This window comes from Ipomoea triloba, chromosome 4 (assembly GCF_003576645.1).
Source record: "Ipomoea triloba cultivar NCNSP0323 chromosome 4, ASM357664v1".
Classification (NCBI taxonomy): Eukaryota; Viridiplantae; Streptophyta; class Magnoliopsida; order Solanales; family Convolvulaceae; genus Ipomoea; species Ipomoea triloba.
Genome location: NC_044919.1, coordinates 26,560,924 through 26,633,012, shown reverse-complemented (window position 1 = coordinate 26,633,012; position 72,089 = coordinate 26,560,924). Strand labels below are relative to the sequence as shown.

The window sequence follows — 72,089 nt, the reverse complement described above, 5'->3', positions numbered from 1 at the left end:
AAATTATAACAACGAATATTATATAGTGCAATTGATGAAATGGGTTGAATTGATTATGTTTTCTGATATTATCTTTGCTTGAATTCGAGCAAAATAATTGCCCAATTACCCGTGCAATGCACGCATAAAATTTTTTATTACTCCCTCTGTCCCATTTTATCAATAACTTCAGTCAAGCCAACCAGACACATAAAATGGGACGGAGGGAGTATATGTTTTAGATAATAAAATTAAAGATGAAATTATAAACCATTAGAATATTGATTATAAGATTAATGCAAAAGTATCACTCCATTAATTTAATAATATATGACTCGTTTGTCTGTAATTATCTTTAAAAAATCGATATGTAATATGATTTATATAATTATATTATTACTAAAATAAATATGGGAAAAAATGAGAAATAATTTAATTGTAATTATTATAAAAAATAAATCCAATGACCCGTATTTAGCTTAATTACCATAATAATTATTAGACAATTATTATTATACTAATATATTTGTGCAATTATACTTTTATATCTTAAGTATATTCCTTTTCGACATATCGCCTTTACTTTTTTCTTCTCCTTCATATCTGAATGAATTAATTGTAATTATTATAAAAAAAAAATTCAATGATTCATGTTTAATTGTAATTATACTTATATCCATATAATTATTAGCTTAATTAACATAATAATTATTAGACAATTAAACTAAAGTTAATACCCAAAATGACCCCTCGACTATAGCGAAATTTACAAATTAGTCCTCAACTATCAAATTTAGTAAATTAAGTCCTCAACTATTCAATACTTAATAAGATCCTCAACTATTTTATTCTTACTCAATAAAGTCCTCAACTATTTAATTCTTACTCAATAAGGTCTTCAACGAATGATTGATTTGTGAATTATTGAGTAAGAATTGATTAGTTGCGGACTTAATTGGTAAAATTAATATTTGAGAACTAATTTGTGAATTATGGCATAGTCGATGGACCATTTTAGGTATTTACTCATTATACTAATATCTGTGCAATTAATTCCTTAATTGTCATAATAATTATTAGGTAATTATACTAATATTGTGCAATTATACTTTTATACGTTCAGTGTGTGTATATATATATATAGAGAGAGAGAAAAAGAGAGAGAGATTACTATAAAATTACCATAGTAATTACACGTTAAAATATGAATAATTTATTTTGTTCTTATAGTATTACATATTATAATGGTTCCTAATCAGGTGAGAACTAATGGACAAATCCAAACCACTGATCTAGTAAATCTAACGGTTCAAAATAAACCAAAGTTTGTAATATTTATGAAAAAGACCCCGCTCATTTTAAAAATTTGTAATATTTATGAAAATGACACGGCTCATTTTTTACTTGATTTCCCATCCATCAGATTCTGCAGATCAATGGTTTGGATTTGTCCACACGTTGTCACTTGGGATTGGTTCTCATTATGATTAGGATTCTATATATATAAATATATAAAAGTTATCATATCTATTGAGCTATTATTACTATAATAATTATTAGATTTTATATAGCAATAGCTTGGAAGGTAGTTTGGGCAGGGAATTTAAAAGTAGAATTTTGTTTTTATTAGTAGTATAGATATAGATAGATTAGACTCGACCCCAAAATCTAAATGGAAGAATGGAATCTGATACTACCACAAAATCAGAGGTATGCAATCAGTAAATTTTAAATACTAATTTTGAGATTGACATTATGGTTGAGGGATGAGAAGTGGATTTTTCTTGTAAAAATCAGTTGAACACTTAACACAGAAAAACACATTGCATAGAATTATTTAATTGACATTCTTAGATTATTACTTCCTAAAAGGTTGAATGACTTGAATCCCCAACCCCAAAGGCCCCTCAAGCCCCGGCCCTACAAAGCATCATCACACTATATGTGAGCATGTTACTTCTCAGTAAATACTCCATAAAGTTACAAACTGGCCCATCTGTCAATAATCAAGTCTATCACAAGCCAATGCTCAACTAAGACTTAATCCTCATCTAGTTGGATTTGGCTATACAAATTCTATTTCTCCATTAATACTCAGGCCACTTTCCTTGAAAATGCTAAACAAGTGCATCTTAGCAACAACCAGTTCAAAGAATATACACACACTATATATATATTTCATTAATTGTTGAGGATAATCATTCCCTAATGTCAAAAATAGAGCTTGTTTATCACAACTTATTGCATTCTGAAAAAAGAGGCTTTTTAAAAGAAGCTTCAAGTTGGAGCTTCTCGAAAATAAATAGGGCCAAACATGCAATAAGTCAAAAAGGCCAAGAGATGATGTTCACCGTACCAATTATCATCGCACACTGACACATTGACAAGGAGATAAACATAACATTGAGTATGATATATAATTTTAGCTATGTGAATGGAGCAGGGATACCTTATTAGATCTAATAAAAAGTGACACGTAAAACTCTCTTTTATTGAAGGCAGGCTTAGTTTTGTGAAGTGACAATTCATAAACATTCAACTAAATATCATAAGAAAGGAGATAATACCTGCTCCTGAATATAAAGAGAAGCTCTGAACTCTCTCCAGTCCAAAGGTTTATGATGGGATGTCTGACCACCATTATTTTCAATGTTTCCTTCAGAAATAGGATTACTTTCTTTAAAACTACCATCTTCTGCAAACGAGTTATCACCTTTCCCTTCATTTTAAGAGCATTGTACTTTGTGAGAGGCTAGTTTAAACGATATGATGGAAATCTGTAACACATTCCTTTTTTGAGAGCACAAACACTTAGGAATTTGAGAATAGAATTTGACAGGTATATAAGCACAACATAGTGTGGACTCTTAAAACTCTAAAATACATTTTTTTATAAGTGTAGTAAGTATTAGGAACAATATTGATGCTCTGACCTCTAAACTTGAGTAGCTTCAAATAGAGCCCCATATAGTCTGTATCAACAATGCACCTAAAGAGTGAGTCTCCCGTGAGACTGTCTCACAATTATGGGGCTCTAAAAACTACGAGATAGTGCTAAAGCTTTGACAATAGTGTTAGTAGCAGTTCATGACTAGAAGACACTGAGAAATTTTTGCTCATCCAAGACAAAATACAAGCTCATTATCACATTCAATAACAGTATTTTATAACTTTGCAAGGTTATATGATCCTGGAGTTACACAATGGACTGTTTTGCAAATGCAAAATGAGATAATTTTCCCCAAGAATACATGATAACTTATCCATAAAAAAAGTTAAATCATTAAATTGATGTTCCTAAAACATACGCTAAGTTTCAAACTAAATTATACTAATTTCCCAGGCAAAAAAGAAGTTTACAATTTCACAAGAACTCACCAAAGAATTTATAAAAAAAAATCCAAAAGATAGGCAAGAAGAATCAAGCATTACCGTGTGAAGAGGAGTTTGAATTAGAATTCCCTGAATTTTTCTTCCCCGCAGCTCTGACCACAAACGATCTCGAGAACCCAGATGAAGAAAAGGCACCACCTTTCGGCAAATTGATATCAAAAGCTCCCAAATGGTCGACCCGGAATGATGGCCCAGACAGTGAACAAGGAGCCAAGGTCATGTTCTTGATGTTACCAGAAAGAATGGGCTTCTCAAGAATCGAGCTTCTCAACAGCATAAATCTTATGTTTCCGGTACAATTGGAGTGCAGAACTCCAAGAAGATCCATTGTTGATGCAAATCAAAACTTCGTGGAAAAATCCGGAGGCAAATGTGATAACAGATCGGGGCAAACAGATTTGGGAGTGGAGAAAAGGAATATGCCAAACACCCAAAGTATTTTAACGGATTTGGATGGGAGACTGAAGCTCACTTTGGACTTTGGAGCGATGATCGATAGATGAAAGTGGGCCCCTTGAACTGATATTTTGTTACTCCCCTCCTAGGTGCTTTAGTGCTTATATAGTGGGGCAGAATCCATCTACCATTATACCTAAGGCAAAAACTTGTATGAAATCATCTCACGTGTTTTAATCTGTGAGACAGATTGGATATTTTATTAATGAGTTTAAGATTCGATCCCTTAATCAAATGTTTGACCCATTAATTAAAGATTCGTCCCGTCTCACAAATTGATACTCGTGATAGTACGGTCAAAGCGAGTCGGCCCGTCCCACCGCGGACTAGGATTCATACAACCCTAGTCCGCCCCACTCGGGTTGGAGCTTTTTATTTTGCTCTTTTTTTTTTTTTTTATAATTATACTTTGTACACAAAATGTACACATGAATATACTGTACACTTGAATATATATTCATGTGTACAGTATGTGTACACATGAATATAAATATATATTCATGTACAATGTATATATATATATTTTTTATAAAAAAAAATATGGTTGGTCACGGGCCTTAGAGCGCTAGGCCCGCTCCTTCGCGAGCCATCTTTTTGTAGCCCTAACCCGCCCCACCGCGGGGCGGGTGCGGGCCAACCCACGGGCTTCGGCCCACTTTGACAGTACTACTCGTGAGACGGTCCGGTTATTATGTCAAAGGTGGATCCGAGTCCATATTCACAATTTTAGAACTCTAGGTTTATAACTTTAGAACTCTATGTTCACAATTTTATAACTCTGGTTCACAGTTTTAGAACTCTATGTTCACAATTTTATAATTCTATATTCACAATTTCATAACACTATATTCACAATTACAGAATTCTATATTCACAATTTCATAACTCTATATTCACAATTTCATAACTCTATATTCAATAGTATAACACAAAATTTGAATCTATATAACAAAATTGTGAATATAGAGTTCAAAAATTGTGAATATTGAGTAATCTAATTTTGTATATTGAGATCTAAAACTGTGAATATAGAGTTCTAAAATTGTGAACATATAGTTCTAAAATTGTGAACATAGAGTTCTAAAATTGTGAACATGGACTAGGGTCTACCTTGCAAGGTAAACCCAGGTCCATAGCATAATTTGTTGAGACCGTCTCACATAAGTGTTACCTGATTCAAAATTAGCATGTTTTATATTAACTAATCGTGTTTCGATTTTCTCTCCCTACGTTGTCTAGGGTTTTTTCTCTCCCTCTCGTTATGGTTTTATCAATTCCAATCTTCCTCTGGTGTCTTTCACTGGTGTTCCGTGTGTTGAGTCTAGTTTCACTATAAGAAAAATGCACATAAACAACAATTAAAAATCGTTATCTATTGAGTGTTGTTAAAACTAGTATTGTTGAAAGTCACGCACATAGACTACGATTTTTAACCGTTATCTTTTCAAAAAAAAAAAACAACAGTTAAAAACCATTGTCTATTGAATTTTGTTAAAACCAGTGTTGTTGAAACTTGAAAGTCACGCACATAGACAACGATTTTTAACTGTTGTCTTTTCTATAAACGACAACTGTTAAAAATCATTATTGAGTGTTGTTGAAACTGGTATTGTTGAAAGTCACAGAAATTGATAAAGATTTTTAACCATTGTCTATTGTATGTTGTTAAAACAAGCGTTGTTGAAAGTCACGCCGATAGACAACGGTTAAAAACCGTTGTCTATTAAGTGTTGTCGAAACCTGTGTTGCCGAAAATTTCAAGCATAGACAACAGTTTTTAACCATTATCTTATATATCAAAGACAGCGGTTAACCTGGCAGAATTTATGATAATATGGTGGTTGGGAGGTGTGGGTTTTCGTTGATATTGCGTGGGAAATTTTGGAAAACTATTGTGGGATAGTTTTTCAAGAAACTCAAGAACAATTATCAAGATTCAAGAACACAATAAAGAATGCAAGACTTTTTATTTTTTTTTTGGATTTTGTGATGTATATAAGACAAGAAAAGTAAGATAGGAATGATGTTTTTTTTTTTTATATAAAACCTAGGAAACCTAGGGAACCAAATTTGTAATGATTATGAGATAAACCTAGGCTCTGATACCAAATTGATATGAACCTAGTCCAAGGTTCAAATAAAGATGGAGTATTGACCTAAGATAGCTCCCAAAGTAAGGATAGAGATGGATCGAAATACCTTAGACCTCACAAGAAACCCTTAGTCTCGAATCCTCAAAGACTTAGAAGAATCCCATTGTAGCTTCAAGTACCTCGATGATGCAATCTTCAATCAACTAGAGTCGGATCTAGTTTCCTTCGATTCAAGAACGAGTCCACGAACCTAAATCTAAGGTTGAAGAAAGGAAGATTGATTCGAGTCCACGAATCAATTTGCTAGTTGAGTCCACGACTAGCCACTAATTGAGTCCACAATTAGCTATAAGGTTTCTTACACAAGTGTAAAGAAAAACTTAAGAATTTTATTGAATGAAAGCCTTTAGTTCTTCTTCATCTTTTGCAATTGGGCTTGACATGGATTTCCCCCATCTTTGAACATAACCAATGAAGAGTTGCCTTAATTGTTTGGACTTAGGCCTTGTGATTGGCCCAATTGATATACTTAATGGATCTTCGTTATGTTGGGCCGCATCACCTAGGCATAAGTTGCCCGTCCATGTTGCCTCCACGCGTGGATGCGTGTGTGGAAGGCTGGAATGCATCCATGCAAGCTCCACGTGTGGAGTTAACGTGGACAGGGCAATTTTTCCTTTGCTTTGCTCCTTTGCTTGCTCGGGCTGGTTTTTGAGTGTGGCAAGGTTGTCATCGTTTCCCTTTTATCATATGTATTGCTTCTCGACTTTCCCGTGCTCTTAAACCTATTAAATCATCTCAAAAACATGCTACCGACAATAACCTTGCAATTGTTAACACATCAAAGCACAACTACCACACATTGGTTCACTTAAAGGCATTTATTTGTATCAATCACCCTTAATTGGTCCAATAAAAATAGGTACTCCTGGCATCTATCAAGGGAGATGATGGGTGCAAAGGCTAAGGACCGAGTTAGGCATATTGTGCAACTGGGCTTGGTATTTAAAGGTTGCGGCAGCTACTAGGAGGGGGATTGATGGGCGTTGGCCGAGTTCAGCCTCTGCTCGATTCGAGACGTGGCGTTGTGGCTTACCATGGAGGATGTGGTTAAATGGTTAAGGTAGGTTAATGTCCACCTACTTATCATCAATTGGTTTTAAGTAGGATATGACGACCAAATAGACAAGGAACTCTATTGTTAAGCGTGCTTGACTACCAGCAATCACGAGATGGGTGACCCCCTAGGAAGTCTAGTGACCAGATAGACAAGGAACTCTGTGGGGGTTGTTAAGCGTGATGGGTGAAGTCTAGGAAGTAGAACTCTGTGGTTAAGTGTGCTTAGCTTCCAATAGTTTAGAAGACCTTCTAAAATTTAGTAAAAGAATATAGTAGTTGAGATTTGAACCTTAAACACTGCAATAGTAATATCAAGCTTCTAACCACTTCACTTATATGGATTATTAGTCAATAAAATATTCATCTTGGTGTATTCCTTTTCTTTCATCAATACTTGATCTTCAAGTAAACTTCATGCAACTAAAATTTCCTCTTCAATATACGCCAAATTAAAAGTAAACCCACATATATTTGTACCACAAAATAACCACTTGCAATATTCTTTTTGCTATTTTTTTCAACACTATTAACCATCCTTAGTGCAATTTCCGCGAACCTAGCATGTAACGGATCCATGAACGTTGGCTGGAAATCCTGAGGCGCCCAACACTGCCACCAGCATGCTCTAGCAAAGGCATAAGTTTGGAATTATGTCTCCGGCACAAGCTTTAGTAGTTTTTACTTATGTTTTTTTTTTCAACGAATAATGCATTTATTGAATAAACGAGAGCTCGAAGCCTTATAGACAGACGCCTTAAGCCCAAAAGTGACCTAAGGCTCACAATCCTACAATCATAGGGCCCAAAGGCCAACAAACCAAAAAGGCCTAAAGTTCCTAAATGGGCTAATCATCTAGCCTACTAAAGAAAGGCCCATTTGGACCACAAATATAAAGGGCCAAAGGCCTATAAACCTCAAAACGAACCAAAGTCTCTCCAAAATAAATGGATCATGCAGCCCATATATTCCACTAATGGACCATTCGACCCTATGCATCCAGCAGGCCAAACTCAAACCTTTTCATCATTAATGGGAATTAATCTCGGCCTACTACTAATACGACGAGAAATTATACCGTGCACCGCGGTGCACACAGCAAGGTGCACCACGTACGTAAACGACGTCGTTTTGAGCATTGTAAACTAACCGTCCCTTTTTTTAGAAATCACGTTTCCCGTTTTGACCGGTCTGTGTATTTATGTTAATATTCTGTGTATTCTAGGTAATCGTTCTGTGTATTCCAGGCAATCATTCTGTGTATTCTAGGTAATCGTTCTGTGTATTCCAGGCAATCATTCTGTGTATTCTAGGCAACCGTTCTGTGTATTCATGTTAGTAACACATGTTGTGATGTGTTTGTGCATTCGAAGGTTTAGGATGATGAGTTTTGTGTATTTTGTGTCAATATTCTGTGTATTCATTGTTATTAACATAGGTTGTGATGTGTTTGTGCATTCGAATGTTAGGAGGATGAGTTCTGTGTATTTTGTGTCAATATTCTTCTGTGTATTCTAGTTAATCGTTCTGTGTATTCCAGGCAATCATTCTGTGTATTCTAGGCAACCGTTCTGTGTATTCATGTTAGTAACACATATTGTGATGTGTTTGTGCATTCGAATGTTTAGGAGGATGAGTTCTGTGTATTTTGTGTCAATATTCTGTGTATTCATGTTATTAACACAGGTTGTGATGTGTTTGTGCATTCGAATGTTTGGAGGATGAGTTCTGTGTATTTTGTGTCAATATTCTGGCAAACATTCTGTGTATTCTAGATAATGATTATATGTATTATAGATAATGAATTTCTTGGAGCCATTCGCGTCTGCGTTCACTAACATCAAAACGACGTCGTTTTGGGTGCACATTGTTATGTGCACCGTGGTGCACAGTATAACGATTGTAATACGGCTCAACCATTAAACCATACTACAATTCTTTAATTCATGACCCAAATCTCCACTTCAATTCCACCGGCGCCCACAAATTCAATTATCAATTCTTTAATTAATGAGCATCCAGAAGTCTATAAATCTGCATAATTCCTTCAACCATAACTCCAATCCATTAATTCCCATTCGACAATTTTCCATTTTATTTCCCTTCACTCAATTTAAAAATTAGGAATATTATACCAACACTCCAGAAGCATCATTCAACATTCCAGTATCAATTAATTTTCCTCACCAGAGTCACCACCCTGCCCGTTACCCTGCTCCTCTCCTTCAATTTCTTCAAAATATTCATCCACCCATCTACAAATTAAGCTCCCTACACCCAAGTCCAACCTCAAACCCTGGCCAATTATAGACTTAGGCCTATACCTTTCCCTTACTGGGCTTGCATCTATTAATTCTATCATTTTTGTGGCTGCCACCTTTGCGGTAAGGAGTTTTTACTTATGTTTAAATTTTATTTTCTATACTTTAAATATAATTTCGAAATATATAAATTTTATATACTAATATTAAATATAACATTATGAAAAATAGAATTAAAAATAACTTTAATCAAGTCTCATTAATCGAATAAGACATATAAAATGAGACAAATGGAATAATTTAATTTAATTTTTAATGATTTAATTAAAATTATAATTTATAGTAATTAAAATAATAAAAATATAATTTATAACTTTATATAGATTGGTGGGTCCTCAAAAAAGTTAGAAAAAACTTAAACGGTTGGGTAGTAGATGGTTTTTGAGATTGTAAATGTTGAGGTCCACAAAAAATATTTAAAAAAAAACTTTGACTATTGTGATTGCTATTACGGTTGTTATACAGTGGACCATGATCCATATAACTGTATAGACCATGGTCTGAAAACGGCGTCGTTTCTTTATGTAAAGAAACGATAATCGTTAAATTTTAACAAATCTCATATTTTTGGTGTGTTTAGAACAAAATGAAACTATAGTGTATCTAAAATGAAATTAAATAATTTGTCTCGCATATTGTGTTTATATTATCAAATAAAACTGTAATTGAAATGAAATGATACTTTAGTTGCGTTGTAATGAACCTACAGTGTATATAAAATGAAAATGAATAACATGTTCACATATTTGAGTGTATAATTGAATTAGAATTAGAATTTAGTGCTGCTGTAATAAAACTACGGTGTGTATAAAATGAAATTCAATAAAGGTCTCACTTTAATAAGACTATTGTACTCCGTATATATAATGTCAAATGAAACTGTAGTTGAAACAAAATGAAACTTTAATTGTGTTGAAATAAAATTACAATGTATATAAAATGAAACTGAATATGTTATACAAACAGAATTAATTACATAGAACGAGTGCCGTTTCTTTACATTAAAAGAAACGACACTGTTTGGACCATATATACTGAGGACCCTGGTCTACGCTAAAATTTGCCTTGCTATTAACCTTGCTTGTTCTTTCAAAATCCGTGAAGCAACCCCTCAATATAAATGTTCTAATTCAAATTTGCCATAGCCACTGCTTGTCTGTCGCTTATTCGCTAGACTGCCAAATTATTTTTTGGACTGCACTCATATTCATATACATGATTCAATTAATATATATATATATATATATATATATATATATATATATATATATATATACTAGTTTTTCTTATACGCGATGCGCAAAATATAAGTGCCCAATATTAGTATTTTGTATTAAAATTTTAAATTTATTTAAATTTTAATATTGTAAATAATAATAATAATAATAATGTAAAATATTTTATAAATTAGATATTTATATTTTAAAAAATAACTAACATATAACTCTAATATTTAATGTGTATATATTATTATTATTATTGAAGAAGATAAGAAAATATATGGTGGATGCATGTGCATAGTAATAATAGTAGAAAAGATAACGGAAGTTATAACGGTAAGGGTATATTTGTCCAAAATATTATGTAATACAAACTTTATAGCATAATGTACAAAAAACTTAACGGAAAAACGGACATCACATTTATTATGTTTTTAGATAACTTGTCAGTGCTAAATGTCCATACATGGAGGAATAGTGTGATACACGTGTTTCTTACTAATCATATGAAAGTTAAAAAGACAAACAAATTGAATAAACAAATTGGAGTTAATTCTAATTTTGGTCATAGATTTATAGGTACCATTTTATTTTTAATCATTTTTTATTAAAACATTTACATTTGGTTCTACTATTATTGTGACATGATCATTTTTGGTATTCCGTTAACAAAATTGTTGAAATGTCGTTAAATACAATGATTTTTCGATCATTTTTATACAAAGTAAGTTGACCTCACTATATTTTTATGTTTATTTTTTTTATTTTTAAATATGTAACTGAAGACCGAAATGTCTTTGTATTTAAGGACATTACAATCGTTTTGTTGATAGAGGACCAAAAATGGTTATGTCACAATAATACTATGACTAAATATGGATGTTCTAATAAAAAAGAACTAAAACTGGACTACCACATATAAATCTAGGACCAAAAATGGAATTAACTCAAACAAATTGTGTCACGTATGATCGGTTAAGTTAGTAAATAGCATAGGGTGCTGGTATGGACTTAATTCACTGGTTCAATAGACATTATTTGAGGGAAGAGATTAATGTCGAAACTCGATAGTAACAGTATGAGGATTATGTCTAAAGTGGGAATATCCCTTGTGCGCACTAACATTTGGCTCTATCTGCTGAGCTACTGATTTACTGTGATTTACATCTTTTCAAATGTTCTGTCAGATCGATGTATGTGAGATTTTTGGGATTGGAGATTCAACCTTTTGAAGCAAGTAAATAGCATAGCAAATTGAGTTACATTGTGTGATTTATCTTTTTTACTAGTACATCTGTCCCATTTTATTTGTCATACTTACTATTCATTAGTCAAACAAACTCTTTTTTCTTTGTTTATTTTATTTAGTATTTTTCACTTATTTTTAAATCTAATTTTTTGTGTTTAATAGTACTTTTAGTGTAGTTTCTAAATATATAATGAAAAATTTGATTAAAAAACGTTTAATACTAAAAGGCTTAATATTATGAAAATTTTGATTAAAAATAACTTCAGTCAAGTCTCATACCGAATCAGACACATAAAATGGGACGGAGGGCGTAATACTTTAGGACAAAAGTAATAGGTGGTCTCAGGGTTATAGGTGTATTCTTTTGTTATATGTTACTCCGTAGTAAATACGGGTAAAATACGCAAATTATATCGTGGACCGCGCATCAAAACGACGTCGTTTTGATTAATGAAAACAAATAGATGAAACCACCTCCGTTCTGCGCCATTCACTTTCAATTCATATACACTGCAGTTACATTTCAATACAAATGCAGTTACATTTCGATATAACTACAGTTTCATTCGATAATATAAAAACACAAATGTGAAACTGTTATTCGGTATCAGTTCATATACACTGCAGTTACATTTCAACACAACTACAGTTACATTTCGATATAACTACAGTTTTATTCGATAATATAAAACACAAATGTGAAACTGTTATTCAGTATCAGTTCATATACACTGCATTTACATTTCAACACAACTATAGTTACATTTTGATATAACTACGATTTCATTTGATAATTAAAAATAAATGTAAGACACTATCTTTTGAAATGACCTGCAGTATCAATGACCACGGTCTACGGTATGGGGTAAAATAAGGGTATGTACACTGGAAATCCAAAAAACGTTTACTGCGGTAAATGTTCCGGATAAGGAATGGACAATTCAAACCAATAGGCTTTTCTATACAAAATTTCAAGATAAGAAATCATTGCGCCTAACACAATGATTGTGCCTAATTATCTAAGCCATTTCAAATACATAGTTAGTGAAATCTAGCTAGGTCATTGATCTCAAGCATTTAATGGTCCAGATCTATCATCATTAGAGCCGTCAAAACGGGCTTAACCCGTCGGGTTTTCTCGCCCCGTCCCGTGTAAAGGACGGGGCGGGCTTTGATATTTTTAGCCCGTATTTTGGCGGGCTTTTTAGCCCGCCCCCGCCTTACCCACGGGCTTGGCGGGGCGGACTTGGCGGGCCGGCGGGGGACCCGCCAAATATATAATTTAAAAGATCATAAAAATAAATAGATGTTACATTAATAAATTTATAACATTAAATATGTCCTATCAACTTTATTATATTACTAACACTAATGTGTGTCTATACTCATCATATATATATATATATATATATATATATATATATAATTAAAATTGGTTTATAGTTATATTAATTAACATTAGCTTACAGTTTACTGAACTGTAAACTAATGTTAATTATATATATATAACATTAGTTTACAGTTTAGTAAACTGTAATCTAATGTTTCTTATATATATAACTTTTGTTTAAGCTGTAAACGGTAAACAAATTATATATATATATATATATTAATTTTTATTTAAATTTTAAAATTTTAAAATTTGATAGGCTCGCGTCAAGGCCCGCGGGTTTAAGGCGGGGCGGGGCGGGCCGACCTTTCTTAGGTCCGTATTTTGGCGGGCTTTTTTGCCCACCCCCGCCATATGGCGGGCTTAAGCGGGTCCCGTCCCGCCGGCCCGTTTCAACAGCTCTAGTCATCATGAACTCATGGAAAGGAGTGGACTCACCTGAACAATGACACACACACGCACAATCCCTAATTTCCTAACTCAAAATTTCACAATTGGTCTTTGTTCTCAAAATTTCTCTGCAAATCTGCAACAGTATTGTCGGACGGCTGACGCATGTGAAAATATCAATTCGGTTTGGACTAATTTTAGACTAAGAAATTTGAAATATGCATTGTGAATTTACTTTTTAGATTTTTGAATTTAAATTATTAGTGAAAATAAATAAATACTCATGTGCATAAGAGAACTTGGGAATGTTTGGGTTTTAAAAATAACTGAAATCCAAATCAAACCAAATCCGAGTCATAACCAAATTATTTCAAACCGAACTGAAACCAAATCGAAGTAAAATTTGAAAAAGAATGACTTCATTGTTTTTTCAAAACTGAAAAAAAAAAAAACTAAAATGAAACCCAAACGTCGACCCCTAATAACTAAATCTGTAGTGACTTGCTAATAGATATTATTAAAATCTAATTACTCTATTTTATATGACGTACTTCATTTGATACTTTTCTTTTCAGTTAAAAGATTTAGAGTGTGTTTGGTAACCCGAAAAATGATTTTCTAAAATTATTTTTTGTGCTTTTGGTGTTTGGCAACATCTAAAAAATGTGGTCAACGGAAAAATGAGCCTATTTTTTCAGAAAATGGCTTTGTGCGGAGGGAGAGACGACTCATGTTGTCCCTCTCCAGTCCGGTAGACAGGTTTCCATCGGAAACCAGTTCGTCGGCTCTAGTTTCCGGCGGAAAACAGAGCAGCGGCTGCTAATTATTGTGTAGGTCGTGGTCCACATAGCTGTATGGACCACGGTCCAAAACGACGTTGCTGAATTTTATGAGTTAAAACAATGTATATTACAAGTTAGAATAATGTACATTATGTGAAAATAATAAAACTTCTGCGGTAAGATAATGTACGTTATGTTATGTGTTAGAATAATGTATTTTTTTTGTTAGAATAATGCCATTATGAGTTAGAATAATAAAACTAACTTATGGAGTATGATAATGTACATTATGTGTTAGAATAATATATTTTATATGTTAGAATAATGTACATTATGAGTTATAAAAATGTATATTGTAGTGGGTAACGTAAAAAAAAAATAAATTATGCGAAACGAATGTAATTTTTGGATAGTGGTCCACATAATAACCATTGGAGATGTGGCCACGTTTACAGCAATGTCGTACTTGATGAACGTAGCAAACTCGAGCATTCCTTCACAGTTGATGAGTGTTGCAAAGTTGTCCTAGGTTGACATACTTCTTTAATTTTTTTGTCCTATTTGGACATAATACATTAATTTTGGGTGTATAAATACTCGAGCATTCCTTCACAGTAGGCACGGGCTCACAGCCACCACAAATTTGATTCATTATGGAGAATATTTCTTATTGGGTTTTTCAGGCCCTGCCATGGCTTCTCGCCTTAGTATTCCTCTTCAAAATAAACACTTTTTATCAACGGCGAAAATCTAAAACTCCACCAGGTCCACGGCCATGGCCTATTATTGGCAATTTGAATCTCCTTGGCTCACTCCCACATCATTCCTTACACTTACTGTCCCAAAAATATGGAGATTTAATGCTCCTCAAATTTGGGTCCAAGCCGGTTTTAGTTGCCTCGTCCCCTGAAACGGCTAAACTTTTCTTGAAAACCCACGACGCCGTGTTCGCCTCCCGGCCGCCCACGGCCGCCGGAGACCACACTTTTAACCGGGCCGACCTCACGTGGTCGCCTTATGGATCGCCCTGGCGCCACGGCCGCAAGATTCTCCTTTCCGAGGTTTTCACCCCGAAGAAGCTTGAATCATTCGAGTACGTTCGCGTTGAGGAAAGGACTAGGTTGATTTCCCGCCTTTACGATGCTGTCGGGACTAAGAAGCCGGTGTTGCTAAGAGACCATTTGTTGAAGTTCACCTTGTCTACCATGACTAGGCTAGTTTCAGGTCACAAGTACTACAGCAACGACCGTGAATTGAGAAAACAGAATGCGGGTTACACAATTACGTTAGAGAAATTACAAGGGATTCTTGATGAATGGTTTCTGCTTAGTGGTGTGATCAATCTTGGAGATTGGGTTCCTTGGTTGAGCGGCTTTGACTTGCAAGGATATGTGAAGAAGATGAAAGCTTTAAGGGACGAGTACGAAGAGTTCCTAAACCATGTGATTGAAGACCATAGAGCTGTGATGAAAGCAGAGGAGAATTTTGTCCCCAAGGACATGGTGGATATCTTTTTGCAGATAGCTGATGATCCAAATCTTGAGCCGGATGTTGAACTCAATCGGGACCGCATAATGGGGTTAATCCATGTAAGCTTTTTGTTTAAATTTCTTCCTTACCATACCTATACTATTCTTAATTAAAGAGTTAATTCCATTTTTGATCTTTTCTTTTCTTCTCGACTCTGCTAGAATATGCTGGCGGGTGGCACAGATACATCAGCAGCATTAGTGGAATGGGCATTTCAAGAATTGCTTAGAAAGCCATTGATCATCGAAAAGGCGACTGAGGAGCTGGATAGAGTGATTGGGAGGGAGAGATGGGTAGAAGAGAGAGACTTTTCGCAACTTCCATATATGGAAGCAATCATCAAGGAAACATTCAGGTTGCATCCACTTTGCACATTGCTCCCACCCCATTATTCCATGGAAGATTGCAATGTGGCAGGTTACGAGGTACCAAGTGGAACAACTGTTCTAGTTAACGTGTGGTCTATAGGTAGGAATTCTAAGTATTGGGACAAGGCTGATGAGTTTTTCCCCGAAAGATTTTTAGGGAAAGACATTAATATAAATGGACAAGATTTTACACTTTTACCATTTGGGTCGGGTAGAAGAAGATGTCCTGGCTATAGTTTTGGAATGAAGGTTGTTCGAACAACATTAGCTAATCTATTACATGGATTTAATTGGAAATTAGCAGAAGACATGAGGCCAGAGGATATATCCATGGAAGAGGTTTATGGCTTGACCACTCATCCAAAATTTCCTTTGTCTTTCAACATTGAGCCTAGGCTTCCCACCCATCTTTACTAGAATGTATTGATTTCTTACTCTTCTACGAAGACTATCAAATTACGTTTTAATGGAAATTCTATCCTATTTTAATAAAAGTAAAAGCATTTCAATAAGTGCATATATTAACATATACAAAGTATTATGTTTAAAAACATAATTAGTGCCAAGGACCTTGTGGTCCAGTGGCATCAAACCCTTCCCTTTATACGGAAGGTGATGGGTTTGAGCCTCAGTGGAGGCAATACTTACTCGTAGTTTTCGCGGTGGATGGAAAGAAATAAATGTTAAAACGGAAAGAAGTTCCCGAGTATCGTTCTCAAAGGACGGCAAGGAGGGAATTCAAGCGGTAAGGGGATTAAGCACAAGAGTGTTTATAACGAAAATAGGAAGGGGATTAAGCACAAGAGTGTTTATAACGAAAATAGGAACAAATATTGGAAACAATCAATTGGAAAGGAGGATTTGGATCTTGCAACTCATATAGGTATCCTTGATTTCCTAAGATACTAGGCTAGCAACACTTAGATAATGAAAATGAGACAAGGTCACCAACACCACCGCCACTCTCGTGGTCAATGGACTCACTCCTTAGACCGTAATGTCATCCTTGTGATCACTAGGCTAGGAGAGGCATTTTGTCAAACACGTTATGTGCCTCTTATCTTCCACTTCTCCATTTTCTCAAAGGTGAGAGGGAAATGTGCTAGGCTAGGCTAAGGAGTAACTCTACTCTCGTTGATGAGACTCCTTCTCCAAACACCTCTCATATAGGTTGATCACCCCTACACAAGAGTTAAAGTGGATCACCACTCACACAATCAAACTCATAATCAAGCAATTGCAAAACCTAATTGATCAATTCAAAGCTCAAGAACATCTATACAACATTGCTCAATCCAAATCCACAAAGATCTATCTAATCATACTTGGAATTGAAATAGCAAAAGCAAAAGTAATGACAAGAAATTAAAAGGAAGATTTAGCTTGAAATTAAACCTTGAACTTGAAATTGAATGTTGATCACAATCTTGCAATGGAATTCTTCTCTAATTCTAATCTAAACCTAAGAATTGCAATGTGGAGTGAATTGGGAATGTGGAGTGAATTGCGGGAGATCTCTCTAGGCTAATCCTAGAGAGAGAAATATTCTAAAGTGATCTAAAACTGAAGTGTCAAGGATCCCCTACAAAAATGGTTCAATTCCCCTTTTAAACATTGCAAAAACTGCCCACTTTCGCGATGGACGCCCTGGTGGACGCGCGTCCACGGGCGCGTTCACGGCGTTATTTGCGTCCAGACTTCAACTTCTGTAAGTGTTCTGATGGACGCGCGCGTCCACTGCACGTCCACAGCAGACCTCTGTTCTGCTGTCAAACTTCTGCAAGCATAATTTCGGACGTAGTCCTGGACGCATGGGTGGACGCATGGGGGGACGCGCGTCCACCGCGCGTCCACTTCGCGTCCACTGCAGTCCTAGCCTATTTTTTGCTCCAACTTTGGTTTGTTCTTCACTTATCTGAAATGTTGTCATTTCCTGCCCTTTTTGCACATCTTTTACTTACAAAACAATTAGCCAAGCGTGGAACGGAGTCTAATGACAATAACAAGCATTCTAAAGCAAATTAGGACTAAAACATTCATAAGGGCCGTGAATTATGCACTTAATGATCCACAAATAACCTTATAAAAGTGGTATCTTTTGCACTTATCAAACTTTCCACACTTTAAACCTTGCTTGTCCTCAAGCAAGCTATCCTTAAACAAGCAAAACATAAGTGTAAAGGATGCCACAAACTTTGATATGCAAGAAAGCTTAAGACAAAAGAACGATGCACATATTTGAAATCAATACACTCTTTATGCTATCATGAAAATGTGCCTTCAAACGAACACTTAGACTCTCAACAACGAATATCCCACGAAACAAAGCCCTTAGGCTAAAACCATTCATTTCAATTAACTCTTTTTCTCACACTTTTCAAGCATGCAATCCAAACGAGGGTTCACCAACCATTTAGAACGGGCCACTAGCCGAGCCAACTAGTGGGAACGATGTGCACAAGCCAACCCTATTAGACCACCCGTATAACCTCAAGCCCCCTAAATTCTAGCGTGATAAACAAAAAGGCGTCAAGGTTATCTACTACCCCTCAAGACCAACCATCGGGCTACCCGATCTCACATGGAGCTCCATGCTTTTTCGAGAACAGTGCAATGGGCGCCCGGTCCTAACGGGATAGATCTCTCCTTTTCCCATTCCCCAAGATAACCTCATCGGGCTACCCGACTTCACATGGATCTCCATGCTTTTTCGAAGACGGTGCAATGGGTGCCCGAATCTTGGCGGAAAGGCTCTCTTAAATTTTCTCGTCTCCCAAGACCTTGCATCGGGACAACCGACTTCACGTGGATATCCACGCTTTTTCGAAGACGGTGCAATGGTTGCCCCAAATGTCCTAGCAAGACGGTTCTCCTTTTTTCCATATTCCTAAGGTGGCCACATTGGGCTCTTTTGGGGTTTTGGCTTCATTGGGCTCTTTTTTGAACAAAAAATAACAAGCAACACCTTCACAACCCCTCACGCCACCTTCAGGAGAGCAAAAGCAAAAAAAAAAAAAAATTAGTTTCATTTTCCGGGCTTAGTAAACATTATATTACTAGGGTTGATAGGTGCACACTCCCACTTCGTTACCTCCTTGACTATGGTCCGAACTAGATGAAGGGTGAACATCACACAAGCATACAAAAATCAACAATTTTAAAAGTGTACAAGGGTTTTATTTCAAGGGATATTCTAAATTGGGAATCAAACACTCCTTCAAAGCACGCATTTTCTAAGATAGATTTAAACAATGTATTCATTTCAAACATATCCAACATTCTACGCTAAGCATCACTTTGTAAATCAAAGTTTTTAAGCACAAAGGTGCTTCCCTTTCCACACTTTAAAACGAACATCGTCCTCGATGTTCACATTATGCACAAGGTGGGAAAGTCATAAGGTCATATGCAAAGCCACGCCTTTTTCCACACTTTAAAAGTGTGCTATGGGCTCCAAGGATCATACAAAAATGCTTTTATGAATGATTCAAAACATGCAATGCAATGTCATCATCTCCCGATTTCCACACTTTAAAAGGAAAGCATATAGGTAATGAAAATAGGTAAGGGAGATAAAGAGACTCTCCTTAGCTCACTTTGAGTGCATTGCCTTTAATCATGGTGGGAAAGGCATAACCTCTTAGCTTTGAGCCATTTATCACTTTCCCTACACCATCAACAAACACATTGCAATACTACAAACCATATTAGAGAATTTATCTTCCATTAATGCAAAACTTTATTGAAAGCAAAAGTAAACAACAAAAACAAAATGCATAAAAATGTAAGATAACCTCGGGTTGCCTCCCGAGAAGCGCTCCATTTAACGTCCGTAGCCCGACGCCACTTTCGAGCCCTCATTCCAACATACTTGGACGGGGACAAGTCCTTTTGCCCCATCCACTCTTTCTTCAAGATATGTCCTTAAATGACGGGCATTGGCAAACTCCTTTAATTCTAGCATACTCTCTTCCAAAGGTTTGCAACTATCCACGTCCACGAGTATGCTATTCTCTTCCGACTTAACTCTTTTTTCATTTTTCTTCTTTTCACTAAGCTTCTTTTCATCATTTCTCACTTTCTCCTCAACTTCCTCCCGAACACTCTCATTTCTTGTCTTTTCCTTTCCCTCTTCTATGATTTTGCCATGAACTTCCTCAAACAACACCTTCTCATTTTCAAAATTTTCTTCTTCATTTTCCTTTTCTATAGTCACACTCTCTTCACTCCGATCTTTACCAATCACATCATGAATATATAAAGCATTATCAAGGCAATTATCGTGGAAGTTCACCAATTCAATATCAATTAGATCACACAAGCTAGCATCGATATTCAATTCATCATCAACATTACAAAGCATATCATGCAATTCACCAACATGTTCATTTAACAAAGAATTATCATCAAAAGTAAACAACTCAAGACCATCATTATCATTAGAATTGAAAGAATTAACACCATTAACATCACAAGAATCATTTTCAAAAGCATTATCATGAATGCCACAAGACACATTCTCACAAGAATTTGAAGGATTAACGTCATGAGTTTCAAAAGAATCACTTTCACAATTATTGGAAGAATTAGCATGAAGATCATCATCACATTTAGCACTAAGATCCCATATATTCCCTAAAGATTGGGTATTCACATCAACATCCACAATAATTTCCCCACTAACAATATTGTCAATATCATCATCCCCACAAGTATAAGCACAAGGATCAACACAATCTACATACTTATCATCACAAAGATTAGAACTATCAACATCATCACAAGCCACACATAAATCATTACAAACATCACAAGCATGATCTTCGCAAGATTTGACACATATATCCTCAAAAGTAGTGACACAAGTAAGGTTAAGAACGTTACCACTTTTGAAACTGAAGGTGTCACCATTAGAATTCTCATCCTCCCACACTATCTCCACATCATCATCACTTTCCTCTTATACTTGTGTTTCCAATGCCTTGGAGTTTTGAGCCACTTGTGTTTCCAAGGTTCTTAGTGAGGCACGACTATCTTGTCTCAAATTAGAGACATCTTGCCTTATGGTGGACATCTCTTGCCTCAAGTCTTGCTTCCACTCTTGCCTCAAATTGGCCATGTCTTACCTTAGTTCATCAAACATTCTCACCATCTTGTCCTCCAAACTTTCTTTAGGAGCCTCTTCTCTTGGTTGATTGTTCCCTTGGTACATTGGCGGAACGTAGTCATCATCCTCGTCATAGTGGCTAGAGAGGTAAGATTGAGAATTGTATCTTTGATGAGATGCGCTCCTTCCATCCCCCCGGCACTCATAGTAGTAGTTCTCTTGATCACGATAAGACTCTTGGTAACTCTCTGGTGGCTCATCATATATGGTTCTTCTTTGAGGTGGAGGTGTGGCTCTTCTTGAGTGGGTGTAGTCACCATCTTCTCTTTCATCAAATTAAGCTCTTAGTGATTGCCTTCTTGGTGGGTATTCTTCTTGTGAAGACTCATATGTCCTTGAGTAAGGTTGTTCATAGTCCTCATAATCTCTATAACCATAGGGGTTAGAAACTTGAGCATTATAGCCTCCCCTTGGTTGCCTATATCCTCCTTGATCTTCATAGTAATCCTCTTGTTGATATCTTGCTTGAGAATACATCATAGAGGATCAACCTATCAACACAAAGACAAGAGAGTGTTTTGCAACTAGAAGTAGTTGCAAGTGAGAGTATTACCAATTGAAATGACAAAAAGATTAAAATGTAAACAAAGTAAATTGCAAAAATAGAAAGTAAAAGGGGGGGGGGGGTTAGACTCTCTAACTTGAACACTTGCTCATGTTAATCCAAAGGCACTTACTACTCAAAAACCGATGCCATCCCCGGCAACGGCGCCATTTGATGGGTATAGTTTTCGCGGTGGATGGAAAGAAATAGATGTTAAAACGGAAAGAAGTTCCCGAGTATCGTTCTCAAAGGACGGAAAGGAGGGAATTCAAGCAGTAAGGGGATTAAGCACAAGAGTGTTTAGTGTTTAAAAGCTAACCCAAGCATAGTAAGGGATGCACATGAAACATAACGAAAATAGGAACAAATATTGGAAACAATCAATTGGAAAGGAGGATTTGGATCTTGCAACTCATATAGGTATCCTTGATTTCCTAAGATACTAGGCTAGCAACACTTAGATAACGAAAATGAGACAAGGTCACCAACACCACCGCCACTCTCGTGGTCAATGGACTCACTCCTTAGACCGTAATGTCATCCTTGTGATCACTAGGCTAGGAGAGGCATTTTGTCAAACACGTTATGTGCCTCTTATCTTCCACTTCTCCATTTTCTCAAAGGTGAGAGGGAAATGTGCTAGGCTAGGCTAAGGAGTAACTCTACTCTCGTTGATGAGACTCCTTCTCCAAACACCTCTCATATAGGTTGATCACCCCTACACAAGAGTTAAAGTGGATCACCACTCACACAATCAAACTCATAATCAAGCAATTGCAAAACCTAATTGATCAATTCAAAGCTCAAGAACATCTATACAACATTGCTCAATCCAAATCCACAAAGATCTATCTAATCATACTTGGAATTGAAATAGCAAAAGCAAAAGTAATGACAAGAAATTAAAAGGAAGACTTAGCTTGAAATTAAACCTTGAACTTGAAATTGAATGTTGATCACAATCTTGCAATGAAATTCTTCTCTAATTCTAATCTAAACCTAAGAATTGCAATGTGGAGTGAATTGGGAATGTGGAGTGAATTGGGGAGATCTCTCTAGGCTAATCCTAGAGAGAGAAATATTCTAAATTGATCTAAAACTGAAGTGTCAAGGATTCCCTGCAAAAATGGTTCAATTCCCCTTTTAAACATTGCAAAAACTGCCCACTTTCGCAATTTCGCGATGGACGCCCTTGTGGACGCGCGTCCACGGGCGCGTCCACGGCGTTATTTGCGTCCAGACTTCAATTTCTGCAAGTGTTCTGATGGACGCCCGGGTGGACGCGCGCGTCCACTGCGCGTCCACAGCAGACCTCTATTCTGTCAAACTTCTGCAAGCATAATTTCAGACGCAGTCCTGGACGCATGGGTGGACGCGTGTCCACTTCAGTCCTGGCCTATTTTTTGCTCCAACTTTGGTTTGTTCTTCACTTATCTGAATTGTTGTCGTTTCCTGCCCTTTTTGCACATCTTTTACCTACAAAACAATTAGCCAAGCGTGGAACGGGGTCTAATGACAATAACAAGCATTCTAAAGCAAATTAGGACTAAAACATTAATAAGGGCCGTGAATTATGCACTTAATGATCCACAAATAACCTTATAAAAGTGGTATCTTTTGCACTTATCATATAATTTGCAAGATATTACACATGAATGATATTTACCCAGGGGACCTTGTCACCAAAAATCTAAGGGGAAAAAAATGGAAAAAAAAATNGGGGGGGGGGGGGTTAGACTCTCTAACTTGAACACTTGCTCATGTTAATCCAAAGGCACTTACTACTCAAAAACCGATGCCATCCCCGGCAACGGCGCCATTTGATGGGTATAGTTTTCGCGGTGGATGGAAAGAAATAGATGTTAAAACGGAAAGAAGTTCCCGAGTATCGTTCTCAAAGGACGGAAAGGAGGGAATTCAAGCAGTAAGGGGATTAAGCACAAGAGTGTTTAGTGTTTAAAAGCTAACCCAAGCATAGTAAGGGATGCACATGAAACATAACGAAAATAGGAACAAATATTGGAAACAATCAATTGGAAAGGAGGATTTGGATCTTGCAACTCATATAGGTATCCTTGATTTCCTAAGATACTAGGCTAGCAACACTTAGATAACGAAAATGAGACAAGGTCACCAACACCACCGCCACTCTCGTGGTCAATGGACTCACTCCTTAGACCGTAATGTCATCCTTGTGATCACTAGGCTAGGAGAGGCATTTTGTCAAACACGTTATGTGCCTCTTATCTTCCACTTCTCCATTTTCTCAAAGGTGAGAGGGAAATGTGCTAGGCTAGGCTAAGGAGTAACTCTACTCTCGTTGATGAGACTCCTTCTCCAAACACCTCTCATATAGGTTGATCACCCCTACACAAGAGTTAAAGTGGATCACCACTCACACAATCAAACTCATAATCAAGCAATTGCAAAACCTAATTGATCAATTCAAAGCTCAAGAACATCTATACAACATTGCTCAATCCAAATCCACAAAGATCTATCTAATCATACTTGGAATTGAAATAGCAAAAGCAAAAGTAATGACAAGAAATTAAAAGGAAGACTTAGCTTGAAATTAAACCTTGAACTTGAAATTGAATGTTGATCACAATCTTGCAATGAAATTCTTCTCTAATTCTAATCTAAACCTAAGAATTGCAATGTGGAGTGAATTGGGAATGTGGAGTGAATTGGGGAGATCTCTCTAGGCTAATCCTAGAGAGAGAAATATTCTAAATTGATCTAAAACTGAAGTGTCAAGGATTCCCTGCAAAAATGGTTCAATTCCCCTTTTAAACATTGCAAAAACTGCCCACTTTCGCAATTTCGCGATGGACGCCCTTGTGGACGCGCGTCCACGGGCGCGTCCACGGCGTTATTTGCGTCCAGACTTCAATTTCTGCAAGTGTTCTGATGGACGCCCGGGTGGACGCGCGCGTCCACTGCGCGTCCACAGCAGACCTCTATTCTGTCAAACTTCTGCAAGCATAATTTCAGACGCAGTCCTGGACGCATGGGTGGACGCGTGTCCACTTCAGTCCTGGCCTATTTTTTGCTCCAACTTTGGTTTGTTCTTCACTTATCTGAATTGTTGTCGTTTCCTGCCCTTTTTGCACATCTTTTACCTACAAAACAATTAGCCAAGCGTGGAACGGGGTCTAATGACAATAACAAGCATTCTAAAGCAAATTAGGACTAAAACATTAATAAGGGCCGTGAATTATGCACTTAATGATCCACAAATAACCTTATAAAAGTGGTATCTTTTGCACTTATCATATAATTTGCAAGATATTACACATGAATGATATTTACCCAGGGGACCTTGTCACCAAAAATCTAAGGGGAAAAAAATGGAAAAAAAAATTATCATTAGTAATGTATGGTAGGATTTAAAATGTAACTTGGTAAAAGACAAGAATAGTCATTTTCAAATTGTAAATCTAGCATTGAATCCATCCCCCGTAGTACCCACCAAATAAGAAAAAAAAAAACCGTGTTGCCGTGTATAATTTGTAATCAAAAGACGGATCCAATTTTTGTTTTTTTTCCTCACATATTTTCAGTTCCTTCTTGACGATTTCAAAAAACATGACCTGAATTTTAGTTAGTCAAGTATAACAACATTTTTGTTTTTAGCTTTTAAGTATCATTTTGATCATTTTACATTCATGAACTTTTTAAAATTAACCAAATTCAATTCAAAATAACTCATTTTTACAAAACTTCATCACTTTTTTATACGTGGCAATTTAATTTCTTATTACATTTTGTCAATTTGAAAAGTAAAAAATATGTGACAAGTGATTAAGTTAATCATCAATGATGAAAAATGAAATTATCAACACAAAATTAAAATTAATTAGAGAAAAAAAGGTCAAATAAGCCATAGAATTAGTAATAATAGTGCAATTTGGTCATTGAACAAAAAAAAAAATCAATTACACCATTAAATTTGTAAAACCAAGTGCAATTAGAATCTTGAACTTTAAAAACAAAGTATAATTAGCATTTTTAGTAGTTTACCATCAGGTAACATTCTGACTATACTTGCCACATGACTTTTTTTTAGATGATTTGACATTGAGCTGTTGTGTATTTTAAAAACTGATGTAGTGTAACAACAACAACAACAACAATTATAAAATATGATTTTTGATATTTGAAAACTTTAGCTTGCCTTGATTGAGTTTGTAGCATATTTGAATTTGTGGCAGAAGTGATTGTGTGTGTATTTAAGCTCAACTAATAAATAATAGAGTAAGGGATAATATAGGCAAAGATAGACTCAAGTGTTTTTATAGTGGTTCGGAAATTCCCTACTCTACGTTTCTCAATGACACAAGGAGGTTTCACTAATATTATCTGAATACAAGTGAGGATAGCCTTTCACACTAGTTGCAAATGACGCTAACTAGGTTACTTGCTAAAACTCCTTTGACAATCCTTCAAACAATTTTCTTCACTAAGTTGTGTGTTCTTCACTGTCTATCTTTGTTATTAAGGATCAACCATCCAGTCGTCTTGAGAGAACTGAGAAGATCAATCACTCCTCGTAAATACTAAACTGGATAGGATCTTGAAGATTCTTGAAACGTTTGAGTGCTAAAGAATGACTTTTTGTATTCAATGTATAGCTCGACTTAATTCCTTGTTGTTGTACTCATTAACATTCTCAACGCCACAAAATGGACTCTATTTATTATAAAGTTGAGGGGCTAAGAATTTGAACATGTGAAATATTTTCATTGGTGCTTTTTGAAATGGTAAGTGTCTAAAAAGTAGCCATCTCTCCCTTTTTTCGCAACACATTATTGACTTTTGGGTAAATACCATTTTCATTTAGGTGAAAAGAATGTCTCTGATTGATGCAGGTCCAAAACAAATGTCTACTACTTTTTTTTCTCTTTCGGCTTTATTGGGAAGCGTGGTAGATTGGTAGGAAATATGAAAGTTGACAGGAGACAAGTGTGTTGTTAGTGTTTAAGTATTGTAAACCCCAACATGTAATTGGCAAATTATTATGGCAAACTAGATAGGTCAAGTTTAATGTCAGTTATAGTACTGATGAGTGAAGATCTGGCAAAACAAACACTACACTAGAGGGTTTTTTTGGAAACTACTAGTTGGTCTTCACTACCTTTCCTTTCAGATTTGCAGAGCAGTTACCATATTGTGGTTTTAAGAAGTTATCCTTTTCAGTTAGTGATGCCAAAAAGAAGGCGTGACAAGTAATTCATTCTACAAGGAAATCCTAGGACATTACTTGTCTTTCAATAATCAGAGTATTATATATACTGGTTAGAGAGTTGTTTAAACTTGAGAAAGAAAAAATAGAGGAGTTTACCAATTTTCTCCCTCGACTATAAGGATTTCACCAATTTGGTCATCGACTTCCAAAATTCCTGAATTTAGTCTCCAACTATTTTTTTTACACGAAATAGTCCTTAGTCTATTTGTCCGGTCAAATTAGAAGGGTAAATTTAGGATTTCAAAAAATCTTCTTCTTCTTAGTCTATTCGCAATGTCATCGTGTCCATAGGAAAACACTAGTGCCTCCGTAAAATCTTCTTTTCGCGTCCGCTTTACTAAGGGGGCTTTTTGGTCCTACAGTCTCTTATGGCTTCAAGTCCATATGTGGATGACTTCTATTGCTCTGTACGATGAAGACAAAATCTTTTTCATTACAGATGAGAAATACGTAGAGGAACTGCAAATGCAAGATGCTCTAATGTCCTCTGCAGCAAAAACACAAACACCTGGTAGGCAAGCGAAAGCTGGAGGCGAGATATTCAGAAGCGATTCATGCAGGCATTCATACTGCTCGGAGTGCATCGACAGGCATGTCGCTGCTAAGATTCAGGAAAACATTAGTGTCTTCAAGTTCCCCGATGTCTCTTGCAAGGGTATCATCGAACCACAGCACTGTCGTTCAATCATTCCCACGTATGTGTTTGAGCGCTGGGAGAGTGCGTTGTGCGAATCGTTGATACTTGCTTCGCAGAAATTTTATCGTACTTACAAGGACTACTCGGCGATGATTGTGGATGATGGGAGCGAGACCCTGACCGCTTTCGAGTGGCCCAGCTGCCGGAGATTGTTCTGTGCGTAGTGTAAGGTGGCGTGGCATGCCAGAATAGATTGCCAGGAGTTTCAGTTGCTGAAAGAGGACGAGAGAGGGAGAGAAAATGTGATGTTAATGGAGTTGGCTAAGAATAAGCAATGGAGGCAATCCCCTTTATTGTTTCATTTTAATTTGGTTTCCCGCCTCAAATGATTTTTTGAAATCCAAAATTTCCCTTCTGTTTTGACCAGACAAATAGACTGAGAACCATTTCATGTAAAAAAAAAAAAAAGAAGGCATAGCTAGGGACTATATTGAGGAATTTTAGTAGTCGAGGATCAAATTGGTGAAATCCTTATAGTCGAGAGACCAAATTGGCAATAAACTCAATAGAGAAGATAACTTTACAAGAAATATCCTTCAAGATTTGAATATCAAGAAACTCTCTCCATGAATTACAAAGAAAATACTCTGAGTATTATCTTCTCAAGACACTATTGATGATTGAGTTTAAGAAGACTCTTGAGAAGAAGTTCTACAAAGCTTAAATCGGCAGACCGTATTCTATGAAATTGTGGTGTAGTTGTGGGCGAGTCAGCGGGACGGATAGCAACAACACAGATCTCCAAAGGGAATTTGGACATTGAAGCACGGATCTTCGAGCTTGAAAATCCTCTACAGCTTTCAAAAGATTGGGTACTACCGTGTGGTGTCTAGCACACATTGGGTGAGAAGGTGTTTTGTTACTGTGTTTTTGATTTGCTGTTGAGATAGTGAATTGGACTAACTAATGGTGGTTTCCCAGACATAGATACTATTGTATCGAACTGGGTAAACAATTTCTTGTGTCATTTATTTTCTATTTGATTTAATTTCGATACCTATTCTTATCACTAACACACTTACTGGTTGAACAATTGTATACTAGACTAGTAATAAGTCCATCACTCAAATAGATCAATACTGGATTATTATCTAGACACACTATATACACGAATGCAGAAATTTCATTTGGTATCAGAGCTTAGCTTTTAAGTCTACATTCGAGTATGAAGAGTGAAGACGCATCGGTGATGCCTAAAAATTGCTCCAAATTTCTGGTAGTTAAGCATTTGGACAATCAAGCTTATCTTTATTTTGAAAACAACTCATCTCTCTGCACTATGGTTCAAAAGTATTCCCGATTACAGCCTAAGAACTTCAACATGTGCCCGATACTCTCTGTCATCATGGATTACAAAAATTTTTCGCAATCCCTAAATATTCAGCAACCGGAACCTTCGCTCGCTGAGGATATATATATATATATATATATTAAATAATAAGAATTTAAAATTTAAAATTAAAATAAGAAATTGTATAATTAAGATTTATGTAAGCATGTTGAAGTTATAAATTAGTTTAGTCATCACTACATTTAGGAGTGGGCATTTCGGTTCGAGTTATCCGAACCAAGTCGAAATCGAAACGAAAGATCAGACTAGATTTTGGTTTATTATTAAAATTCGATTGGTTCTATATTCTAGAAATTGAATGAATTCAGTTTAGTTCAGTAGTTTAAAGCCAAACGAAATGAAAAATCGAATGGTATACACACACTAAATCCCTAAATTCCTAACTCAAAATATCACAATTTGTTTTCGTTCTCAAATTTTCTCTGCAGATATGTGACACTATTGTTGGATGGCAAACACATGTAAACAGGTCGATTCGGTTTGGACTAATTTTAGACTAAGAAATTTAAAATATGCATTATGTATTTGCCCTTTAGATTTTCGAATTTAAATTATTAGTGAAAATAAATAAATACTTATGTGCATAAGAGAACTTGGGAATGTTTGGGTTCTATAAAAAATTGAAATTCATACCAAACCAAATATGAGTCATAACCAAACTATTTCAAACTGAACTGAAACCAAATCGAAGTAAAATTTAAAAAAGAATGGCTTCATTATTTTTTCAAAACTAAAAAAACCAAAATAAAACTAAACCGAAACCGAAACGTCTACCCTAATAACTATATCTGTAGTGACTTGCTGAATAGATAATATTAAAATCTAAGAGTTAATTTCATTTTTGGTCTTAGATTTATAGGTGATAATCCACTTTTAGTCCCTTTTTATCATAACATCCTTTTTTGGTCTTAGTATTATTGTGACATGGCCATTTTTGGTCCTCCGTTAAAAAAATCATTGAAATGCAGTTGGATATAAGGACATTTCGATCTTTTTTATACAAAGTATGTTGACCGGCTATATTTTTTATGTTTATTGTTTTGAAAAAATCCATAACTGAAGACCAAAATACCCGTGTATTTTATGAAATTTAAACTGTTTTGTTGATAGAGGACCAAAGATAGTCATCCCATAGTAATATTAGGACCAAAAACAGATGTTCTAATAAAAAATGACTAAAAATGTATTGTCACCTATAAATCTAGGACCAAAAATTGAATTAATTACTCTATTTTATAGGACGTACTTCATTTGATACTTTTCTTTTCAGTTAAAAGATTTAATTACACCATGTGTGAATTTGATTTTATTTTTCCTTTTTATTAATTTCTTTTACCGCATAATGTGTTGCTAATTATTGTGCGGGCCGTGATCCACATAGCTGTGTGGATCATGGTCTTAAACGACGTCGTTGAATTTTATGAGTTAAAACAATGTACATTACGAGTTAAAATAATGTACATTATGTATTAGGATAATATGTATTATGTGTTAGAATAATAAAAGTTCTGTAGTAAAATAATATACGTTATGTACTAGAATAATGTACTTTTTGTGTTAGAATAATGCACATCATGAGTTGAATAATAAAAATTCTGGGATAAGATAAAATATATTATATGTTAGAATAATATACTTTATATGTTAAAATAATGTATATTATAAGTTATAAAAATGAATATTGCAATGGATCACAACAAAAAAAAATTGTGTGAAATGATGTCCTTTTTGGACCGTGGTCCACACAGACCACCGTCCACACAATAACTATCGACACAATAACTATCGGAAATGTGGCCACGTTTACAGCAATTTCGTATGTAGTTGATGAGCGTTGCAAGTTGTCCTTAGGTTGACATACTTCTTTAATTTTGGGTGCATAAATACTCTAGCATTCCTTCACAGTAGGCACGGGCTCACAGCCACCACAAATTTGATTCATTATGGAGAATATTTCTTATTGGGTTTTTCAGGCCCTGCCATGGCTTCTCGCCTTAGCATTTCTCTTCAAAATAAACACTTTTTATCAACGGCGAGAAGCTAAAACTCCACCAGGTCCACGGCCATGGCCTATTATTGGCAATTTGAATCTTCTTGGCTCACTCCCACATCAATCCTTACATTTACTATCCCAAAAATATGGAGATTTAATGCTCCTCAAATTTGGGTCCAAGCCGGTTTTAGTTGCCTCCTCCCCTGAAACGGCTAAACTTTTCTTGAAAACCCACGACGCCGTGTTCGCCTCTCGGCCTCCCACGGCCGCCGGCGACCACACTTTTAACCGGTCCAACCTCACGTGGTCGCCTTATGGATCGCCCTGGCGCCACGCCCGCAAGATTCTCATTTCCGAGGTTTTCACCCCGAAGAAACTTGAATCATTCGAGTACGTTCGCGTTGAGGAAAGGACGACGTTGATTTCCCGCCTTTACGATGCTGTCGGGACTAAAAAGCCGGTGTTTCTAAGAGACCATTTGTTGAGGTTCACCCTTTCTACCATGACTAGGCTAGTTTCAGGTCACAAGTACTACGATAGCAACGATTGTAGTGAATTGAGAAAACCGATTGGCTACAAAATTACGTTGGAGAAATTACAAGGGATTCTTGATGAATGGTTTCTGCTTAGTGGTGTGATCAATCTTGGAGATTGGGTTCCTTGGTTGAGCGGCTTTGACTTGCAAGGATATGTGAAGAAGATGAAAGCTTTAAGCGACGAGTACGAAGAGTTCCTAAACCATGTGATTGAAGACCATAGAGCTGTGATGAAAGCTGAGAAGAATTTTGTCCCCAAGGACATGGTGGATATCTTTTTGCAGATTGCTGATGATCCAAATCTTGAGCCGGATGTTGAACTCAATCACGACCGCATAATGGGGTTAATACATGTAAGCTTTTTGTTTGAATTGAATTTCTTCCTTACCATACTTTATTCTATTTCTAGTCCTAGATTGAGTTCTGGTCCTAGATTTATAGCTCAGTTCACTTTTTTCTTTCTTTTTAATTTTCAAAGCATCCCGTTTGGTTTTAGTATTATTGTGACATAATCATTATTGATTCCGTTTAACAAAAATGTTTAAATGGCACTAAATGTAAGTGTATTTTAGTCTATTCAATTCTAAGCTAGTGTTAAGTCATTTTCTTTTTTTTGGTTCAAGATTTATATGTGGCGTTTCATTTTATTTTTTCAAAACATCCGTTATTGATCCTAACATTATTGTGACATGATTTTTTTTTTACCCTCTGTCAACAAATATGTTCAAATGACATTAAAAAGGGTGTTATTAATCACTCAAAAACCTCATTTTTTTCTTCTTGGTAATAGAACTACAAGTCTTGTGAATTTTTATAAAGTAGACTTATGCACTAGACTTAAAGTTTGCTATGGAATAGACTAGTAATTTTTCCAATTGCATTTTTTTTTTTGGATTTTGCAGTAGACTTATGCATTGGTAATAATTTTATTACCAAAAATAAAACAAGAGGATTTTGAATGATTAATAACGTTATTTTTAATGTCGTCATTTAAACATATTGGTTGACGGAGGACCAAAATTTATCATGCAATAATAATGTCAAGACCAACGGGGATGCTTTGGAAGAAAAAAAAAGAAACTAACAACTTGTTTGGTTAATGTAATAGGTTAGGAATAGATGTATTACATCGTTTGGTTTGTCCTTTTATTCTTGGAAATAGCATTCCTGGGAATTAGCTATTCCATTTGCAGGGGAATAGCCATTCCTAGGGGACCCCCTGGTATTAGCTATTCCCATGTATTTGGGAATAGCTTTTATACTATAATAACGAAAATACCTTTAATAAGGTGAGAACGTGAGGACAAATCCAAACTACTGATATAGTAGATCTAACGGTTGAAAAAAATATAAATAATTTGTATATTAATGAAAATAACCCCATTCATTTTAAAATTTTGTAATATTGATGAAAATGACCCCGCTCATTGTTTACTTGATTTCTTATCCATCAGATCTTGCAGATCAATGGTTTAAATTTGTCCACACTTTCTCACTTGGGGAGTGGTTCTCATATGATTATATATATCTAGGACTCAATAAAGTGAAATGACACATAAATCTAGGACTCAATAAAGGAAAATGACTTAACACTTAAAACTGGATAGACCAAAATGTCATTATATTTAATGTCATTTAAACGATTTTGTTGACAAAGGATAAAAATGGTCATGCCATAATAATACTAGACAAAAGAATAATGTTTTGAAAAAATAAAACTTAAATATATTGATACATACCTATAAATCTAGAATAAAAAATAGAATTAACTCTATTCCTAAATATTTAGTTTTTTGATCGTCTGCTTTCTTTCTTGACTTCGCAAGGATATGCTGGCGGGTGGCACAGATACAGCAGCAGCATCGGTGGAATGGGCATTTCAAGAATTGCTTAGAAAGCCACTGATCATCAAAAGGGCGACAGAAGAGCTGGATAGAGCGATTGGAAGGGAGAGATGGGTAGAAGAGAGAGACTTTTGGCAACTACCATATATGGAAGCAATCATCAAGGAAACATTCAGGTTGCATCCACTTTGCACATTGCTCCCACCCCATTATTCCATGGAAGATTGCAATGTGGCCGGTTACGAGGTACCAAGTGGAACAACTGTTCTTGTTAACTTGTGGTCTATAGGCAGGAATCCTAAGTATTGGGACAAAGCTGATGAGTTTTTTCCCGAAAGATTTTTAGACAGAGACGTTGATATAAATGGACAAGATTTTGCACTTTTACCATTTGGGTCGGGTAGAAGAAGATGTCCCGGCTATAGTCTTGGAATGAAGGTTGTTCGAACAACATTAGCCAATCTATTACATGGATTTAATTGGAAATTAGCGGAAAACATGAGGCCGGAGGATATATCCATGGAAGAGGTTTATGGCTTGACCACTCTTCCAAAATTTCCTTTGTCTATCAACATTGAGCCTAGGCTTCCCACACATCTTTACTAGGATGTATTGATTTCTTTCTCTTCTACAAAGACTATCAAATTACGTTTTAATGGAAATTCAATCCTATTTTAATAAAAATAAACACTTCAATAGGTGCAAATATTAATATATACAAAGTATTATGTTGAGAAACAAATTAGTACTCTGGAAGAGGTAGCCGAGTGGATCTCATGTTACTTCAAGGTTTTAAAGTTCAATTCTTGCCAACACTCTCTTGTTTGAGTATGTAGTTGCACAAAGTCTTCGTAGTATTATTTACCTGTTATGTATAATTTGCAAGATATTATACATGAACGATATTTACTTAGTGGACAAGTTTTCTTGTCACCAAAAAGAAAAGAAAAAGGAAAGAAAAATATCATTAGTAATGTAGGGTTTAAAATGTAACTTGGTACAAGACAAATAATAGTCATTTACAAAATGTAAATCTAGCTTTGAATCGATCCCCCTAAGTACCCACCAAATAAGAAAAATAAAAAAATAAAAAAATAAAAGAAAAGAAGGAGAAAATGTACAAATAGGCCACTGAACTATTTGAGGGATAACAATTAAGCCACTGATGTTTTTGGTTTAGTAGTGGTGGAATGTAGGTAAAACGGAGAAAGAAGTTCCCCGAGTGTCGTGTTCTTAAGGATGACAAATTGGAATCGAATTAAGTGTTGGCATTTAGGAGGTTAAAAGATAAGAGTTACAAGAAGCACATGAAAGCAAAAGAGTCATAGAACAAGAGATAGGCAATTGCAAAACAAAGGAAAACAACTAAGGAAAGGCAAGGAGATGGATGTCCTATCTAGGTCTCGTGTTTGACATTTCTACGGGGTTCTAGGCAATGTGACTCGGGCTCAATCAAGGGAGCCCACGACACCATCACCAGGTGGCGTCAAACTCCGGCTTCCCAATTCCTCATTCAGTTAGGGCATTTTGTCGAACACGTGGTCTACCACTTCTCCCGGGCCTTATCCTTCCAGATTAAGGGCGGGGATGTGGTTGATTAGGACTCATGTGGATCCGCTATCATGTAGGTCTGACATGTAGGTTTTAAATAGACGCAAAAACCTATGTAAGACTTACTTTGAATCCTTTATATATTTATATATATATAAAACACTTTGAATCCTTTTTAATTGCCTATATATTAAATATGCTTTTAAAAACACTTCAGACTAGGCCAATTGTAGACTCATGCTTGAACCAAACAGAAAGCTTACATATAAGCTCATCCTTGGGTTAGGCCTAAGATTTATATAGAAGGCCTAGGCCTAATTCTCTAAAGCTTGATTTAGCCTAACCTAATTTCATCTAGCAAATTATTATGTGGATCACTGTCCAAAACGACGTCGTTAAATTTTATTAGTTAGAATAATGTACATTATGAGTTAGAACGAATAATGTACTTTATGTGTTAAAATAATGTATTTTATGTGTTAAAATAATAAAACTTCTGAGATAAGATAATGTATTTTATGAGTTAAAATAATGTGTATTATGCTTTAGAATAATGTACATTATATATTATAAAAATGTATGTTGCAATAAGACAGTGAGAAAAATAATTTACGTAAACTGACGCTGTTTTTGGACGATTGCTGTATGGACTACATTACACAAAATAACTATTGAGTTTCATCCTTATCCTGGACCCTAGTTGTATAATAATTCTGTAGCAAAATTCTAAAACACGTGCGGCACTATTGCTTGAAATTAAATAAAGAGTTGTGCCGTAAAATAAAAGAATAGAGTAGTATATCATGCTAATGATACTATTAAAAAATTGCTATTTATTTTTACCTTTATTTAGATTCATTGTATCGTACGGGGCAAGTGGTTATTTTATCAAGCACATGCAAAATATTTGATATCACACCATATATATATATATATATATATATATATATATACTAGTTTTATACGCGCATTGCGCGTATGGGTTAATGCCCAATGTTTATATTTAAATAAATATTTGAAAGTATATCATGCAAGATTATATAGGAGAAGTTTATACATGGGTAATTAAATGTCGAATGTTTTTATTTAAATATCTAACTCAAAGTATATGAATCTGAGATAGTATAGAAAATTCATTATAATTATTACTAAAATAAATGCTTGCAACCTTGTAAAATCGATAGTATAAATATTTGGTCTAAAAATGATAGTGTAAATAAATACTACTTTTCATTTGAATTTTTCTAAGTGTTCTTAATTCTCTTTTGAGTAACATTGTCATTGTTTTCATCTTTACTATTTATTCTCCTTCTTTTTGTTGGTAGTGTGTTATTTGCAATTCGGTTATTGTTGGTAACATAGATGACAATGTCATGTAATGAAATTATGATATAGGAGTTATGGACTTTCCTTTAGGTGTTCTGCTTAGGGTTCATTTGGTTCAACCATTATTGTTGAATGAGTTATTGTGGATAAATAAATTCCTAGTTTAAGAAAAAAGATTAAATAAATTAATAAAAATTTAAAATATTATATATTCCAAAGATATTAAAATGTAGTTTCTCGCTTCAATTTGCTGGGTAATGAGTTATTTGAGTACTTTTTTATTTTTTTTCATGGTATTAATGAAATACATATGTATCATTTTTTGGTGTAACTACTAATTTATTTAATTCAATAAGAGTAAAATAGAGCGATTTCGCTTCAATTTATTGGGTTATTTGAGTATTCTCTTTGTCAACCAATCCCCAAGTAGTTAATATAATTAGCTTCAAATTATTTTTTAAAAAAAAGTTTTCATAATATTAATAAAATACTTGGTAAATAAATATATAACATTATTTTGTACTATAACTTTGATATTTAATTATAAGATATTGTAAAAATAAGATAATGGACCATGTAATGAATATCAATTGATAAATTTGAATGTAAAGAATATTTGCATGAGAGAAAATAAAGACAATATAACTAATGAAATTATTTCTCTTATTTAATTTAATTTTTTGATAATGAAAATTTTTTCAAATAAAGGTATTGTAGACACATAATTCTAAATTAAAGAAATAAATATGTATCATTTTTTGTTGTAGCTACTAATTTATTAAATTTAATAAGAGTAAATAGAGTGAGAAACTTAATTATGTCAAATTTGATTGAGATGAGGTTCAAACCTAAGATCTTTCTTATAGAAATTAATGGGTAAGTTAAAAGTTAACGGATAATCATAAAAGTAAGGTTAAATTAGGTATTCTCTATTAATCTGAATCATTCAATGATATTTTGTTTTGGTAAATGGTCTTTCTCTCCGTCCGTTTAACGGTGGCCCAGGGGGAATCGTCACTTGCGGGAATTGAACCCGGGTTCTCCCAAAATTCCTCCCCACAAAGAGAGCTCACTTGCCACTTGAGCTACCCCACTAGGTTTACATTCAATGATATGAAATAGCAATTTAAATCAATCTACTTATTTGATTAGCCACAAGAATGTGCACTGGTAGGCACAAACTTTTGCTCTGTATGGCACAAAAACATGCACTACAAAGCATAAAACTAACCTAAAGATGGATGATAGCCTGAACTCTACGATTGAACAATGTGCACTGTTAGTTGAGAAAATGCGCACTACTAGGCACAAAAATTTGCACTATACAGTTGAAAATTATGTATACTGTAAGTATTTATGAAAAAATAGTGTGGTTTGTGTGTGACACCCTAAAATTTCGTCACCATTATTGTTACAAAATAATTTTGATTCGTCACTATTTTTGTTATAAAATATTTTTAGCCAAAATTATTTCTAACCATTTCTTTCTAGAAAATTTCAGCTTGGCGTAGTCCCAATGATTAATTCGGTAAAAATACTTCTCGAACCCGTTTTCATTTGGTTAGCTAATGCTTCCCCTATGATTGTAGTAATTTTCAATTAAGAAAGAAAAAAAATTAAGGTCAAATTGGTTATGAAATTTGGGGGTGTTACAAGTTGGTATCAGAGTCTAAGTTGTGAATTTTTGGGTAAAAGTTTAAGTTATGAAAAGTTGAATGGTGGGAACCGGAGTTCCGAAGTGATGAGAAGACCCTTAGAGAAATTTTGACTTGAATTTTTGGTTTGTAGAAATAATTAAGTGGGAATTGAAATAGCTTCGAGGACGAAGCCTTTTCTTAACGGGTATAGATTGTGACACCCAAAAATTTCGTCACCATCACTACAATGTCTGACTTTAACATTTCCTAAATGTGCTTGAATATTATATTAAGTCTAAGAGGTTCTTCTTCAACTTCTTAGCCAGTGTATTCAAGAAATTCGCCATGAAAACCCATCCCAGCTGAATGAAAGAGCATTACCCACAGTTTTGTGGTAAGGAGGATGCATTGTTGGCTCTTCGTGGCTCAATTGATAAAATTACACTTCTTGTCAAAGGAATTATTATGAGCAATTTCATTCTTCTGTTACCTTCTGTATGCGTTCTCTAGCTTCACAATGTCTTTCAAGAAGGATCAAGAAGACAGGGAAATGATTTTCTTTTTTTGAGTTCCAAAAATAATTTTTCTGGTTGATGCTTTCAATTATAGCACCAATTGATACAATCCTGAGGTTTTATGGATTACTCTTCTTCGAGTTAAGAGCTAAACTCCAGAAAGGGAGGCAGAAAAGACATGGATGTGCTTCGGCCTTCGGGTGACAATCCAACTCCAAATGACTATGCTTCTGGTGATAGTCTAACTCCAGGAAGAGAGAATGTTTCCAGACATAATACATTAATTATATTCTTTACTCCTTCTTTAGATACATAGGTAGGTATATATACAGGACCATAAATTATTGTGTGGCCTAACCTAGTTTCATCAACAAAATATTGTGTGGGCCACGGTCCAAAACGGTGTCGTTGAATTTTATGAGTTAGAATAATGTACATTATGAGTTTGAATAATATACTTTACGTGTTAGAATAATGTACATTATATGTAAGAATAATGAAATTTCTGGGGTAAGATAATGTACTTTATTAGTTAAAATAATATACATTTTGTTTTATAATAATGTATATTATGAATTATAAAAATATATGTTGCAGTGGATTGCGTGAAAAAAATACGCAAAACAAACAGTTCCACGGTTAATGTAATAACTATTGAGTTTCATCCCTATCCTGGACCCTAGCTGTATAATAACTGCGTAGCGAAATTGTAAAACATGTGCGGCACTATTACATGAAATTAAATGAAGAGTTGCGTCGTAAAAGAATAGAGTAGTATGTAATACTATTAAAAATTTGCTATTTATTTTCACCTTTAATTAGATTCATTGTATCGTACGGGGCAAGTGGTTATATTACATAACACATGCAAAACATTTGATATCACACCAAATCTAAATAAATAAATAAATAAATATATATATGTATATATATAGGGTCAGGTTCAGGTGCGGCCGTGCTTTCCCGTGCGGCCGTGCGGTTCACACCACTCAATGTTACGAAATACACCACTCAATGTTAAGAAACACACCACACAAATATGCATTGTGGTGTGTTTCTTAACATTGTGGTGTGTTTCATTGTGGTGTGTTTCTTAACATTGAGTGTTGTATATCGTAACATTGAGTGGTGTGTGACCGCACGGCCGCACGGGAGAGCACGGCCGCACCTGAACCAAAATATATATATATATATATATATATATATATATATATATATATATATATATATATATATATATATATCAGGGCCGTTCCAATAAAAATTGAGGCCCCGTGCCATATCTTAATTTGGGTCTTTTTTCGAGTAATTTCTATATATAAATAATAGTTGCTTAAAAAGTTGTATCAAAGTTGCATCTAACCATTTTTTCTTGGCATCATCTTTTTGCTCATCTATTTGAGTTTGTTTTGTAATGAATTTTTCAAGAGCTTCTTTCGGGGATTGAGTTAGTTGTTCAATTTTTCTTTTCTTTTTACACTTCTCAGACCCTGATGTATATTTTCTAGAAGAATAATTATAAAATCCTAAGAAAAAAAGAATTCATTTAGAAACTCTATGAATAAACAATTAATCAAGAAACAAAGTCTTAAAACAATAAACAAAAATTAAGAAAAATACGTAATTTTAATTACCTGATAGAATTGAAGAACTTGAGACTTGAGAGTTTGTGTGATCAAGAAGAATTGAAGAATCAGTTGAGTTGCGGTATGTGATCTATGAAATTACCAAATTGTGAATTGGGAATTTTCGAATTGTCAAATTTCGTTACGGTATTGCCGTATTTTATAGGGTTGGAATTGAGAATTTGCTAATTGTGTAATTGAGATGTGAAATTATGATTTATGAAAGATAATTGCCGAACGGAATTTGGAATGTTTTTGGATTAGGACATATATATATATATATATATATATATATATATATATATATATATATATATATATATATATATATATATATATATGTATGTATGTATGTATGTATGTATGTATGTATGTATGTATGTGTGTGTGTGTATTTATGTATGTATGTATATATGTATGTATGTATATATGTATGTATATATATATATATGTATGTATGTATAGATGTGTGTATATATATATATATATATATATATATATATATATATATATATATATACATATATATGTACACATACATATAGGATTTTTAAAACAATTGTCACTTGGGCTCAATTTCATCTTATCACAAATTGGTCTAATCTTCAAACATTTCACCTAAATTTTTGTAAACTATATATACGTATAATTTTTTTTGGAATATAGAGCCCCTAAAAATTGGGGGCCCTGTGCTGTCGCACATGTTAGACATGCTCAGATACGGCCCTATATATATATATACACATACACACATACACGGGGTACATTGCTATGAGAACTCCTGTTCAAAATAGAATTAAAAACTAATCTGAAAAGATCAACAAGTCAGAAGCAATTTAAAAAAATGTGCTGACATTTTGTAAATAAGTCAAATTTTGATGTGCAAGCATTAGGTGCGTGTGCAAATAAATGGTTCAAGTAAAATCACATAATAATGTAACATTTTACACTATAAAGTGAAAAGTAATTTACATTTCACATTGATGCAACTAATGATAACATTAAGTGCACTTAATATTCACTACTACAGAAAACACATTCAATGTCACTTAAATAACGTCGAATTTTTACAAAACTGACGTTAAATAATTATATTATTTAAATTTACAATTTTTTAAAAAAAATGATACGACGCCGGTTAGATGTTCTAACCGACGTCGTATCTACATTTAGAAAATATCTAACCGACGTCGTATCTACATTTTAAAAAAAAAAAAAAAAAAAAAGAGAGAGAGAAAACGTCAGTTAGTTGAACTAATCGACGTCGTATCTAAATTAGACATCGGTTAGAGGAGGACCTAACCAACGTCGTATAGTTTTTTTTTTTATATTTTATTTTAATAAAATTTTATTTATGAATTATAAGATCTCATTTTTAATTTTTTTTAAAAAGTTCGCCATAGGATCTGCAAATATATACCGTATTGCATCAAAAACTCTCCAATTTGTTTAGAAACCTCTCCTACTTTTTAGGAAACCCTCTCCAACCTCACAACACACCACCGTCTACCACACATCTCCGCCACCACCGTCCCACATTGAACGCCCTCGCCCTCGCCCTCGCACGCCCTCGTTTGGCCCTCGCTGTTCGCCGCTACCATGAAGACCGCCGCGGGCCCTCATCGCCCATCACCGGTGAGGTAATAAAAAAAGAAAATTTATTTTTAAATTATTTGTTTATAAATTCGAATTTTAATATTATATTTCGAATTTTAGGATTATATTTCAAATTGTAGGATTATATTTCGAATTTTAAATAAAAAATTAATTGCACTTGGTTATATTTGAATAAAAATAAAAATCTCTGACGAAAAAGACTAATGAAGCTAGCTAGCTAGTTCACTAGAACTGAGATCGAACTAACTAAGCTAAAAAGACTAGAAGACAGCTGATGTGGAACGTGGATATCTACAAATTAAAAACCCTGAAATAACGTCAAACTGAACATCTAAACACGACCTAATAAATCCCCCCGCGCCGCTCTAAAACTGCACCCTCAGATATAATTAAACCACATTCTGGATCTTCACCTGCGATGTTGGCTTGGTATCTGCAGGCTTTGGAGCGTTGCGGTAAATGATCTTGAGGATAATCTGGACTAAAGACAATAAGGCCCCAACGCCATTGCTGACGAACACGAAGATGTCGAATCTAATGCAAGCATAGGCTGCCCAGATGATTCCATTACTAAACCCCGAAGCGATGAGCCAACCCGGCAAGTACTCCGCGCTCTTGCTCTTAATCACCGTCCTCATTATGGAGAGCGGCGACCCATACAAAATGATGCCAAACACAACAGACAGCGAACCCACAATCGTGGTTCTCTTGTCGATTGTGTGCGCGCCCATGAGAGTGCCGGCAACTATCCCAGCAAGAGCTATGAGTTCTACTACGAGCAAACCCGCCATTTTCCCCCGGGTTTTGGCGTTATTGTAGTAGAAAAAGACGGCGAGATAGGAGAGCTCCAAGATAATGCCCAGAGAGTTAATGGTCATGACGAGAACGCTGTGCGGATGGACGAATGGCATGGCGTAGAACACCCACATGAAGCAGTTCATCAGCGCCGCATGGATGGAACCCCTCCACTGATTTGTTCTTGATGATTCTGTAAACAGTTGGTGCTGGTGAGATGAACAGAGCGCCGGAGGTGACGTTTCCTATAATGCCCAGGATAGTGCGGATTAGAAGCAATTTCTGATCCATTGCACCGTGGGAGAATCAATCGGAGACCGGAAATAATTGGAAATTAAGCGATGGAGTTTCCAGGTGTGTTGATGATGAGATGAGATTATGGCATATATATGTGTATATACTACTCTCACCGCGATTATCTAGAGTTCGTTCCGTATGAAATCACACTGTCTGCTAAACTAATTCCACCAGGAGACTCGAACGAATTTTAGGATATATATTTTTAGTTGGATTGTTATAAATTAATGCTAATATATGTTGAAATTTAGGAATTATATGTTGAAATTCGAATTTTAATGCTAACTAATTTGAATTTTATGTTGAAATTTATGCTAATTAAATTAATTCGAATTTTGATGCTAATTAATTTGATTTTTATGTTTAAGTTTATTTCGAATTTTGTGTATGCTAATATATTTTTCGGCTTTTTATTATGCATCTGATGATTAGTCACACTCTTGTCTATGTTAAAATTTTTTTGTTTGTTATTATTATAGAATTGTTGAATTAGTGTTAACTTACGTTTAATTGGCCACACCTATGTGATGGATAAAAGTTGGATGAATGGTTCACGAATTAGTAAGGAATACGAAGACGGAGTTAGAAAAATTATAGACTTTGTAAAGAATAACCTTCCAAATAGTAATGAGAGGTTCCTGTGTCCTTGTAAGAAGTGTTGTAATCAAAAAAGGCTACGTGAAGATGACATATTTGATGATCTAATTTGTAAAGGAATTAATCCAATATATTTTATGTCTTGTATTAATAGGTGTCTCACCGCAACAAGCATTTTGAGTAGAAAGAAACAAAGTCATTCACCAAAATGGATTACATGTTTGGTAAGTACTTCATCATACACTTTGTAAAACAAACTTATTATTTTTTATTAATAAAACTTATTAACTTTATTGTAATTCAAATGTAGTGTGCTAAACAAAGAGGTAATACCGAATGTGGCTATTTTGTAATGAAATTCATGTTCGAAATTGTTTCCAACAACCTATGCAAAGGAATGGATAAGGCAAGCTAAGTAAATTAATAAAATATCTTTGTCTTTTTAATTTTTAAAAATACTAGCTTATTTATTATTTATCACTTTTAAACTTTGTAGGCTTTGGAGAAACAAGGAAGATTGTCCTACACTCAACAAGAGATTGATGAAATTAGAGACACATGGTCTAAGTTCTTTATTGATGAATGGGTTACTAAAATGCTTCCTTATTAGTTTCAAATTAGTTTATGTTTATTACATTGATGTTTATTAGTTTGATAATAAATTGTGTTATTTATTAGTTTTAAATTAGTTTATGTTTATTATATTGATGTTTATTAGTTTGATGAATTGTGTTACTAGTTTGATGGTTATTAGCTTGATGTTTATAAGTTTGATGAATTGATATTTATTAGTTTGATGGTTATTAGCTTGATGTTTATTAGTTCATTTTGAATGTAAAATTGCTGCACATGTTATGAAAGTTGATGTGAAGTGTAAATTTAATTGTAAAACTGCACAGGTTTTGAATTGGTTGGAAATTGTAAAATAATTTTAATAATATATATATACACACACACACACACACACACGACGTTGGTTCTTAACTAAGAACTGACGTAGGTTATTTTAATTTTTTTTAAAAGCATATATGACGTCGACTTTTAGCTAAGAACCGAGGTTGTAGGGTATTTTAATTTTTAAAAAAATATATATATATGACGTCGGTTCTTAGCTAAAACCGACGTCGTAGGATATTTTATTTAAAATAAAATACGACATCGGTTCTTAGTTAAGAACCGACGTCGTATCTACTATATGATGTCGGTTCAATACCCGACGTCGTTTCTTTAATATATTTCGTCTAGAAGAACGACTTCGAAAAAAAAATCGATATTAAAAGTGTCAATAAATCAACGTTAAAAGTCTTATTTGTAGTAGTTATTATTGCTTGGGTGAAAGTTTGAATTATTTATAAAAATGTCACTCCATTTTTCCTTTTCTCCTTTCTTTAAAGTCATTAGATCTTCTTAAATGGATAACTCTAATTGACCTTTAATTTTATCCTGCTAGCAATTAAATTCCTATTTTATTCAAATCCTATATCAAATAATATAAAACAGTACAGTTGTAGTAGTATAATATCGTATATGTATTTTGCATCAAATTGGACAGTGAGTAATTAATCTTAAAAAAAGATCACGCGCGATAGAACCGGGGCGGCTAAGAGATTTTATTTGTTACTTTTTTAAACACCGAAAAAAATAGTGAAGTTCACAAGGGTGAAAAACATGTTACATTATATTTGTTTTAAGATAAGATGTTTTGTTGTGTATAAATACACGGACCCTCCTTGGCAGTAGTCACAGCTAAACTAATATCTGATCGATAGTACACATTGATGATGGAAACATTATTTTCTTGGGTGTTTCACGTCCTGCCATGGCTTCTCATCGCCATAGCATTTCTCTTCAAAGTAACTACTACCCACGAACGTGGAAAACCAAAAACTCCGCCAGGTCCACGGCCGTGGCCGATTATTGGCAATTTGAACCTTCTAGGCTCCACCCCACACAAATCTTTACACTCACTGTCCCAAAAATATGGAGACTTAATGCTCTTGAAATTTGGGTCCAAGCCGGTTTTAGTTGCCTCATCTCCCGAAACGGCTAAGCTTTTCTTGAAAACCCACGATGCGGTTTTCGCCTCTCGTCCCCCCACTGCTGCTGCCGAGTACACCTTTAACCGGTCCGATATGGTTTTTGCGCCGCATGGACCGTTCTGGCGCCATGCCCGCAAGATTCTCCTTTCTGAGGTTTTCAGCCTGAAAAAGCTTGACTCGTTCGAGCACGTTCGTGTTCCGGCCTTTACAGTGCTGCCGTTTCTAAGAAGCCGGTGTTGCTAAGAGACCATTTAGTGAGGTTCACCCTGTCTACTATCACTAGGATTGTTACGGGTCACAAGTACTATAGCAACGAGAGCGAATTGAGAAAAGCGGATGGTCATTCGATATCGTTTAAGAAATTGCAAGAATTTCTTGATGATTGGTTCCTGCTTGGTGGTGTGATCAACCTTGGAGATTGGATTCCTTGGTTGAGCTGCTTTGACTTGCAGGGATATGTGAAGAAGATGAAAGCTTTCAGAGACGAGTATTCCAAGTTCTTAGACTATGTGATTGAAGACCACAGGGCCATCATGAAAGCTGCTGACAAGAACTTTGTCCCAAAGGACATTATGGATGTCTTTTTGCAGATTGCTGATGATCCAACTCTTGATGCCGAGGAAGCACTCACTCGCGATCGCCTCAGGGGGTTGATACATGTACGAGGTTTTCATTAATTTGTTTCAATTTCCTAGTGAGAACAATTCTTTAGGTGTGGATGTGAGGACAAATTATGGTTGTTGATTGTGTTAGATTTATATATATATAGAGTCAATGTGGCCGTGCTCTCCCGTGCGGCCATGCGGTTCACACCACTCAATGTTACGAAATACACCACTCAATGTTAAGAAACACCACACAAATATGCACTGTGGTGTGTTTCTTAACATTGTGGTGTGTTTCTTAACATTGAGTGGTGTATTTTGTAACATTGAGTGGTATGTAACCGCACGGCCGCACGGGAGAGCACGACCGCACCTGAAATTATATATATATATAGCATTCGTATATCACAAATACAGATCACGTGGGCAACATTTATACTCCACCTAAGTTGGCTAGGCGGTTAACATGATAACACAAGTTACAGTAATTTGAATTTTTTGGTATGGACAACCTAAGTTACGTTACCACCTTTGATATATATTTTTTAAGGTCACAACTCACAAGGTAGGATTATCACATGCACATACACCTTCAGGTAATGACTACATCGTAATACAACTTTGGGTAATGATTGATGGTGATGATCTGAGAATCTCAAGTTTGAAACACAAAAAATAGGGGATAAACTAACCCTTCTTGTGATTATTAATATTATTAATTTTTTTGGCTGAAAAATAAAAATTAATATATGATTCTAATAATCAACTAACATATATGAAAGTCTCACATAAGTTTCTAATTGTGATTTTCTTGACTGTACTAGGATATGTTGGCGGGTAGCACAGATACAACAGCAACATCACTGGAATGGGTATTCCAAGAATTGTTTAGAAAACCATGGATCATCGAAAAGGCAAAGGAGGAATTAGACAGAGTGATTGGGAGGGAGAGATGGGTAGAAGAGAAAGACTTGTGACAACATTAGCGAACTTATTACATGGATTTAATTGGAAATTAGCTGGAGACATGAGGCCAGAGGATATATCGTTGGAAGAGATTTATGGCTTGACCATTCATCCAAAATCCCCACTGTCATTCATCATCGAACCTAGGCTTCCTACCCATCTTTACTAAGCTTTATATATATATATATATATATATATATATATATATATATATATATATATATTGTGTGTGTGTTTGTGCGTGCGTGTGTGTGAATAAAGTAAAAGTGTTGTCAAACACTTATTTGTTACCTCTACTTTGTATAAGTATGTTGGATTATATGGTATTTCGTGATGAATAATAATGCTATTTTATCTTAACTTCTTAATTTTATGTCTTATTTATTTTTCTAACTAGTCATCGGGCACGCGCTTTGCGCGAAACGACATGCCCAATGACCAATTAAATTTAAATTGTTTTAGTACTACTGACTCTGTTATAATGTAATATATGTTCATAACTATTTTTTCAACCTGCTGAAGCTATTTAGTGTACAGCATCACCTCTACTAAAGCTCGAACCTACCCCTTCTACATGGAGGTGCAATCCGATGCCACTAAACCACAAATAAGACTTTAAATAAGAATTTAAAAGCATCAAATTAAGGATAGAACATTTGATGCGGTCAAAAGTAGGGGTGGGCACTTCGGTATTTCGGTATTACAAAAAATGATACCATTCGGTTTTACAATAAAGTTCGGTTTGGTTTGGGTTCGGTATGAAACGGTTCGGTTTCGATTCAGAATTATTTTGGTTCGGGATTTGGTTCGGTTTAGGATGTTCAATTTTCAACATTTACTAATTTTTCAAATAACACACTGTCAAACAATACATATTCGCATAATCTAAAGTCTAAAATATAAATATTACATAAAAACAAAACAATTCAAACACAAAATTAACATAACAATCCAAATTGTAAAGTAATATCTTGTTCATCCATCATCCCCTCATACTTCGGTACGGTTCGATTTGGTAAAACCGAATCGAAGTGCCCACCCCAAGTCAAAAGTGGCAAAATATCATACATATTTGAGCATTATAGCTAAAGTTTAAAATGGATAGATGTGAGGTGATCATCGATAGAGATGCGTATTATTAAATTTTAATTGTCAGTAGTATCTTTTGGAGGAGGAATGTCCTCATCTAGCAATGCAAGTACTTCCTGTATGTCCTCCGGTGCTAATTCAGGAATATCAAGAAATATAGGAGCTTGTGATGATGAACTCTCAGGAATAGTGGAAGGAAAAGTTGTCGGATCTATATACCTTCTCTTTTTGGAACTATTCCTGTCACATTTGTCTCTGAGTCTTGTTGTTGCCTCAGCCAACTCTATGTTTGGATTCTGTAGAATTGCTTTCTTCTCGTCTTCTAGCTCCTTCATTACCCTTTGAAGTTCAGCTGGATCTTTGATTTCACCGAATTCCTACACCACAAATTGTTAAACCTCCTTCAATAATATCAAAGCTGAAAGAGAAGTAGAAATTACCTGGACATTTGCTAATAGCCTGTCCAAACTCACAAGTTTCCGATAAGGCCAGTAGGAAATCCCTACTTCCCTACATTTTTTCTTAAAAGTTGCTCGCCCGACCTGCAATTCTTCTGCAGCTTGATCAGCGGTCAAATAAAAATATTTAGAAAACATTTCAAAAGTTAATGTGGTAGTATCACAAAATGTTCTTCTAGTTCTATTTCTCCCAATAAATACATTAGCATTTATATTTGCTACATCCACCGATGCAGTGGTATTATCTTCCACCACCACTACATCAGTACCCTGATCTGCAACCACAACATCTGTAACCGTATTACCTGCGTTAAAAGGTTACAAGTTAACATCACACTTACAGAATAAGATTTGAATTCTTGAAAATTGTCAAACTCTTACCAATTATCTCATTCGGTTCTGGTGGAACATTATTCTCAAAAGTTTCGACAGCAGTAATATCTGTACTCTGTGCACTATCCCTTAACGGTGATAGGTGAATCTCATCCCAGAATGAAGAGTTATCAGGAGATGAGGAGTGAGTAGTGTTTGGCATTTTGAAAAAGTGCGAATGGAGTAAGTGAGTAGTAAGTCTAGAATGGGGAGTGTTCAGAAGTGAGTGTGAGCAATAGAATTGTAACTGTAAGGCCGGGAAAGACGGATGGTGAATTTATAGCAATGTATGTTAACACTGTTTAAAGTCGATGTAGTACTTCGAGGTTGCTGGCCAGCAACCTAGTTCTTGACTTCTTCTTCATTAATAGCATTGGCTTCTTCTTCATTAATGACCTTGGCTTTATTAAGGGGCAATTGGCCACCCTAAATATCATTGTTTAGAACATCTTTGGCATGATTAGAGGGCAAGGAGCCACCCTAATCTACCACCCTAAATACATTATTGCTTCTTTTGTTCAATTTGTTTGTCTTACTTATTATTCATTAGTCAAATCAACTCTTTATTCTTTGATTATGTTTATAAGCATTTTCTTATAATTTATGAATTCAATTTTTGTGTTTAATACTTTTTTTAATGTAGTTTTTAAATATATAAAATGTACATACTATTTCTAAACATAATATTTTTAAAAATTAAATTTTAAATAACTTCAGTCAAACCTCGTTAATCGAACACGATACATAAAATAGGATGTGGATATTTAGTAAGCTACATGATACAATTATAATTTTAAATTTTATCATTCCGTTGTTTCTCTAACACACTCAACCAGCCACCACTCAAAAAAAAAAATCATATGAGCCATATTAGGTTCATATTATAGCTATGTAGCAGTATACAACCCTAATTATGGCAGAGGCAAATATGGCAGAGGCAACGTATCGCAAACTGAAGGTCGGCTATCGCAACGGTCGACGGTGGAGGCAAGCTGTCGCACCGGTGGGCGGTGGGTGGTCGGCGATAGTCCCTTGCGTTGATAAGTTACACTAAACTAATGACAAAATAATGCGTTAAGAATTTTTTTTTAAATAATATATATAATTTGAAAGTGTAATAGTGAAAAAGACTTTAAATTAGAATTACCAAGCATCAAATTAAGGGCACAACATTTGATGGCGTGAAAAGTTGGAAAATATCATACATATTTGACCATTGTAGGTAAAGTTCAAAATGGATAGACGTAAGGTCATAGAATTATCCAAGCTTGACCAATTTAGATTTTTTATCAGTAACTTCATTGTCAAAATCTCCAAAAGGTTTCGAATGCTCATCTGAAGTGTTATCATCTGTGTCATCATAGATCAGCTTTCTCTTAACCCTTTTAGCCTGTGCATTTTTCGTCTGCTCCTGCAGAGATATAATTGAGTACCTGACTTGTTCAGTTCCCCTAAAATTTTGCTTTTTGCAAAGGAGTTCCACTTTGAAAGTTTTGTTATCCAACTTCTAATTAACGTTTTGCATATCAATAGACTCATTCTGCACGAAGAGTGAAAAACAATATTCATATCTAGATATAGTCCATTTATCAATACAGTGAGTATCATCATTTAGTCAAAAAAGTTACCTTCTTGTCCATGTCAACCAATTTGCTGGCAGAAAGTGAAGGTAGCTCTTCAACGATGTTTCCAAAGAGTATAGACTCAAGAAAGTCATTGTTTTCGGTAAGTTCAATGATCATCATACACCTGAAGTTCATATATATATATATATATATTAGCCCTTATATAGAGGAATGTAATGATTTAAAAAAATAGAAAATTTACCGTGGTTTTGCAACTGCCATTGAGTTTCCACAATACGAACACTCAAATTCTTCACCCAAATTATTTGTAGTCCCTTTCCAACAACCATCGCATGCAATGTAATAGAATTTCTTAACCTTTATTGGAATTTTTATACTTGCATAAATACAATATCTCTTTCCCTAAAAGAGCGAAATGATAAATATAAAAATCAAATAAAAATATGTTTATGTTATAATATAAGTTGGAAAATATATTTAAAAGCATGAAGAGAAATTTAAAAGGTTAACCTCAATAATTGAACTCTTAACATCTGCAATGGTGACAAATTGCTCACTTGACAAATCAACAAGCTTTAGATATGCATCATTGAATGCGTTGGTCAAAATCAATGATTGCAACGTGACAGAATTTGATAATGCCCTATTGATAGAGCAAAAAACTTAACATTATATGGAAGAAAGACATACACTTTATATATATATATATATATATATATATATATATGGACACATTTGTATGTATATATATATTATACCATTGACCAAGTTCTTCTGATGTAGGTGTTGCAATATTTAATTCAATTACAGAACCAAATCTGGTTGACAAAGAGAGTCCTAACAATAGTATTTCAAATTAGTGTTAAAAAATTTATAAGTGTAAAAATACAGTTCAAAATGAAAAAGAATATTGTATACATACCACTGTAGTTTGTAACCTCAACATTTTTTGCCAAAATAACAGGGAAATTCCCTATTGTAAGTTGTTTCTCTAACTCAACTCCTTCTACTTGTGCATATTTTCCCCAAAGAGTAAAAATCACTGGTTTTGCCCTGAACATGACCATTAAGCAAAAGTAATTACATCAGTGACTTTTATATGTAACATTAATTAAAGAATCAATTATGTATTGTTAGTAAAAGTAGTAACATATAGCATAACTTACTGCTTATCAACCAACACAAAATCTGCAGCATCAATTTTCCCATTTTTTGAATCAACATGCTTTCTTGGAAGCTTGTGTATAACAATAGCCATAACACCTAAATTTGATTTAAAGAAGAGTTCAAATAAAATGAGAGCTATGGAATTAGATGATTAAGAATAAAGGTTATCTTTTCAAAAAAGAATAGAGGTTATAAAAACATGTGTAAAACATACTGATTTTTTTCATCGTATTAATATACTTGTGAAAATGAGAGAATGAAATTTCATCCATTTCTGGTTCTTCTATAACTTGGAGCCTATCTTCATCAGGAGCAGCAATAACAGTACATTTTCTAGTTAAGGTCCAAAGGCAATTGTATCTTTCATCCGGAAGCACAAGATTCCCTCTAGGAATTGATACAGTTGCATCTGTGATAATGTATGTTGCATTCAAGCTTAACTTATTATCAAAGATGTCAATTTCATTTGCATACGTCATCGCCTGTACTTTGTAGCCCTTAAAAGAATGCAAAATAAATTTAAAATTAAAAAAAAAACTCAATACGTGTAGAGTGAAACATAGCTGTTATACTATAATAAAAATAAAGAAATTAAATGCAATACGTATACTCACTGCTTCATCTTGAAGAATAATTGGTCTGTATTTGTTACCCGGAGTAGTTTTGGAGTCTTGGGCATCCAATTTCTTTACAACACATACCTTACAAGTCCAATCTTTTTCCCCAGGGGATACATCTGATATCAACAATTTTCTCACCATTGTGATAATACCTGCATAAGAATGTATGGAGTATTAATTGGTATACATTATTTAAAATAAAATATTAAAATCAACATAAAACAAATGTGCAGAGGATGTACTAAATCACAAAAGTTAGATCTTGTGTTTCGTACTTAGGGAAACTCATTTATGCGATCTTATATCAAACTGGGGCTAATGCATTGTACAATTTCAGGGTACACAATGTTATCTGTTATATTAGTGGTCTGATCTTCATCCTCTTCTGTATGTATTATTAGCTTAATAGAATCTGAGTTTCTTGCTCGAGACATGGCGACATACAACTGTCCATGAGAAAAGACTGGTTCTTTTAAGTATATTCCAACAAAATCCAAAGTTTGACCCTGGGCTTTATTTATTGTCATTGCAAAACAAAGTTTTATAGGAAACTGATGTCTCTTGAAAGGAATTGGACAATTCTCATCCTTTGAAATCTGTAACGGTATCCGCAGTATAAACACATGATTGCCTTTATGTTCCCCTGTTGCAATGTAACAGCTGATAACAAAATCTCTTAACTCATCACAAATCAATCTTGTACCATTGCACAATCCTTCAGATGGATTCAAATTCCTCAACAATATTATTGGGCATTTTTTCTTGAGTATTAGAGTATGTGGAGGCATGCCAGATGGTGAAAGAGTATGTAAATAGTCTTCACAATGTAGATATTTTGTTGAATCAAGGGGCTCATCATAACTCACATAACACTTGCTTACACCAGGAAATTTATCTATTAATGTCGAATTTATATCATCAACAAATTCATTCTTTGAAGTTAGAAGCGCTCTAGTCATCAACGAATATGGATCATTGATAAAGTTGTTCATGTCTGGGTAGACTGCTTTAAACAAAACATCGATTGAAGATTTTTGTTGACATTGGAGGAGAAACGAACTTGGAATTTTAATCTTGTTACCAAACAGAGTCGGCTCAATCCCATTTCCAATGCGCATCAAATAAGCGGAAAATCCTGGGTCTAATTTGGCACGCATGTTTTCTTCCAATCTTAAATGTTGGATTGTTGGCCATATTGATAGTGATTTTACCAAACTTGCTTCAATCATGTCTTCTCTTTTCCCACCCCTAATAACTGGCAACGTTTGACGAAAGTCACCTCCAAAAACTACAACTTTTCCTCCAAAAGTGTCTTCTGAATTCATTAGATCTCTAAGAGTTACCTCAAGGTTCTCAACACATTTACGATTGGCCATGGAAGCTTCATCCCACAATATCAACTTGCTATACCTCAGTAATTCAGCTTCTGCACTTTGTTTACTAATATTACACACATATCTATTATCAATAGGAATCTTAAACCTAGAATGAGCTGTTCGACCTCCAGGTAGAATTGAAGCGGCAATACCTGAACTCGCTGTAGCTAGTGCAATAAACCCTTGTGACCGAACCTTTGCCAATAAACATCTATAAAGAAATGTTTTTCTTGTTCCACCAGGGCCATCAAGAAAAAATACTCCACTAGAATCTGAATGTACAACACCCATAATTTTATCAAAAGCCAATCGTTGCATGTCATTTAGTTTGTCAATACAATGCAAGTCATATTCATTGACTCCCAGGTTTCTTTCTACCTCAACTTCTTTATATTGTCTTTGGGAATTAGAAAGATAAACATCAGGGTCAATTAATTTAAAGTCAGTGATTTTTCTACCATTTTTTTCTATCAAGTGCTTCACAAGTTGAAGTGCTTTGAGTTCAGCTTCAGACTTAGTATACTTAGTTGAGTTCATAAAATCTTGACAAAAGAATTCCTTATATTTATTCCAAAGCCTTACTGGATCAGGTAAATCACAAAATATTAGTAGAGTAGCAAATAATTGTCTCAAACTTGTTGGCATTTGACACAAAATAGCTTCCTCAATACAACTCTCTATGCTACAATCACTGGATAGCAATCCCAATTTTTCAGCAGCTTCTCTAAAGGTCTCAACTGTATGTCCTTTAACTATTTTCAAATTACAAAATGAAGTAGGAGCTCTGACATTCATCAGTAATAATCTTAAATAATAACGTTCACTTTCTGACGGCATAACTGATACAAGTCTTCCAATGACCTCTCTTTGTTTCCTTTGATGCCAACGCTTATCATTCAATGACCAAACAAAGAATTCTGGAAACTCAAGATATAATAAGTTCATTTGTTTTGCAAGTTGATCTACTCTGTTCATATAGAAAAATTGAGTTAGCATTGTGCGAGAACGATAATTTTGTTCTCCATTCTTTTCATCAACAATGCTAACCAACTTCTCGTATTTGTTAAATTTGATATACTGATAGTTTGGTAAATGAACTTGCAAATGCACAACAGAAGGTTTCATTTCAGCAAGATTAAAGCTAAAAATCCTCCATGCTGCCTCAGGAGGTGACACCCATATTCCTCAACAACATTATTTTCACACAATCGAATGCTAACTCTATCATGTTCTTTATAAATATACTTATAAATATATTTAACACATCTAATTCCAGCACATATTTCAAGATTAACATGTCAATCAAACTTCTCCAATAAATATTTGTTATAAGGAACAACCCATCAATTATCCAACTCATGTCCCCTAACAAAAACAGTATTAAAAATATCCCTCCTACGATAAATAGGGTAGGAATCATCACCCAATATTGTTTCATTAGAAAACGATTTAGGGTATTTACTTTTACAGCACTTGTGCTTCCCTTCTCGTTTTTGGACCATGCAAGAAAATGTAGGATTTAAAGACCCACATGGACCATGAATCATATGCCTTGCAACTAAACTATGCAAATAAAGATGAACATTTTTATCTGGTATTTCAGCACTGACAATCTTATCACTCTGATATGGTGAAGTAATTTTATGTTTCCCACGTAGAATCAATAAAAAATGAGCATGAGGAAGGCCTCTCTTTTGAAACTCAATCACATATGTGTAGGCTGCAACTTCACCAAAAATTTGTTTTTTCAAAATGTCATCTTTCATTACTTCAACCCGTGCTCTGAAAACTCTTGCAAGAAGATCAGGTCTATTATGTGCCTCATCATTATAGCATAAAAACTCTTTAATCTCAGGCCAATTTGGATTGCATGTCATTGTTAAAAAAAGGTCGGGTTTTCCAAATCGTTGAACAAGTGACATAGCATCCATATATCTCCTCCTCATATCACGTGGTCCACCAATAAAAGACACTGGCAATATGATTCTACGACCGACATCATAACCTGTAGTTGCCCCAACACCAACACTATCCACTAATCCTTGATATGTTTCAATTCTAGATTGATCTTGTTGTGTCCTATAATAATCAAGTCTTTGATTTTCAATTTTGATATAAATGTCAACAATAAATTGTTGCAAAAGTCTTCCAGTATGTAACAACAAAGACTGATCATTTGAACGCACTTGAAACTTGTATGCATAATATTCCCTACAAGAAACACACCTTTTCTTTTTTCCCTCACTAACCATTGACTCTTCAGTCGCAATTAGTTCTTCCACAGATGAGACAGTTGTAGGGTCAATAATGCATGATTGACGTTTCCTTACATTATTATATGTAAGGGCAACATTCCTATCAATTCCTTCATGCCAACCAGTTTCGCCAAGTGGAAACAAAAGAGGATATTGTAATGGGTCATAACAACCATAATAGTATTGAACATTATGGGAACGCCCACTACATGCATACACCTTAATGCTTCTATTATTTGGGACTCTGTCTGAATCATTCTCTAGCCATATTGCAGCAACTTGTGAAGCTGTAGGCAAATTATAAACTCTTTGATCTAATGATGTAGTTGAATTCAAACTTATAACAAATTCATCCCCAAATTTGACATCCTTGAGACTTCTAAAAAATTGAGCATATGGATTTTGGGACATAAGTTCAACAAGATCGCTAACTATGCTTCTATCAAGTCGATTAGTGTACCCAACTCTATTATCTACTTCTGTATCAGTGTCAAAGAAATAGAGTTGCAAATTACGGGGTGAATGGCCATGGGGTATAAGATCATCTATTAGATGGTACATTTGTCCTTGAACTCTGAACGTATATATTCCTTTGTTACGTCTGCACAAATCTTTATCATGTTTGTGTATTCCAAGAGACGTAAATGCAAATGTGTTATTATAAGTTCTAACACAGTTCATAAAATTCTTTGAAGTCTCATCACGACCGGTGAACAAATTTTTCAATACACAAGGCATTGGATTAGAAACAAGCTTGATTTCACCACGATGACAACAAAAGCCCGGTGGTTTGTACTGGAATCGTTTTGCATCACAGAAAGTGCAATCACTAACAGTAGACAATTTAAACGGATGATTTTCAAAATCATCTACCCTCAATCACGAATTTGCCACATTTGATAACATTGTAAAATATGTCGATGTACATTCACATATTCATCCATCATTCCAAATCCAAAAAAAAAAATTAGTAAAATTTTTATTGATAATGACTTATAATTTCATTAACAAAGCAAAGCATAGAAATATTATATTAAACCTGATGCAATTGGAGCACTAAAATGTGATTTGGCTTGAAAAGTCTTCTTTCCTTTCTCAAGCGCCAAAGCATTAGCAGCTAACCTACGACGTAGGTTCCTACATTCGTACTTATTAGACATATTCTCACAACATCTCTTTTGAACATTTGACCTTTATCAACAGGTTTTGTACCACTTGTACCACTAATATTGCTCATTGCTAATGCACTATGCACGAAAGATAGAATTTTAAAAAAATAATCATATACTCCGTAACAATTAGCAAAAACACACATAAAAAGCAATAAAAACACATATAACCATCATGAACAAAATAAAACATACCTTATAAGTTTTTTTAAAAAACCAAATAGTTGTCTTAAAACCTGAAAATTGGAGAACAATAAAATATTAAGCATAAGTATAAAATAATTTATAATGGCTTAATAATATTTTAGTCAGTGTAAATATTTAATTTATGTTATCTTTGAAATTTTAGTTATCGAAATGATTAATTATTGTGTTTGCCTAGTATTTGGATGTGTAACTTAGTATATTAGTATATGTGTATATTATATAAATAACCTTGTGCATATTTAGTGTAACTTATGATAAATATTGAAATTATAGTATTCGGTGAAAATATAATAATTTTTGAAATTATGATAATTGTTGAATTTAGTATATTATTGACATTTTGTTAATTGGTGAAGTTATATTTGTTGAATTTAAAATAATGTTAATTTAGGAATTTAATACAGTATATTTTTTTTGTATTTTAATTAAGTAATTGTAAACATTTTATTTATGTGATTTTTGGAAATTTAGTTATTGAAATGAGTAATTGTTCTGTTTACGGAATATTTTGATGAAAATATTAAGCATAAGTATAAAATAATTTATAATGGCTTAATAATATTTTAATAAGTGCAAATATTTAATTTATGTTATTTTTGGAATTTTTGTTATCGAAATGAGTAATTCTTGTGTTTGTGTAGTATTTGGATGTATGTATATATTATATAAATAAACTTGTGCATATTTAGTGTAAGTTATGATAAATATTGAAATTATAGTATTCGGTTAAAATATAATAGTTTTTGAAATTATGATAACTGGTGAAGTTATATTTGTTGAAATTAAGATAATGTTAATTAGGTAATTTAATATATTTATTGCAATTTAAATTTATTAATTGTAAACATTTAATTTATATGATTTTTTGAAATTTAGTTATTGAAATGAGTCATTATTTTGTTTGTGGAATATTTTGATGTATGTATATATTATATATACTTCTTTATATTTTGTGTTATTATGATAAATATTGAAATTGAAATTATAGTATTTGGTGAAAATAGAATATTTGTTTGAAATTATGATAATTGGTGAATTTAGTATATTATTGAAATTTTGATAATTGGTGAAGCTATATTTGTTGAAATTAAATTATGTTAATTAGTGATTTTAATATATTTATTGGAATTTTAATTTAGTAAGTGTAACAATTTTTTTATGTTTTTTTTTTTGGAATTTTAGTTATTGAAATGAGTAATTATTGTGTTTGTGTAAATGCACAACGATAATATTATGTTAACCCCAAAATTAATGAGTAATCTAATTTGTAAACCCTAAAAACATGACCTTTAATTTTGAAAATGATTTCCATGTAAAAAGTTTGTTTATTGAACTCTATTTATTTAAATAATAACTATGAAGCTCCACCATTGCACAACGTTTAAAATCACAACTACAGTAATTTAAAAAAGAGAGTATATTGTTATCAAATATTAAAATTTTAATCCAATTCAAAGTAGACTACCCATTAAGTAGACTCAATTAAGATTATTGGCCAAATTTCATAGTTTAACCTAAAAATTCTGCACGGTCCATCAATTTAAAGGCCAAAAAATCAAAACTCCAACCCAAGATGTCATGCTAATCTCATATCCAAACTTCAAAAGCCTAGGTTAGGCATTAAGGCCCAACTCAAACACAAAATGTGCTGGAAAATTGCAGTCCACAAACCCACTTCAATGTAACATCACACTCCCGCCCCAAATCAGTGTACATTCTAGAATTCGAAAAAAAAAATCTGAAATACTCCGTAGTATTCTTCTTCTTTTAAAAACATCCAATGCTTGCCTTAACTCCAATCCATGAATCTGAAATAGTATTCTTCTTCTTTCAAAAGCATAATTGTTTTATTTTTTTCTCTCCTGTCAAAAAAAATTGTTTTATTTTTTAAAAAAGCATTAATATTTTTTTATTTCAAATTTGAGTCCACCAAGGCCACGCATGACGCATGTGATGCTTTTCCAGCAAAAATGGAGACCTCCAACAGTTTTTTTTTTTTTTTTTTAAAGTCACAAAAAGGATAAAGTTAGGTAGACTATGCTATATGACCATCACGTGGTCTCCTTTCCAATCTAAAGGCTTCCCTCACAACTCACAAGTCACAAGCTACCAAGATAGAGAAAAAGAAGCGATCAGATGGAGAGGAAGAGAATTCAATTCGGCCAACAGCACCGCCACGGCACCACTATCTTTCATCCGCCATCCCACTCGCAGGTGGCAGGAATCTCGACTGCCGCCTCTCTTCGTCGCCGCCCAGCACCACTGCTCAATGCGTCATACCCTTGGCAGTAGCAGGGGCGTTCACGCAAAACCAAACAGCAGATCCATAAATCTGAATTGATGAAGCCGGTAGCTCCTCCCTGTCGCCGTTCGATTTTCGACTTCGATCTTGGCCGGTGCAGTGAGCTCGCCAGCTCGCCGCTGGTTGACTGACCGGAGTTGTCGCGTCGCCACCAACTCCGAGCCTTTGACACGACGACGTGAGTTCTTTCTTTAATTTTTTTAAATTTTTTAAAAATAAAATTTTGCGTAATTTTGTATTCGTGTTGTTTGTTTATATTATTGCTTTGTTTGTTAAATTGTATGAAAATTTTTAACTTTAAAAACAAATGTCTACTAATGTTTAATAAAAATATACTAATTCATATTGGTAAACATAAGGAACTAATACTGCTAAATTGCTAAGTGCTACACTGCTTCTTAAATAAAAATACTAATAATGTTAAACTGCTAATAAACATACTTAGTATATTGATTTATTAAACATACTGTTTCATAAATATTATGATTTTGTTTGTTAAAAATATTTATAAAAGATTTTGTTAAATATCTTAAAACATATTGTTTGTTGAATATTTGTTTGTAAGCATATTAATACATTTGTATTGCTCTTTTGTTTAATATTACGTACATGTATTGGTTGTTAAAAATTGATTAAATCATCAATGCAAAAGGGGGATTCTCGACTTCGTCTTGATTTTGTGTGAATCATTATAAATGTTATTAAAGCATAACTAAAATAAGTTTGCACGGTAATTGGGTAGTTTTTTGTGTCTTCAAATATTTTTTTTCTTCATGTGTATTTAGCTTGGAATAGAAATATGTAAAGCTTAACATTGTTTCAAAGTGAGAAGCTTGTTGCATGAAATTAAAATTATTTGTAATGTGACACTATTCTGTCTTTTTCCATTAATTATGGGCGTGTGGCGTGTCTTTGTAACTTCATCTATGAAACATATATACGATGATCCATCCAGATATCTAGCTTTCTTTGTTAGTTCAGGTCTATTGCATGCTGCTGAAAGTTATGCCTACTATGTGGTGCAATCAAGTAATACACAAATAAGTAATGACTATAAAAAAAATTGTAACATTTTTCGTACATCACATAAATATTTTTGTAAGAACATTTGTGGTTACCTCTTAGTAAGTAAAGATATAGATGATAAATAGGCAGGTACTTAACAACACATTTTCCAGGTGCATATCCATCAGTACATCACCCCTAAATTATCATTTTTCCCCATATCATGCAGCATGGAGGTCTTTTACTTGACATATTTGGTTTATTTGTAATGAGTAGTGTTTTCTTAGAATAAATAACTGTTAGTTTATTAAATTTATTAACTGTACATCTTAATAATGTTAATTACAAAAGTGAAACCTTGTATAGTTGGTTTATTTGTAGTTTAGTGTTTTTTCCAATATTTAACTATTAGTCTATTCAATTTATTAAGCATACATCTTAATAATGGTAATTAGAAAACTGAACTCTTTTAGACATATTCATCCCTAATTTTTCTAATCATGATACAGAATAAAAAGACACATTTGCAATTCAAAGAGATAAAAAGTTGTAAGCTTGAAGATATAAAACAATAAAGATTATAACTTACAGCTTTTGAAGTAGTATATATAGAACCTACAGCCAACACAATTGATGCAAGTGGAGAAAGTCCTCAACTTATACTGAAAAAAAAAGCGTTGAGGAGGTAATTAGTGCGTAAAAAACATTGTAAGTTAACACGTAGATTGTTAACTTTTTCATTATTTTAGTTATTCAATATGTTCATAAGAATAAGTTACTAACTTGCATACTAATTTTATACAAACATTCCCAATTAAAAGAGATAAAAAAAGTTGTAAACTTTAAGATACAAAACAATAAAGATTATAACTTACAGCTTCAGAATTAATATTAGAACCCACGGCGTGCACAATGCATGCAATTGGAGGAATTCTCAGTATATACCAGTCAACCTGAAAATTTTGAAGAGGTAATTAGTGCAAATAAAAAACATTGTAAGTTTATAAATCAATTGTTAATTTTTTCATTGTGTGAGTTATTGATTATGTTTCTAAGAGTTAAGTTACTAAGTTGCATACTAATTTTATAGGTCATATATGATTATTTTTTGACATGCTTTACTTATTGATTTACACATTAAAAAAAAAAAACAAATAGAACATCAGAATTGCAATGCTCTAAAATCAAAATTAGAGGTAATTAGTACAAAAAAAAACTTTTTAACTTAATAAGTGGAACGTTAATTTGTTTTTAATTATTTTAGTTATCGATCATGTTTGTAAGAGTGAAATGTTAAATTTTTATAATTATTTTAGTTATTGATCATGTTTCTAAGAGTTAAGTTATTAACTTGCTTACTAATTTTTTAGATTGTATTTGATTGTTTGTTGACATTCATTACCTGATTAATAAGTGGAACGTTAATTTGTTTTTAATTATTTTAGTTATTAATAAGTGGAACGTTAATTTGTTTTTAATTATTTTAGTTATCGATCATGTTTGTAAGAGTGAAATGTTAAATTTTTATAATTATTTTAGTTATTGATCATGTTTCTAAGAGTTAAGTTATTAACTTTTTAGTTATTGATCATGTTTCTAAGAGTTAAGTTATTAACTTGCTTACTAATTTTTTAGATTGTATTTGATTGTTTGTTGACATTCATTACCTGATTAATAAGTGGAACGTTAATTTGTTTTTAATTATTTTAGTTATTAATAAGTGGAACGTTAATTTGTTTTTAATTATTTTAGTTATCGATCATGTTTGTAAGAGTGAAATGTTAAATTTTTATAATTATTTTAGTTATTGATCATGTTTCTAAGAGTTAAGTTATTAACTTGCTTACTAATTTTTTAGATTGTATTTGATTGTTTGTTGACATTCATTACCTGATTAATAAGTGGAACGTTAATTTGTTTTTAATTATTTTAGTTATCGATCATGTTTGTAAGAGTGAAATGTTAAATTTTTATAATTATTTTAGTTATTGATCATGTTTCTAAGAGTTAAGTTATTAACTTGCTTACTAATTTTTTAGATTGTATTTGATTGTTTGTTGACATTCATTACCTGATACATTGATTTACATTAAAAAGAACAGAAGAACATATTTGCAATGTTCTGACATTTAATTAGTTTGATTTATTAGTGGTAATTAGAAAAGCTGAATGTTTGACAATTATTGTTCAATTTCTTTTTCCTATTTATGCTATGGGATAGAAAGGAACATTTACAATGAGAAGAGATATACAATTGTTTACTAAGTATTTCAAAAAAAAAATTGTTTACTAACTTTTTAAACAAAAGATAAGGAAAATGATTTCAACTCACAGATTCAGAGGCATCAAAGAGGTTGCAGCTGTCAGAAGCGATGATACTGGAAAAAATGTCGTTGGTATATATTTGTGTCTTCGAGAATGTCTTAAATGTTGAAAATGTAATTAAGAAGTCCATAGGTGGATTCAATAATTTGAAACAATGGCCAGACAAGAATCTTATTTTCTGCACCTCGAAGAACTAAAAAGCTATCTTGATAAATGTGAGATGCCATAATGTGTCATAAGAATCAAATTATTGAAATAAAGAAATGTTATTTTTTGCACAAATGAAAAAGTTAGCTTGAAATCCGGGAAGTGGAACAATATTTTATTTCCGTTGCCAAAAATGAAGAGAGAGAACAATTTTTTTTTAAGAAATCAAAAAGTAAGGCTGAAATACTTGATATTTTGTCCACATTGATGACGTCAGACGCAATTGTGATAACCAATATGGCAAAATTGAAATTTGTTTAAAATGTGAGGGCAAATGAAAAAAAAAAAAGCAAAATGTTTAACAAAAAAATTTCAGCCATAGAATTGGAGATCAACGGACAGCATTGGTGTCAGGCTGAAATACTTGATATTTTGCCCACATTGATGACGTCAGATGCTATTGTGATAACCAATATGGAAAATTTGAAATTTGTTTAAAATGTGAGGGCAAATGAAAAAAGAAAAAAGCAAAATGGTTAACAAAAAAATTTCAGCCATAGAATTGAAGATCAACGGACAGCATTGGTGTCATTTTTGAGGGACAATTGGCAACTCCCAAATATAAGTATAGGGAGATGTAGCTTGGACAAGCATGACAAATTGTAATTCCTCTTCGAAAGAAAGTAAATGCACCGCGTAGAGAAAAGTTCTAAGGTAAAAGGTTCTCTAAAATAGTCTAAGAGGATTTTAAGAGAAAAGTAAAAACTCCTTCTAAAATTATAACTTCTTTGTGTTACGAGTTCTGTTATGAGTGTAATGTGCCTTGTAACAACGTGAAATGACTTGGGGATACCTTCTATTACGAACGGGGTTACGAGTAATTCATGCTCATAATAGTAGAAATGACTTGCAAATGTTTCCCATTATGCACCATACTAATAGCATAATGCTACTCGTAATAGCATAGATAAACTTTCTGAACTTGAGCATTATGAATCGTGTTAAGAGCGCAGCGCAGCTCGTAATAATATACTGTATTATTACGATTAGTAATTTTAATCTAGAATTGTATTACGAATTGTATAGGAAAAACAAATATATTTATCCGGTGAATTTATCAAAAAAAAAAAGTATATATTTTATTAGGATTCTATTACTAGATTTTAATTTCCAATTGTAGTACGAATAGGAAATTGTACTATCATATTTTGTCATATTACGTAAACCTTAATAGTATAGGACTGTTTTGGGCCGTAAGTTAAAATGTATGATTTTGTTTTTATTAATATAGTATAGATTGCGTTGTAGGAAAGTAAATGTACTGTATTATTACGATTAGTAATTTTAATATAGAATTGTATTATGAATAGAAAATTAAAAAAAGAATATATATTATTAGAGATTCTATTACCACATTTTAATTTACAATTGTAATACGAATAGAAATTGTATTACCATATTTTACAATATTACGTAAACCTTAGTAGCATAGGAGTGTTTTGGACGGGAAGTTAAAATAGAGGATTTTAATTTGTTTTTATTAATAGTATAGTATAGATTGCGTTGCAGGAATTATATGTACACTATCATTACGATTAGTAATTTAAATCTAGAATTGTATTACGAATAGAAAATAAAAAATACATATATTTTATTAGGAATTCTATTACCACATTTTAATTTAAAATTGTAGTACGAATAGAAATTGTATTACCATATTTTACAATAGTACGTAAACCTTAATAATATAAGAGTGTTTTGGGCAGGAAGTTAAAATGGAGGATTTTGTTTTTATTAATAGTATAGATAGATTGCGTTGGAGGCAATTATATATACTATATTATTACGATTAGTAATTTTAATCTAGAATTGTATTACGAATTGGAGAGTAAAAAATAATATATTTATCCGGTGAATTTACCAAGAAGAATGTATATATTTTATTAGGATTCTATTACCAGATTTTAATTTCCAATTGTAGTCGAATAAGAAATTGTATTATAATTTACCATATTTTTACGTAAACCTTAATAATATAGGACTATTTTGAGCCGTAAGTTAAAATGTATGATTTTGTTTTTATTAATAGTATATATTGCGTTGTAGGGAAGTAAATGTATTGTATTATTATGATTAGTAATTTTAATTTAAAATTGTATTATGAATAGAAAATTTAAAAAGAATATATTTTATTAGAAATTCTATTACCAAATTTTAATTTACAATTTTAATATGAATAGAAATTGTATTACCATATTTTATAATATTACGTAAACCTTAGTAGTATAAAAGTGTTTTGGGCGGGAAGTTAAAATAGAGGATTTTGTATTTATTAATAGTATAGATAGATTGCGTTGCAGACAATTATATATACTTTATTATTACGATTAGTAATTTTAATGTAGAAATGAATTACGAATTGGAGAGTAAAAAATAATATATTTTATTGGGATTCTATTACCAAATTTTAATTTACAATTGTAGTACGAATAAGAAATGTATTAGTATATTTTACCATATGACTTAAACCTTAATAGTATAGGAGTGTGTTTTGGGAGGGAAGTTAAAATGGAGGATTGTTTTTTATTAATAGTATAGATAGTATAGATTGTGTTGCAGGAATTATATGTAGTCTATTATTACGATTAGTAATTTTAATCTAGAATTGTATTACAAATATGAAAGTAAAAAAATACAAATATTTTATTCGGAATTCTATTACCACATTTTAATTTACAATTGTAGTACGAATAGGAATTGTATTACCATATTTTACAATATTACGTAAACTTTAATAATATAAAAGTGTTTTGGGCGGGAAGTTAAAATGGAAGATTTTGTTTTTTATTAATAGTGTAGACTATTGTGTTTTGATGTTATATATATTATCGTATTAAAGTGTGATGGTATAAAGTATTGTGTTTTGATGATAGCTAGTATTGTGTTAAAGTGTGATGATTTAAAATATTGTGTTAGATAGTATTGTGTTAAAGTGTGATGATTTAAAGTATTTTGTTAGTATAAAGTTTGATAATAGTTTAATTTTGTGAGTATATTAAACTAAGTTTGATGGTATATGAAGTTTAATAGTATTAATTAAGTAACGTTGATGATAATATTGTGTTAGCTATAGTGTGTTGATAGATGTATTTTGTAAAATTGTTGATATGTGATGGGTAAATATGCACATGTACTAGTCAGTCCGTAAATCACCTGTCCGTCAACGGTCACCCAATCGCTCCGTCGACGGTCACCCAACCGGGTCGGTCACCCAACCGGTCCGCATGATCGGAAGCAACATGCACGTGTACTAGTCGGTCCGTAAATCACTTGTCCGTCAACGGTCACCCAATCGGTCCGTCAACGGTCACCCCACCGGTCCGTCGACGGTCACCCAACCGGTTCGGCCGCATGATCGGAAGCAACACACCTTGTGGATTGGAGGCTCGCGAGCGCAACAATAGCTTGATGTGACGACCGACAACTTTTCAGGAACAAGGGATCCGTGTTTTCTTCACCTCGAGTAACTCAACCACTTCGAGCAAACCAATGCGCATTTTGCGGAGTGACTATTCAGCCCATGCAAATATGCCCTCCACTTGCATATCAGACACCATGTGCATAGTAAATCCACTTTGTATAAATATAGGGGTCATTCCCCTCATTGGGGGGGAGGACATCATTACTACACTAATACACTTGTGATTTGCTCATTCGTCTCTCTTGCTCTCTCCTTGTTACTGTTCGTCACCTGTAGAGCGATATAGCTTCTTACCGCTCAGTCGTCAACCGGTAGAGCGACCGATTAACCGGCCGAGCGGCATCCTTCACCACACGTAACACACGTATCCGTAGCGTAATCGTAGACCCGTTTACATTTACGCTATCATTGGCGCCGTCTGTGGGGATCGAACGAGTCACTCTGTTCTATCCCTTTATCTTTTCTTTCTTCACACTATTATCCATCTTAAGATGACGAATAGTAGGAAAAGTTTGAGCCAAACTCATGCGCGTAGGGGGAGCCCGACTCGGTTGGTCGGACCTCACCCTGACAATGTAGTTGAAACACTCCCTGAAGATGATCTACGTCGGCAATTGGAACGATCCAGGAGCCTAATGAACGAGTTGACATCCAACCAGAGGCAAGATGCACGACCTACCCAACCGGTCAACCCGAATGCAGGCGGACATGCAAGGCAAACGAGCTTTCAAATTCCAGTGACATATGACATGTTGCCCCCAACTGGCCAAATGCTGACTCCACCACCAGGTGCACTTGGGGGGAACCCGTTGCAAGGGACTCCACAACAAGGATTGACTCCGGTATACCAACCGTGGCCGGGAACTCCCGGATACTATGTTGTATCACCCACTCCCCAAATGCTTGCAATTCCTCAAATCCCTGCCGTGGAACAACAGGCGCCCCGACCTTCCCAGAGGCAACAGTCGCACCCCCAACCTCAAGATCGTAACTTGGAGGAAGTCCAATCTACGGATCGCACACGGAGGTCCAATCGAGAGGGACATCGGTATGACCCCATTCAACGTAGGAGCGCTTTTGATCGCATCCGGAATAGCGTTAGATCTCGGTTGGGGCCCCAAAATAACAATGAACACGCGAGACAAAGACCCCAAATGACTGTAGAGGAAAGCAGCACTGGGAGTGCACAACATGGGGACACCCATTTAGCTGGCAGAAGGGCCCGACCTGTCGGTCGGGTGAGTGATCGGCAGACCAATCGAGTAGGCGATCAACCGGTTAGGGAAGAGAGGCAACTCGATGAGGAGGATAGTCCCCGACTCCAAATGGCCAGGATGCAGGAAAGAATAGATCGTTTACAACAAGAGCTTCGCGAGAGAGTCGGCGCGGGAAAAGAACCATCATGCTCGCTGGTTGCCACCCCCTTTACGGACGACATCATGAGTGCCCACTATCCGCAGGACCTCCAAATCCCGCTGGCTCACACTTATTCCGGAAGGCACGACCCGCAAGAGCATGTCGACATGTACTATGGCAACATGTTGATGTTGGGAGTAAGCGATGCAGTCATTTGTAGAGCTTTCTTCGCTACCTTAGTCGGTAAGGCGGCCGAATGGTTCAAGGGTTTGGAGCAGGGGTCGATCAGAAATTTTGGTCAGTTGGCCGATAAGTTTGTAAAGCGTTTCGCTGCAAGTAAATCGAGAAAGAAATCTTACACTTGCCTGAACAAGGTAAACCAAGCTGTGGGAGAACCGTTGTCTACTTTCCTATTCAGATGGGAACGTGAGGTTGATGAGGTTGAACCGATGGAGGACCGGGTGGCAATCCAAGCTTTCCTTGCATCACTTTGTTCCGGGACGCTCTACTACGACCTCATAGTTAATCCCCCCCGAACTTATGAGGATGCCATCACCAGAGCCAAGCATCATGCAGATGCCACCGAAGCTAACATGGCAAAGAGACGCGATGAGCAGCCGGTCAATCGGGACAGAGGCCACGATCAAAGGAAAAATAAACCACCGTTCAGACACGTCAAACAATACAATCGACCAGAAGATGTACCACGTTTCACTCCTTTGAACAGACCCCTGGTGGAAGTCTTGCAGTTTGCCGAGCAATGCAATTTGATCCACCCACCGGAGCCGATACCCGAGGGGGAGGACAAGAGAAAGTATTGTGCTTTCCACAGAGTCAAGGGACACAATACTTCGGAGTGCATGGCCTTGCGCATGCTCATTGAACAACTCATTCAGAAGGGAGAGTTGAGGCAATTTGTGATGAAGGAGGATAGAAATCAAAGAAAAACGGAGAGGAATGTGATGAAAAGGAATCCCGAAAGGCACGACGAGGCATTCGTCCCACCCAGGTTAGCTGATGAGAAGGCGGTCGGAAAGAAACCAGTGATCCACGTCATCTACGGGGGCCCTGAAGGAGGCGACTCTTCACGACAAAGGAAGCAATGGGCGAGAAACTTATACGTTGGGACGATTCATTCGGAACCTCGAGAGAAGAGAAAGCGTACAGAACCAATACTTTTCACTGACGATGATCTACCATTCCATGGGGAAGCCCAAAATGATCCACTCGTCATCACGCTAGATGTCAACGGAACGGATGTCCAGCGGGTGCTGGTTGACACGGGGAGCTCGGTGAACATCTTATATTTTGATGTCTTTGCTCAATTGGGTCAGTCCACCGATCAGTTAACCCCCATTCGGACCCCGTTGTCGGGTTTCACCGGTGACTCCATAGAAGCAGAGGGAGTCATCAGCTTGAATGTGGAGTTGGGCAGCCAACCAAACATATTGAAGACTACCATGGACTTTGTGGTAGTGAAATTGAAGTGTGTTCACAACGCCATACTTGGGCGACCAGGTATCACTCGCGCAGCTGCTATTATATCCATGAACCACTTGTGCATGAAGTTTCATACACCCAATGGGGTTGGAGTGGTTCGAGGAGACCAACGTGCTGCTCGACAGTGCTACGTGCGAGTAGTCAAACAGTCGGACCGGGAGGAAGGCAGGATTCACACCATATCCCAGCAGGTAGATCGCGGAGAAGAGAGGGAAAAACCGCAACCTGCCTCAGAATTGGAAGAGATAGTACTTGACTCCGACCGACCAGAAAGGGTGGTTAAAATCGGTCGGGGACTCCCTGCAGACCTACGTGAGGACATCATCGGAGTGTTGCAGGAGTACAAAGACGTTTTTGCTTGGGGACCGGAAGACATGCCCGGGGTTGATCGGTCTGTCATTTGCCACCGCTTATCAATTCAACCAGGTTCGAAACCAGTCAAGCAAAAGAAAAGGCACCTGTCAAGCGAAAGGAGAGAATTCGTGAAAAAGGAGACCGCCACCCTCTTGTCGGTAGGGCACATCCGAGAGGTCCTCTACCCGGAGTGGTTAGCCAATGTAGTCCTCGCGCCTAAACCGCCAACATGGAGAATGTGTGTTGACTACACTGATTTGAACAAAGCTTGCCCGAAGGATCCATATCCCCTACCAAATCCTGACCAGATGGTTGATGAAACGGCTGGGTGTGAGCTGTTGAGTTTCATGGACGCCTTCAAAGGATACCATCAAATCTTCATGAGCAAGGAAGATGAAGAGAAGACTGCTTTCATCACTCCGGACGGAGTGTTTTGCTACGTGGTAATGGCGTTTGGTTTGCGGAACTCTGGAGCCACATACCAACGGATGGTGAACAAATTGTTTAAAGGTTTGCTCGGATCAACTATGGAAGCATATGTGGATGACATGCTCATCAAGAGTCGATTAAAAGAAACTCATCCTACCGATCTTGCCCGGGCGTTCAAGGTGATGGAAACTTTCAACTTGCGTCTGAACCCAAGTAAGTGTACCTTTGCTGTTCAGACGGGAAAATTCTTGGGGTTCATGATGACGAGGCGGGGGATTGAGCCAAATCCCGAGAAGGTCAGAGCGATAATGGAGATGCAACCCCCCCGATCGGTCAAGGATGTTCAGCGACTGACTGGTCGACTAGCAGCGCTTAGCCGTTTCCTATCCAAGTCAGCCGAAAAGTCTCTGCCATTCTTTCAGATTCTGAAAAAATCAAATGGCTTTGAGTGGACACCGGCTTGTCAATCGGCTTTTGAAGGTCTGAAGGTATACTTGAGCTCCGCACCAGTCCTCTCGAAGCCGGAGAAAGATGAGGTCTTATTCGTTTATTTGGCCGTGTCCGACCGAGCGGTCAGTTCCGTGCTTGTCCGCGAAGAAGCTAAGGGAATTCAGAAGCCGATTTACTACGTGAGCAAAGCTCTTCAAGGAGCAGAGCTGAGGTACACAAAATTTGAGAAGACCGCGTTGGCGCTCTGGGTGACGGCCAGAAGACTTGCAGCTTACTTCCAAGCTCACCCGATAGTAGTGTTAACCGATCAACCGTTGGGAACGATCCTCAGGAATCCAACATCATCAGGACGATTGATCAAATGGGCCATGATGCTCACCCAGTTCGCGATTGAGTATAAGCCCCGTCCTGCCATCAAGGGTCAAGCATTGGCTGACTTCATCGTCGAATGCACCGCACGCGATCCGGAACCTGACCGACCGACTGCCCTAGAAGAACCATGGTGGGAAGTTTCTACTGATGGGTCGTCAAGTAAGAAGGGATGTGGGGGTGGAATTGTGCTCACATCACCCGAAGGCTTCAAGATTTATCAAGCCTTGATTTTCAAATTTCAACCTACCAACAACGAAGCAGAATACGAGGCACTCATAGGCGGGTTGCGACTGGCCAAGCAGATGAAGGCCGAACGGTTAAGGGCACGGTCAGACTCCCGGTTGATAATCGGACAGCTATCCAGCACGATCGATGCAAAGGAAGATCGAATGATACAGTACAAGGATATTGCGCTCGAATTGTTGCAACAATTCAAAAAATACGAGCTGATCCAAGTATCAAGGATGGAGAACACGGACGCTGACATGCTCTCCAAGTTGACTCAAGAAGCTCCTGAATACGTGTCCAAGATTGCACGTATTGAAGAAATTGGAGCGCCAAGCATTGATGTCATAGAAGTCAGACCGGTTGAGATAGGCGAGCCAGATTGGATGTACGACTTGAAGAATTACATCGCCAACGGCACTCTACCGGACGACTCTTCCCGGGCAAAGAAAGTTAAGTTAAGGGCACCACGTTTTCAATTGGTTGATGATAGGCTCTACAAAAGATCATATGGCGGACCGCTGCTCCGGTGCTTAACTAGCGACGAGGCGAAAGTAGTGATGGAAGAAGTTCATGAAGGGATCTGTTCTGCCCATCAAGGACC

At 34.9% G+C, this 72,089-nt stretch overlaps 9 protein-coding genes, 1 long non-coding RNA gene and 1 pseudogene across 10 annotated transcripts in view; 5 read left to right on the top strand and 6 right to left on the bottom strand.

Annotated features, from left to right (window-relative positions):
* Window positions 1-3,857, bottom strand: part of LOC116017738 — a 6,171-nt gene extending 2,314 nt beyond the window's left edge. The window contains exons 1-2 of the mRNA XM_031258366.1: window positions 3,412-3,857; window positions 2,547-2,698 (exon numbers count right to left, since the gene is read on the bottom strand). Of these exons, the coding sequence (XP_031114226.1) occupies window positions 2,547-2,698; window positions 3,412-3,700 (441 nt within the window). The 5' untranslated portion in view covers window positions 3,701-3,857. The remainder of the gene's footprint in view (window positions 1-2,546; window positions 2,699-3,411) is intronic.
* An 11,165-nt stretch (window positions 3,858-15,022) lies between these two features.
* Window positions 15,023-16,760, top strand: LOC116017580 (trimethyltridecatetraene synthase-like). Its single transcript, XM_031258185.1, has 2 exons — window positions 15,023-15,978; window positions 16,081-16,760. The coding sequence occupies exons 1-2, from the start codon at window positions 15,043-15,045 to the stop codon at window positions 16,702-16,704; spliced, it is 1,560 nt and encodes a 519-aa protein (XP_031114045.1). The 5' UTR covers window positions 15,023-15,042; the 3' UTR covers window positions 16,705-16,760.
* A 10,879-nt stretch (window positions 16,761-27,639) lies between these two features.
* LOC116016082 lies at window positions 27,640-28,110 on the top strand. Its single transcript, XM_031256246.1, has one exon. It carries the CDS (start codon window positions 27,640-27,642, stop codon window positions 28,108-28,110), a length of 471 nt encoding a protein of 156 aa, XP_031112106.1.
* A 3,127-nt stretch (window positions 28,111-31,237) lies between these two features.
* On the top strand, window positions 31,238-34,376 carry LOC116017579 (trimethyltridecatetraene synthase-like). The gene is made up of 2 exons (XM_031258184.1): window positions 31,238-32,179; window positions 33,653-34,376. Exons 1-2 carry the CDS (start codon window positions 31,241-31,243, stop codon window positions 34,274-34,276), a joined length of 1,563 nt encoding a protein of 520 aa, XP_031114044.1. The 5' UTR covers window positions 31,238-31,240; the 3' UTR covers window positions 34,277-34,376.
* A 7,954-nt stretch (window positions 34,377-42,330) lies between these two features.
* Window positions 42,331-42,882, bottom strand: LOC116016081 (bidirectional sugar transporter SWEET5-like). The gene has a single exon (XM_031256245.1). The coding sequence runs from the start codon at window positions 42,880-42,882 to the stop codon at window positions 42,331-42,333; it is 552 nt and encodes a 183-aa protein (XP_031112105.1).
* Window positions 42,883-45,411: 2,529 nt separating this feature from the next.
* LOC116016080 lies at window positions 45,412-47,251 on the top strand (annotated as a pseudogene).
* Window positions 47,252-48,385: 1,134 nt separating this feature from the next.
* On the bottom strand, window positions 48,386-49,322 carry LOC116016079 (protein RKD1-like). Its single transcript, XM_031256243.1, has 3 exons — window positions 49,169-49,322; window positions 48,770-49,092; window positions 48,386-48,706 (listed from the first exon to the last, which is right to left on the bottom strand). The coding sequence occupies exons 1-3, from the start codon at window positions 49,320-49,322 to the stop codon at window positions 48,386-48,388; spliced, it is 798 nt and encodes a 265-aa protein (XP_031112103.1).
* Window positions 49,323-50,277: 955 nt separating this feature from the next.
* LOC116015553 (replication protein A 70 kDa DNA-binding subunit B-like) lies at window positions 50,278-61,792 on the bottom strand. The gene is made up of 12 exons (XM_031255659.1): window positions 61,722-61,792; window positions 61,436-61,508; window positions 57,528-57,568; window positions 52,527-52,684; window positions 52,127-52,409; window positions 51,912-52,008; window positions 51,668-51,798; window positions 51,504-51,582; window positions 51,256-51,388; window positions 50,987-51,147; window positions 50,788-50,908; window positions 50,278-50,699 (listed from the first exon to the last, which is right to left on the bottom strand). Exons 4-12 carry the CDS (start codon window positions 52,671-52,673, stop codon window positions 50,667-50,669), a joined length of 1,185 nt encoding a protein of 394 aa, XP_031111519.1. The 5' UTR covers window positions 52,674-52,684; window positions 57,528-57,568; window positions 61,436-61,508; window positions 61,722-61,792; the 3' UTR covers window positions 50,278-50,666.
* LOC116016078 lies at window positions 52,832-55,033 on the bottom strand. The gene has a single exon (XM_031256242.1). It carries the CDS (start codon window positions 55,031-55,033, stop codon window positions 52,832-52,834), a length of 2,202 nt encoding a protein of 733 aa, XP_031112102.1.
* Window positions 55,252-56,724, bottom strand: LOC116016077. The gene has a single exon (XM_031256241.1). It carries the CDS (start codon window positions 56,722-56,724, stop codon window positions 55,252-55,254), a length of 1,473 nt encoding a protein of 490 aa, XP_031112101.1.
* Window positions 59,593-63,410, top strand: LOC116015554. Its single transcript, XR_004097635.1, has 2 exons — window positions 59,593-60,019; window positions 63,181-63,410. It is a non-coding gene; the product is annotated as an uncharacterized LOC116015554 (long non-coding RNA).
* The last annotated feature ends 8,679 nt before the right edge of the window (window positions 63,411-72,089 follow it).

Bases quoted from the DNA above. Each gene is read 5' to 3' on its own strand.
- LOC116017580 (XM_031258185.1), top strand. From the start codon at position 15,043: ATGGAGAATATTTCTTATTGGGTTTTTCAGGCCCTGCCATGGCTTCTC. The intron at 15,979-16,080 runs GTAAGCTTTTTG...CGACTCTGCTAG, and splicing joins GCATAATGGGGTTAATCCAT to AATATGCTGGCGGGTGGCAC.
- LOC116016082 (XM_031256246.1), top strand. From the start codon at position 27,640: ATGACTTCTATTGCTCTGTACGATGAAGACAAAATCTTTTTCATTACA.
- LOC116017579 (XM_031258184.1), top strand. From the start codon at position 31,241: ATGGAGAATATTTCTTATTGGGTTTTTCAGGCCCTGCCATGGCTTCTC. The intron at 32,180-33,652 runs GTAAGCTTTTTG...TGACTTCGCAAG, and splicing joins GCATAATGGGGTTAATACAT to GATATGCTGGCGGGTGGCAC.
- LOC116016081 (XM_031256245.1), bottom strand. From the start codon at position 42,882: ATGAACTGCTTCATGTGGGTGTTCTACGCCATGCCATTCGTCCATCCG.
- LOC116016079 (XM_031256243.1), bottom strand. From the start codon at position 49,322: ATGCCAAACACTACTCACTCCTCATCTCCTGATAACTCTTCATTCTGG. The intron at 49,093-49,168 runs GTAAGAGTTTGA...CTTTTAACGCAG, and splicing joins AGAACCGAATGAGATAATTG to GTAATACGGTTACAGATGTT. The intron at 48,707-48,769 runs GTAATTTCTACT...TTTGTGGTGTAG, and splicing joins GGCTATTAGCAAATGTCCAG to GAATTCGGTGAAATCAAAGA.
- LOC116015553 (XM_031255659.1), bottom strand. From the start codon at position 52,673: ATGGTGAGAAAATTGTTGATATCAGATGTATCCCCTGGGGAAAAAGAT. The intron at 52,009-52,126 runs GTATGTTTTACA...AATCAAATTTAG, and splicing joins TAATACGATGAAAAAAATCA to GTGTTATGGCTATTGTTATA. The intron at 50,700-50,787 runs GTAACTTTTTTG...CTCTTCGTGCAG, and splicing joins TGGTTGACATGGACAAGAAG to AATGAGTCTATTGATATGCA.
- LOC116016078 (XM_031256242.1), bottom strand. From the start codon at position 55,033: ATGAAACCTTCTGTTGTGCATTTGCAAGTTCATTTACCAAACTATCAG.
- LOC116016077 (XM_031256241.1), bottom strand. From the start codon at position 56,724: ATGTACCATCTAATAGATGATCTTATACCCCATGGCCATTCACCCCGT.